General features: G+C 43.3%; 1 protein-coding gene across 6 annotated transcripts; it reads right to left on the minus strand.

Moving 5' to 3' along the window:
• Positions 1 to 8998: 8998 nt before the first annotated feature.
• LOC8039680 lies at positions 8999 to 51894 on the minus strand. Of its 6 annotated transcripts, none has more exons than XM_042293762.1 (13): positions 47295 to 51893; positions 41486 to 43860; positions 41104 to 41226; positions 38878 to 39000; positions 37685 to 37810; positions 32113 to 32235; positions 29470 to 29531; positions 28641 to 28797; positions 22575 to 22719; positions 20518 to 20788; positions 16857 to 17085; positions 14630 to 14737; positions 8999 to 9359 (listed from the first exon to the last, which is right to left on the minus strand). In XM_042293762.1, the coding sequence occupies exons 3-13, from the start codon at positions 41135 to 41137 to the stop codon at positions 9346 to 9348; spliced, it is 1392 nt and encodes a 463-aa protein (XP_042149696.1). In that variant the 5' UTR covers positions 41138 to 41226; positions 41486 to 43860; positions 47295 to 51893; the 3' UTR covers positions 8999 to 9345. The 6 variants fall into 6 exon arrangements, with proteins under 6 accessions (XP_042149696.1, XP_042149697.1, XP_042149695.1 ...); XM_042293763.1 differs by lacking the exon at positions 8999 to 9359 and adding an exon at positions 9371 to 10089 and having other exon boundaries at positions 47295 to 51894; XM_042293761.1 differs by lacking the exon at positions 8999 to 9359 and adding an exon at positions 10547 to 12484 and having other exon boundaries at positions 20518 to 20785; positions 47295 to 51894.
• Between the last annotated feature and the right edge of the window lie 20195 nt (positions 51895 to 72089).

Genomic DNA, 72089 nt, shown 5'->3' on the forward strand with positions numbered 1-72089 from the left:
GGGCGGCGCGGAAAATATTTTGATAATAACTGCAGAAGACAGTGCAACAAAAGCAATAAATAGGAACAATCAAGATGCCTCAGCAGCGGCACTCTTGATTCCAAAGTTGAGCTTTCACCGGGAACTGACCCGTCAACAGATAAGCAGACGACAAATGAAGACACACGTTCGTCTGCTTTAGAACATATTTTTATTAAACGAGGGCGTCCGCCAGTTTCTAAATTTCAAGTAAAAGGGCATAATCGTTCACATATTTCGGTAAAATCACTTTTTATCGTGATTATCTCGCCCGACACCAGCCTTTCGTGCGGCGTTTCCCGCGTTTTTGCGTTCAGTACGCCATCTGGGAGCGGCGTCGCGAATTAGATAGCAGACGGCGAACGGGCGGGTATAGGCCATAGGAAATGCACGCCTGCCATTTTTGTTATCTTTCTAATAATTCGCTACTCCAGAGTTGACGCTTGAAAAAAATAGGCAAAAAACTTTGGAATAAACGACGTTCGTGTGCCCAATTTCAGGTATGTACGTTTGAAATTCGTTTTTTGCTAGGCGTGCCAAATGTGAAAGTTTTTACGGCCGCACCCTGTACATGATCATTTATTGTTTCTCCTCGTTTATCTTTACTTATTTATTTTCTGGCCCTCGAGAGAGCGACAGGTCCCCGATTCGACCGGGCGTCCGAGTTCCTGGCGATCCTGGTGATCCTGGCGGCTGAAGCAGCTGAAGTTTTCGTGAACTATCGAACTGCTGAGCGGCCCGCAGACCAGACGTCGGCTGGTTACACCGCCATGATCGCAGCGGGAAACAGCATGTCACTTTTAAGTCATCGGGCAGATATCCGAGGACCACACACGCGTGGACATATGGCAACCGTCCCAGGCACCATACCGGAGATTGATTTGCATGATCTGTCTAGACATGGCGACTGCAACTGAAAAACAATGAGCATGGAAAAAATATTTTCTAGGCTTCTTCTAGAAATTATACACAACTACTAAAAGGTACCTTTGTGTGTCCTGCAATCCTTTTTATTGCAACCATTTTTGTTTTCAGCTTAGTTTTAGACGTGCAGTGCATGCGTACCAGAAAATTAAACTGCGACAGACTAATAAATCATGTTCAAAGTATAAATTCTTGTACAAATGCGGAGCTCAAGTTCGTCTACTTCTTGCACAGGTGTTGTGATGATATCAGAACGCCGAACACTAACTGGCTGATTGAAAAAATAGTGGGTAGACCTCATGGCATCAAGCATTGAGGTCTGCCCAACGTTACTAAATTGGTATGTCCACTATCATTTCAATCAAAGCCAACCAGAAATCGGCATCATTCCGACGTCACTGCAACAAGCAGACGACTTGCTCCCCGCATAGGGATCAATACTGACCACTTTTTTGCCATTCAGATGCCTAATCTTCACAGCAGATACTTTACTAGCTTTACTAGAGTGCTAAACACCTGCAAAAGGCTGTAAAACGTGTACTAAAATTATGTATTCACTCCATCATGACACATATATACATTCTGTTATGACTTCGTCGCTGTCTGTCGCGCAGCCGAGTGCGCAGTATGCGATACGAGCAGGGAAAGGACCACGCTGGGTCGGTGGCAGGTGCATAACGTCTTTATTTATTACCCCTTAAAATATAGCCTGCACCTGGGGCATAACAGCAATCCAAGGGGTTATCTGCTTGATAAAAAAAGTAACATTTGGGTGAGAATCAGCAAGTAACATTGACGGTTTCTACCAAAATGATGACGCTGCAACATATTCTATACACAAAAGTAAAACTATTGGGATCCATAGCCTCTTTAGTACATCTTGGATTTGTCGAAATATTACAAAGGATACAAGGGCAAGCCTGACACACACGCAGGCACTACATAAATCATGACTACTGATGCACGTCTACAAGAAAGTTGTATAAAGTCATTCACAGCGTAATTTGTAATGTGGATACCTAAGGATCGAGTTCCAATTTTTAAAACCAGATTTATGGAAAACTTCTCAGCAAAATTGAACAACGACGTTATAAGTTTCTCCTCCCGGCGTTGGTGTTGTTGGCTCAACAGCGTCCATGTGATCATTGTAACATGGATGCACTAGCTTGCAATGCCCTGCGCACTTTTTGGAGCTGAGAGCTGGGAGCAGTCCGTTTCGTCTCGTTGCTGCTCTAGCTTGAGAACGACATTTTGTTTACGATATGAGCGCAGGCCGCATCTCCGATGCCTAGCTGCGATGAATGTCAAAAGATCCATAGGCTCACGATGTTGTGTTGCTGCCTGCTCGAACTTTAACAAGTTAACAAATCCCCCTTTTCACAGGGAACGGTCTGATTGGCATGTTTTATGAAACATCCTTTGGGGGCTTCGTTATGTCATTAAACATGCCAATCAGACCGTTCCCTGTGAACAGGGGGTGGTATACTCCATTTTTTTTTCATGTGGTGACCAATACATTGGTCAGACAGGGTGTTGCCTGAACACCCGCCTTTGAGAGCACGTCCTGGAGGTTTCCCATGCTTCAAGCGACTCCTTTCATCCAATAGTAGTGCATCAATGCCTCTGCAAGAACTGTGAAGACCGGTTCCAGGACACTAGCATAATTGGAAGACACAAGAACAAGCTCGGCCGAGAGATTATTGAAGTATACAGGATAGCCGGTGACAAACACAACATCGCTGCTCCTTCTCTTGGGCTGTCCACAGTTGAGATGAGCTACCTGAAGTCAGAGCTGATGGCTGAATTAGTCAAAGGGCCCTCTATCTGAATTTGTCAATGGTGTTTCTTTTTTCTTCATCTTTTAGTGTATTTGGGGATTTTGTCCTTTTTCCGGGCATATATAAATATATTAATTTTTTCCAAATTTTTTCTCTTTAGTTTCAAGAGTTAGGAGGGACATACTATGTATTGAAGGAGACATCAGTAAATGTGTGTTGCTAGTTGAAAGAACTGTGCTGTCTGTCCTTGTCCCCAAGTGTTTTTATTCTTTCTTTGACTCTTGTACTTTCACCAACCCACTCTTTGTTCTTTGTCATTCAAACCAGATACACTTTCATGAAAAGAGTTTGGTTCAAGTGGGACATTTACAGAGCTTTTCATTGCTGGGTCTTTACTTTTACTGAAAAAGTTAGGTTAAAGGGGGGCTTTTCGGAAACTGGGGGTAGAAAGGAGTAAAGACAGGTGATCGCTGGACTACGTTTAACCGTTGTAATTTTCGGAAACCTTTAATTCTTACTCTCCGCCTCCTTTCAAATGATCCAGACGAGGCAGGGAACTTAAAGTGTGTTTCACCTATGTGAGTCGCTTCATGAACAGACCTTTCATCTTTGTATTGAAACACCTTAGGGCAGTGGGAGCATGGAAAGATAGTCCCACCCTGGAGTGCAGGGGGGGGGGGCGGGGCCTGCACTCCAGATGGACTGGCCTTTTAGATGCACTGGCCACATCATCTCTTCAAGTCATTTCAAGTCATTAGGCAAGCGTTCCTCAGAAAAGAATGCGCGTTCCCGTAATGCTGTTAGCTCTTTTCACGATAGTACAATAACCAGACATCTTAAAATGTGAATGATAAAAAGACAAAAGATGGGCTCACATTACAGGAACTTGTTGGTGTTGTACGTAATAGATGACATGAGCATGTAGATGGCACTAGCACTATCTCATAATTCCATAGGTTCTTGGAGGGGGGCAGTATTCCAGTGGAAGCAATACTATTGCAGGCCCACCACAATCACACATTTCTTGCTTGATGGCTATTCCATTTGTGCAACTTCACCAACCGTCATCGTATCAATGACCGCAGTTGGCAAAAAATGAAGGCACACACATCACCGCATATCCTTCCACGGATTTTCGCAGTGATCACAGCACAGAACCTCTTGCTCGCCATCAATGGATGCTAATCACAGCACTGCACACAATCTTGCTTGCCTCACAAGGTTCAGCATTCTCGGTTCCCTGATCATGCCAGTCCACAAAGAAAGTCGCAACTATAGACACAAACTTACATTATGCATTCATAATATCTAACTGGTTTTCTTCCAGGCATGGGGGTGCAGGATTTTTTTGTCACAACCAAAGTTCATATTAAAATTCAACTATATGTAAGCAAGACATCAGCTTTGCAAATGCTAGTGAAACGAGACGGAATACTAACCAAACAGCCAGCAGCCCACTCAGCTTCCTCCCAAACACTAGTAAAGATTGTGACGATAGCCTTACCTTTAGAGAGTGCTTTAACATGGGCACTTGGTCAAGTGAGAGACATTGCAAGTCACTGTCCATATGAAACTGTGTCAAGAGACAACTGGCTAAGGCTATAAGCATAATAAACAATTACACTTAGTGAAACATAAAAAAAAATCAAGTGTAACGTGCTATACCTTTTGTTATTTGCTACATAGCAAATCGGTCCAGTTGGTATGAACTAGACACGAGGGGGAAAAACACCTTTAAGTATGACAATGAACACGAGAAACACACAAGAGGATGAAGTTGACTAAACTGTAGTTTTAATAGTACACAAAACGGATAAAGGAAATATGTCTTATTAAGCAGATTAAACACACACGAAAGTGCTTGCCAACGGTGCGGTGCGAACTGTGCAACAATCTGGTGCCACTCATGGCTGATCGTCGGTCTGTCAACAGTACACCACAGTTGTAAGTCAGCTTTTGTCCCGTAGTCTGTGTTTCTCTTCGTCATTGTCATACTAGAAGCTCTTTTTCCCATCATGTTTAACAAAGGATATCTAATCAGCAGATTATTTCCCATTTTGGGAAGAATGCATGTTCAAGTAAAATCTGCTCGACAATGATAGGAGCTGTATCTGTAATGCTTTATTTGGGAAGTTGACGTACAGATTAGCACATTGGGCAAAAGACTACAAAATGGCTAGTATGTTAAAATACCTAACTGAATATTAAAAAACAAAGGTACATGACATAGTGTATCATAGGGAATATGAAGTCCACTATGATAGACTAAGAGACGGTAAAAACAAAAAATGTTTAGTTAAGTGCATAAAAAGAAAAGTGTCTCACTGTAATATTAAAAAGATAATATCACAACAAATGTTCCCAAAGGAAACAGCGTGATGTACAATGGGGAATGTGCCAAAAACAAAATAATGCAACTGTGCATACGATGGGGAAAGTGATTCACTAAAAAGTGGATAGAACATCAAAATACATAATAAAATAAAACAAGAAAAAATGTTTCCAGAGAGACAGCACATAAGCATGATGCTGGCTCCATTTTTGTTGCCTCTGCACAAACTTTTAAAAAATTTCCAAGTCCGAACAGGAAATTAATGGCAGGGTACTTGGTTGGCTGACCTTTAGCACAAATGAGCCTGCTCCACGAGTTTTATCAGATACAAAAGAAATGTGAAAGATTTTGCAACAGTTGTCCACGCCGTGACACTTGATGGCTGAAAATCAAAGCTAACCCACAGGGAGGCCCCGATGCCATGTTGACCTTTTTAAGGCACAGGTTTCCTAACATATCATGCTACGATTCACTATAGGGGTGCACAAACTTGGTCCATTTTCTGTATCAATATCTCAAGAAACAATCTTACCCGAGTTAAAGGTAGAAATTAAAAACATGCTTGCATTTACTTCGTTTCACTACAACATGGCAAAAGGTGAAAGCCAAGGTCACTGAGACCAGTCAGAGCGACAAAGCAAAGTATGTGACAGGGCCCCGCACGAGCAGAGCACCCCGACGGTACATTGTCATGTGCCCGCTTTGATATTCTAATTGCCTGTCACAGCTTTGTTGGTTTGCCACATTACGCTCAAATGGAGTAGCTACGGTGTCCATCTGCAGACGTATATGCAACTGGCATAACAGCCCAGAGATGGCAACAGCAGTGGCAAAGAAAAGGCAAAAAAAAAACTAACTCCTTTCGGCCTCTGCAAAAACAGAGAGTATTTTCCGGTCGAAAACGTTCAGTCAAACCCGTTTATATCGAACTCGCAAAAAAACGTCTACCAGTTCGATATAGCGGGCAATTCAATATAAAAGTTTTAATGAATTTGACTCTCAAAAATCCACTTTCTGCTGACATATTACACAATGAAACAGTCTTGCATTTTCTGCTGCCTTTTCTTCATTGCATCCGTGATAACGATATCTTTCTATGCTATCGAGGGACTCAAAATGCTGAGGCCGCTGCCCTCTATATTTGCGCATTAGCGCCGAACTACGCCGAGAGCACGGAGCACGTCCGAGCAGGAGCACCTTCTCCTGCAGAGCGCTGTTTTGCTCTGAAAGTTGGCTTTCCCCTAAGGCAGGTGGTTGCATCAGGGGTAAGCCAGCTAGCAGAGCAAGCTGGCTTTTTTTCCTTCCGGGCGGCCGCATGAACCACCCGGAAGAAAAAATAATAGGTATTCTCTTTTGCGGACGGAGCGGGGAGAGGAAGCATGCAGCACCCTCTCCCCACTCCCCCGCAAAAGAGATTTTTTTTTTCTTCCGGGCGGTCAACCAACATCTTTTAGAAATAAGGCTGTAGTGCTCCGACTGGTTACGTGACAATGTCGGAGAAGGAAGGCCATGGCGCAACTACATAAAGATATATCTGGTATCGACGTGAAAAAAAATTTCTGGTCGAGCGGCATAGTGGTGTTCATGCACGTTTAGCGGACATTAATATACATTTTAAAATTGCAGTCTTGTACAATTTATTATATATATAATGTAAACGTAATATACAACACGTCACCAAGGTTGAAAGTTCCAAATTTATATTTATGACTATTCCCGTAACCGCGGGACTATGTGCAGTCCCGTAGCTCCCCACACTTTTCGAATGAACTGGTTCCAACACATCTTTTCTCATGCGGGCTACGATTCTGGTAAACTTATGTTGTGTGTGAGCTGCTGACTGTCTGAAAAGGAACGCTGAGACATTTCAGAAGGGAAGGTAACTGAAGAAAAACCCAGCCATCGCCGCAGGGAGTGCACACAAGCAAGCGATGGGTCGACAATGTTAAGCCTTTGGTCCCACACTGCTGAGTGTGCTCACGTGTGTGGTTCTTTTAAGACTCGTTTCCCACTTCGCGTCCTTTTTCTGTCGTCACCGCTGTCTTGGGAAGTTTTAATGCAAAAGCATTAACTGTCTCTTGGAGCGAGCTGACGTCAACAGTTTGAAGCGCGAAAATGGCTCCTAGTTTCCGCGATAGCCTTCGGTTCCATTGGCTGGCGCGCGTCGACGGGGCTCCCATTGGCCGCTGCGCCATGGCCTCCAAGATCCCGAAGTGTGTGCGTGCTAGTACGCAGCAGACGATAAAGGGAGCGGACGGGCAGACGACAAAGGGAAGCGGACGAGCGGCTTGCATTCTTTTGCATTCACAACTCATAAGAAATGCTTAGGTGTACCTAGAGCTTTTTCTGTGTTCGCTTGATACTACGGCATTTACATGGATTCGCGAAACAAGTCCTGTTACGGTCTGAGTCACTTGTGTGGCAACTAGTCAACGATGACAGTGGTCGATTATCGATAGACCCCGCTCTCGACAAAGAGACTTCTTAGAGTTTGGGTTCAAATGTTCTCGTGCCGGATATTGTGGAACGTATGGATACAATCAACAGGTGAGAAACAACTTACCATATTTATGGGCTTTCTTGGTCATGTAGGACGCAAAAAAAAGTTTAGTACCTTTGCCACACAGAAAAGTTAATATATTTTCATTAAATTACGCGGGATTTAATCAGCTCGCAGTCTTGAGTGATTATACGAGCATTGCAAGCTGGTTTGTCGACCCCATATATTCATTGGATTGAGATTACATTAATTTTGCCATGTGGCCGGGGTATAATGCAAGGATTCAGTGGCTGCATCATAAGCGACATTTGTCTAGCGTGTCCACGTTGACTATGTCTATTTCATTTTTAACTTTGATCTGTATTGCTGTGTCTAATCACTGCATGTCTCGCCATTTTATCGAAGTATTTCTGTATAAAATATGCATTCCTGCAGCAATAATTGCGTGAGTCATTGTTTTCGACTTAAAACAATCACATTTTTCTATAGACGTCTGGTATGTATACCTCGTACCATTTTGTACTGATCATTTGTTGATGTAATGTCTTGCCTGTATAATGAAGTGATTTATAGACCCGTTGCTATGTGCAGCTTTCCTTTTAGCTAATAAGGCACGCATATGTGACTAAAAGTGCATTGCGACAGTCGATCCACGCGCGTTGCATTCGCTTCGAAGCGCGCCCCCGATGGCCTTCCTTTGCGACGTCACAAGAAGAGCGCTATGGCCTTATTTCTAGGAGGTATTGGGTCGATGCCATCAACGCGGCCGCCTGGAAAGAAAAAAAAAAAAGCCAGCAGACGCTCTGAAAGTGTGCTTTCCCCTAATGCGGCCGCTCGCATTGGGGTAAAGCCAGCTTGCAGAGCAAAACGGCGCTCTTGGCAGTTCGATATATCGGTAGCGGCTACTATTTTTGTTCGATGTAACCATAGATTTTGCTATATATTATCACTGTAACATTACTGTGCACAAAAATTGTTTGATATAAGAGATAATTTGATGTAAACGGGTTCGGTATAGTCGGGTTTGACTGTATTACCGACTTCTTAAAACTACCTGCTCTGGTACAGACAGAGAAGAGCTGCTTTATGACAAAAATAATCCCTGGAGAAGGGGAACAAGAGGAACAAAGGACAAACACAAATCTCCAAACACAGCTAGGTGACTGGTGCGCGACCAGAAAAATCGGCCTGGTCCAGAAATCGAACCCGCTACCTCTCCATTACAGGTGGAAAGGTCCTGGTCCTTTGTCCCTCTTGTTCCCCTTCTCAAGGGATTATTTTCGTCCTTCTTGTCCAGCTCGCTTGCACCTTTGCATTTAATTGCATTATAATCAGCTGCTTTATATTTGCTTTATTTGGCTTTGTGGACCACTGCCACCATCTGTAGGCTATTCAGCTTGTCAGACTGTTCATGGGTAACATGCACCATATTTGGCACCATATCTGCCCATACCACACTAAGCGCCCATTCTCAAATTTGTAAGATCTGAGAAAATATGCACAGTACATTGATATGTAAAATTGATGACCGGACAAGCGCTCATCCTCCATTTTTTCGCGATTATCTCTTAATCTAGAGTGGGCGCTTGCCCGGTATTTGACGGCAAGTTTATTTCTGGAAACATCGATCAATAGACAGAATGCATCACAATCGTGCACCTCTGCAGTACATTGTCGCCGATATGTCAAATAGCCACTTTCACGGTATACCTTCAAGCTCCCATGTGGCATCTGGACCTCCATGTGTATTTGCAGCCTGTGCACTGGACATGCGCAACAGCTTCCTTTCCTGCCTATCGCATGGCACCTGATGAAAAGAATGAGTAAATTATGAGTGACAAACACTATCTCAATATGGTGGGCAAGTTTGTCTGCCAAACCTTGCGTTTACTAAAAAATGACGTGCCCCTCGTCTCATTTATAATTTTCCGAGAGCTCGTGGTGACACCTGAAAGCACGGAGCACACTTTCGGTACACTTGCAAGACATATAACCACTGTGACGTGTGAAACAAAAACTATGAACAAATATAATCAAACACTTTTCGGTAAGTGTATACAACACATACAAAATGTTAAATGACAATGGTAAACACGAAGCACCTGAAGTAGTACTGAGAGGATGCGAGGAAAGTAACTTATGTTTTCTGACGACAGGCGAGCTCAAACTCCAACGAAAGGTGACGCCAGTAGTCGGAACAACATGCTGTAAGAGTCACAAGTACATGGAGACAAATATAGTCCAATGCCAGAAACTGGCTTATTTTCTCACTGACAATTCCTTAAAGTAGCTTTGAACTTATGAAGAGGATAATACTAAGCTCTAAAACACTCACATTTAGGCACAACCACTAGCGTTACCTTCTGACAAAGTATGAGCTCACTCTAATGTGTAGTAGTTTATTTTTGGAGTAAGAAAACATGTCCTCTTTTTCTCTCAAACACCTTACACATTTTCAGTGTATAAGCATAAAAAAGGCTCCACTTTTCTTGTCTTCATGACATCCTTGTGACATTTCTGATGGTGTTAAGCATGGCCTGCATGGAGCAAATAATCTTTTTTGTAAAGCCACCAAATGTTGATAGGATGGAAGCTTAGGCGAGTTGGTGACGCATTATACAAACTTAGAGCACAAAAAGAAGGAAACACATATTGAGACACAAGCAAGCAAGGACAGTGCTGTCCTTGTTTATTTGCGTCTTACTCGGTGTGTTTGTGTTTCTTTGCACTGTAAGTTTTTATAAAGCCACCAAACTTTGTATAATGAAGGAGATCTCAGGGATCCAAATAATCAGATGGATTATCAGTTCCTTGTCTCTGGCATCTATCATGAACATATACCAGTTCATCTGACTTATGACTTTTGGCTAAATTTCATTAGGAGATATATGAGGCAAACATTTTTATAAAAGTATTTCAGATAACGCTGCAGACAGCATGAACAGCTCAAGACAAAATGAGCCATACCGACTACTACTACCTAAAAAATGTTGGATATGAGAGGTCACATGCAAAATTTGCTTAGAATTTTGTTGAGCACAGGCATCGAATTCACATGCCATGTGTGCTGGTTTCATTTGCAGTAAATTTTCAGAACGCTGCTTCTACACCAAGGAATCATTTTCTCTGGTAAACCAGAGAAAGGAAACAATACGTGCTGACATAGCTTTTACTTGATTGGCTGAGAAAGTGGTCATACTGGCTTGCACTACTTTAAGAAAATGCTGAACCAAAATTTGAATTTCAGAAAATAAGGCAGCGGAAGCGCTCAACGAGATGCTACGAACCGCAAAACGCCACTTGTATTGCGACATTCCCCAACATTGTTAGAAAAGAAATGCGTGACTGAGCAAAGAATGTCACGTAGCCTTCTCTCAGAGCAGTTGAGAGTGAGAGAAAACGGCCTGGCTTTTCTCCTCCTTGAGGGGACGAAGCGAAGAGAGCGAACGAGAATCGCGACGTGGCACGTCTTGTCGGCCTCGTCGGCTTCGTTCAGTCGCGTCCTCCTTTTCCAAAAATATGGCCATCTGTTCGAAATATCGCTGCATGAGTGACGTTATGGGGTCTGTAGCGTCTTGCCTTTCGCTCCGGCCTTCTTTTGTAAAATCAAAATTTTTGTTCCACATCCCTTTAAAGATAAACCACCACTGCCCAACATTTGCTTTCCGATTGTGAATAATTTAGCATGCTGTTTTGATTGTTAGTTTTAATAATGTATTACAAAACATTGTTCTTTAAGCTAGATTTTAACCCACACCTTGTTGGTGCTGAACAATTTACACATTGTTCATTTGAATCAGCGACGTAGAAGGAGTCAACAAACAACTGAAATTCTGTTCCTTAGCCGGAAATGACACTCTTTCCCCCAACGCACACACACACTACAAACCGCCACCATGTAGTACACTCTGTTGTCTACTCATAATGTGACTTTACTACCTATGTGATGACAACAACAAAAAGATGGCAACACTCTGTGCTTCCGCATTTGGTAGAGGTGGCTAGACTCATATTGCCGAGGAGTTGCAAGCAAAATTATCAGAGAGCCGTTCAATTGGAATGATTACAACACTGACACATATGGCAGGACTATTGTCGCTCTCCACATGTATCTGAATTATATTGTAGATACACGCTGCACCATAGCTTCATAAAAGCTATGACACAGCTTACCTTAATAAAAGCAGCATGGTTTTACAGTGCTCTAGTTTCACTAAACTAATTGGTGCCTGCGAACTGCTTTCATCAGAAAAGAAAAATAGACGAGACCAAGGTAAGCCACTATATATAATTCACAGGTCTTTCAACTGCATGTGTAGCTCAGCATTTCCTTTAGTACCTCGATCTTTGACAGAATATTTCGGGCTAAATTGAGCATAAATACCACGCTGTCTCCACTTGCCATATGGAAAGGCAGCAAATAAGCTATCGAAATTTAAGATCCAGGTCACGTATCTCTGATTTGCGAACCTTTCTGATCGTGGATTTTATTTTTTTTTTTCACAATGAAGACCCAAACCACGGCTTTAATTACAATAACTTTACGTCCTTTTGCTTGTTGCTCAAGGGCATTCTTGCATAAACAAGCTCAGTTTTTGGTCATAATGATATTGTTATCATAAGGGCCGCACTTTAGCACAAGAAAGAGCCACATGTGGCTCACGAGCCACAGCTTGGCCGTCGCTGAGCTAGAGCCACGGAATGTTCTCAATGGCGCCCACTTACTGCAAGTATTGAGCATAGCTTGAACTATGCTGAGGCGTTCTGACTGACGGGTATCGGTGGCGACATAACGGAAGTCGTCAGTATTGACGTAAAACAAATAGACCAGAAAAACAAAAATGTATGTAAAACTTATCGCTTGACCTAGAGGGGCCTACTTCTGGATTTGGGTGATTCCCAAGGCGAGAGAGACTAAAGGCGTGCAATGACCTAGAACAAAGAAAAATAACTTTAATGAGGACTTAGAGGTGAAGTTGCAGGTGAGCAGTGCAATCTTTTTTAATTGATGAAGAGAAAAAAAAAAGCTTGATGAAAAGAATGTGCCCAAACACCGTCGTGGCATAGCCAGTCATGGCAAAGGGCCGTCATGCTCACGATTATGGTTGAGGCCTGACTGGAGTGCCACGACGTCATTTTGAAACAAATTTTGGTAGTTTTGCTGCTCTGGAAACATTCAGTGGCTCTACCCTGGACCACTCCGACACACTATGGGTGCTGCCATCGCTTGGCCAGTTTCATGCATTTGGTGAATCGATGTACGAGGAGTTAAGAAAAAAATATGCATGGCTGTTGGCAGGGGGGGGGGGGGGGGGGGGGATCACCTTCAGCTGCTGGTTTATTGCTCTAAGCCCCTTTACATTGTTGGTTTGAACGCATACCGCACTTAAACTAACAAGTCTTCCAGTAGCGCAACAAGAACTAGCCCAGTGCCCATTCTCACGGCAGCTGCCTTCCTTTTGGGGAGGGGGTATTTTGTAATACACTATATAGCACAGCACATATTGGTGCTGCTAGGAACACATAGGCAGAGAAGCATTCTAATTCTTTTACTAATAGTGGTTATAAAATTAAAGGTAATCCAGTGATGTGTTTGGCTTAAGCCATTCTGGCACACGTTCTGGAGCAACCAAAACAGTGTTTCGGAGCAGCAAAAGTGGATTTTGGAGCAGATATTTTTAGGAAAATAAAAATATTTGTTTTAAGTGCTGTACAAACGAAGGGCACTTTGTGCTGTATTGTGTTCTGATGTGACGTGTTGTGATGGAACTCGCTGCTTCTGTTTTTACCGCTCAAACATCCCACAAGTGTACAGTGCTGTAGGCATTGCCAAGCAATTTCGAAAAACCGCTTGCCACCGTTTTACTGGTTCCCGACGTGCCAGCTTTTCGTCAAAAGTAAGCAAACGTAAAACAATGAATTGCAAGCGTCCCAGCTGGTGCCTCAGTCACGCAGTCATGTTCGCATGCTTGTGAGGCAAACTTCGGCAGGCTTGCTCTTGGGCATGCTTCGTCGCGCGAGCGCAGACAACGGCTGTCCGATCGGAACCGAAACCATGCCCCTCAATTCCGTCACTAACTTATCCCCAAAATTGTACAACTTTCGAGCATGCGACAAAAACAGTCTAGTGGCGCGTGCTTGCCAGGCCGGCAAACAAGGTACAAGCTAAACACAAAAAATAAAGAACCTGAGTGCATCGATGCAAGACATTGCGAACCAGCCTCAAAATGTTCTTGGAGCGCTCTGCTCCAAGAACACAAGCGCGCTATGCGGGTTCAGCGTGCAGACATTGCCTTCTTTGCTTTAGCTCACTACCCTTCACCAACTTTCTTTCACGGCAGATTTTTCACGTACCGAGGTCTCTCTCGAAAGAAGGCCCACCGAGAGGAATCTAGATAATCATTACTTTGACAGAGCAGTCTTTGAATTAAAGATGGATTTTTGTAGTAACGTATATTTTAAACAAGAACAGGAATGTTGATGAACATGTGGCGGTCCTTATGTAACAGTTTAGAAAGTACCATATTTGCGATGATGTGGGGACGGCAACATTTGACGTCGCGCAACTACGGTGACTGAAAGGCAGTGACCAAATATAGTTTTCCCACCGGCCGTTGCTTCAGCTAACAAAATAACTCTTGCCCTGCAAAAACATGGTTTCGTTTCACAGCACGACGGCATGGCTGGTACCCGGCACGCTATCGTCAAAGTGTCTGCACACATCCGCGTCTATGGCTGAAAATATAAAAAAAAAGACTAGAGACGAGACCCACAAGACGAGAGCGCGAAACGCGATACGCCGGAGAAACCATGGAAGACCGATGGACAATTGATGCATGGTACTTTGTGTCAGGCGGCCGCTTGTACATCATAACACACGCCTGCTCAGTTACAGTACTCAGTTTAGTTTCGGTTTTGAAAGGCGACCTAAACTGGTCCTTTGGTGCAGGCTTGGTGCAGACTACCCATATTTTGGCGAAATGTAGCAAGATGTAGCAGGGTTAGCCCCTTGGCGCAGTTTGGCGCAATTGGCGCAGCAATCACATCACTGGTAATCTATATAGCCAAACAATGTACCTTGCTTCTGCGCTTGCGCCCTGAGCTCGCTCAAGCGAGTGCCAAGGCTCTTAATCAGCTTCACTGGGTCTGCACCCATGCTTGGTGAGCTGTTCTTCATTGTGAACTCTGAAACAACCAGGATTATATATTATGTCCACCTCTGTTCACATTTTCTTATGCATGGCAAGAACATTCTATGCAGTGGTATACATTTGCACAGAAGCCTTTATGGAAGAAGAAACAAAAGAAAATGTAACTTTAATTCCAAGAGCACCTCCTGGTAAGGACCAGTGAAAGCATGCGAGCACTTGACCTGTTGGCACCACCTAGGCAGCATTCCTAGGAAATTTTACTAGTTTTATAATTAAGCAGAACCTCGTAGAATTTCATTAGTAAAATTAAAAGGCTCACCTATCTGAAATTCAGCAAAGCAAATGCCTGCAAGGCAGTAAGTAGGGCGAGTTGGTTGAACATCTTCAAAAGTGAAAACAGCGCAAACATTTGACAAAGAACGAGTAAAAGAAGCGCACAGACAAAGCCCTGTTTAATCAAGACACAAAAATACAACCCAATAGACAAGACTTCTACTACGACATCTCTTTCAAACATGCCTGCGATTACCCTTAATAAAAAAGGACTTCGTCATCCCCCAAGTGCACCAACGGTGCGCTTACACATAATAATAATAATAATAATAATAATAATAATAATAATAATAATAATAATAATAAATCTTTATTTTGTTTCATCACTGAAAACGGGGGAACTAGACAAAAAGCTGCAGCAGCAGCTTGACGGAGGTGCTGGCCCCCTTTACAGCAGGCGATTCCTAAGCAATTTCAGAAACAAACAAAATAGCTGCATTGAGAGAAAGGACACTATTTTAAATGTACAGACCACAGATCAAACAAAAACAAGAGAAAAAATGAAATTAATACATTCATTGTGGTATACAATGGTACGGTGACCCGTATGCCTTAGCCGTACCTAAGAAAACAACCCTAAAATAATGCTCGTACCTCTGCAAGCGTCATTGCATGAATATCAACACTTTTCAAAAATAATTCATTTAATAAAGTAGTTAATTGGTAATTTAGCGTGTGGTTACAATATAATGTATGTGATGGTGAAACAAACCATTTTTCTTTAGGGCTGAGTTGATATGAGGAAGTGAAAAGGACTAGGTTACATAATTCCTCAAAACTTTATTTTTAAACTGCATAGACTTCTTGTAGACCACAAGTGGTCGGAACCTGTAAATATTTAAAATTGGTTTTTATTTTAAACAATGAGAACAAGTGTTCAGTATGATCATAGTACGAAACATTGGCAATAGCACGCACAGCTTTCTTTTGTAAAATATGTAGTTTATTTATATTTGTTTTTGTTGTATTTTCCCAAACTAGATGACAATTAAGTTGGCAATATACCAAAGCATTGTTAAGTTGGAGCTTAGCACAACGAGGTAACAATGATTTAAACTTGGTTAGCAACCCCACTGTTTTTGACAGTTTAGACGAAAGATAATCAACATGCTTATTTTAAGACATACTATTTGTAAACCAAACGCCCAAAGTCTTAATAGTGTCGCCAAATTCAATTTCTTCATTGATCAAAATCAGTGGGTTTAGGATCATAACTGTAGCATTTCCCTTCCCCTTTTGATAAAATGAAAAAGGCCTCTTCAATCACTATGGTGCTTTTAGTTTTATTACGCGCCAGAATCGTCAAGTCATTGAGTAAAGGCACGCAGCCGCACCTACTGCAATGTACCGCCAAGTGGCCAGTCGGGGAGGAACAAAGAGAAAGGGAATGCTCCCTTGCCCTCATGTTCACGCACCTCCCTGTTTGTCCACTGTACACCCTACCACATGTGAAGGGGATCTGATACACACCCCGTAGTTCGCATGGGACAAAAAGAGTGCGGTGATTAACTTCACGATGGAAATCGCTGACACTCCCTCGGTTAACAACGGAGCACAGTCATGACAACTTCTAGGGTGCTGAAAACACCACTGGCACGTTATACTTGTGAGCCACTCGCTTTGGTGCACTTCTTTTCCTCGTCCTTCGTCAAATTTTTGCGCTGTTTTCACTTTCAAATGTCAACATAATTACACAATTTAATAAATAAAAAGTTATAATCTGGCTACTCCCAATGGCCTACATGCCAAAGTGTGCCAGTTCAATTACTCTAAAATGGCACCAGCTATGAATAGTATTAAAACCACTTAAGAATATCAACCTATAATGGCGTCGACTCCTCTCTGGTCGAGAGCCGGACGGGTGAAATCTTGATTTCTGAAGAGCCCATGTGTACCGTGTCCCCTCATGGAGCAGGTAAGGAGCGCCTCTTTCGTAAAAATGGTGGTCAACAGCGCCCGTGCCATACTGGTGGCAGTCTTGGATCGTTTCACTGCTGCGAGACTCAATTTGGGGAGAAAAATTTCAGATCCCGCCGCAAGTTCCACAACCTGTAATAATACGAAGTAGTGTCAAACCCTTCATTTTTACGGCCCCAATTTTTTCGCGAATCAGGCACAAGAGACATATTCACGGCCACTAAATTTTATGAATCTTAGAGGACGGAATGCGAGCCTTTACAGACCGGAATTTTTGTGTGCTCTTAAAGGGCAGCTCCGCCAAAGTTTCTGAAATTGCCGATTTCTATTAAGTTGCACCATCTATTATCCAATGAGCATGTGTATAAAATAACTCACCAAAAGATGCACTTTTTAGAGAGAAAATTATTTTTGAAACTGATACACTCATGTCCCCACCACTGCTCTACAGGCAACACTGAACTCAAGGTGGCCGCTATCTTGTATGGCTGGGGTTGCGACGTCGCGTACTGTACGCCAGGAGCTCCCAGCATAGCATTCTGCCAGTCTTTTTTGCGGTGGCGACACTGGACGTCATAAGCGAGCAGCAAGACTTCTAAAGTTTCATCCTCGAGACCGCGAACAAATCTAAATCGCCTCTATACTCTCCTAAACCAGTGTAATCTCACTCAATGCGATAGCACCTGGAGCACCACTTCTGCCTGCATTCTAGCTACCCTGAACACAATATGAGACGTCATGGCCCCAGCTATTTAAAACGGTGGCCGCCTCGAGTTGCAGAATGGTTTCAATTTTGATGTAAACTTCAATTTTAATTAAAAACTCAACAAATACTTTTTAGTGAAATTAACGTGTGTTTTGGCAGAGTTCATTCCTGCCGTTCAAACACATGTACTGTTGGAAATAACCAAACTAGGAGCTGCCCTTTAAAGAGAAGCTAAAGAGGTTTTAGAAAATAATGATTTAGAGGTAAACTCTAGCACATTTGTATCCTGTGAATTCAAATATGAACACCTTTTCCTCCGAAAACATCAATGAATGCGAAGAACTATGATAAACATTTGCTGGGTGCGGGACGTCACGTCAAGAGCTTTCAGCTGGAAAGCGAAGCTCGAGCGCCATCTCTCGATTGCTAGTAGCAAGTAGTGGCAAGCGCTTGCGAACGCAACGAATATAAAAAACATCACATTTTGTTTACTTACTGGATGCTTGCTTACATGGAAACTGTGAACATTATATACATGTGTTATTAAAACATTTCCATTAGTTTCTAAACCTTATGCAAGTTCAGAAATCTTGTTTGGAAGTAAAAGCGACTTCAGCGGCACCGACCGAGCAGACGACAAGGCAAGCCGCGAACAGTGCGGCGATCCGGCGCTCCACACATGCACAGCGTCATCCAGTGTAGCCCATTCTTTTCTCGCCAAACAGCACATCGTTTGTTAGAGATGCCTAGTTCCTGCCGCAACCTTTCATGAATGTCCAAACTTCGCTAAAACTTTTACGAGCAGTGGTAGCTGTACTAACCTTGCATCCATCACACCCAGCAGGGGAGCTAACATTCGCAGCAAATGGCGAACAACAAATACTTTGTTGACCAATCAGGTAAGCTTGCGGAGATTCCAAGGATCCCTTGTCGTGACGCTGCTCCCCCACAAAAATTTCACCCTCATGCTGTTATGCCGCGTGAGGGCAGGGCTTCAGCACTACTTTCAAAATGGTTTTAAACTACTCCGGGCATCCGATCTAAAAACAAATTTAGTATTCGTGATCCTTCAAACTACATAAGGACGACTCAAATGTTTTTTTGAAGATACAGAACCGTTTTAGGTTGGCCTTTAAACTTAGTGAATTTTCTCATTCGTAAGGGTCGCAAAAATGAGTGGCTTGCAAACATTAGAAGCTCTACAGTATCACTCATGTCTGCGACATTATGACATAGTACCTCCCTTTTGTTAGGCGCTTTACGTTAAGGCTCTCGAGTGCACTCCATCACTCAAAGTTCACGCTCCATCTAAATGAAATGACCACATCTCACTTCCAGCGCACACTGACAGAGCGCACTCCGCTCACTTTATTGTCGTAAATGGAGCTGAAGCCGCCCAGCTTCCGGTAAGACGACATGTTTCAGCTTTTACGCTGCTGCGTCAGGCATCCCACAGTCTTCTGACCACAACTAGCAGCAAATATTTTATTTAAGTTTTGATTAAATTTTTCAATTGCTGCACCAACAGCGTGCAGCACGAAAGTAAACTACAAATTTATTTAACTGATATAGCTATCATCAATCAGAACAACCTTTAGGTGGTGCTTCTGTGCAACCAAGGTTTCTGAGAAAAGAGGTTGATAAGTTATGTTCCAAAGCTGCATGCCCAGGCACAGGGGGTGGCCTGCAGTAGTAAAGTTCGCTAACTGCAACCATTGCTGTCGCAGAGTTCTTCATGGTGACAGCTATGTCGCCATGCCCTCAAGTTGGCCCACTCATACACAAACAATTCCTCTGGTGCGGACAAGGCAATAAAGACAAAATGTTTATAATTTGGCTAGTTGGTTTGTGACTGGAAATGAGCACCAAAGGGACGGGGACAATTGAAAAAGATGACGACTCTAATGAACTGAAAGTTTATTAGAAAACACAGAGACTTAAATACCTAAATGAAACCATGTCACTTCCAGCGTCCACTTTCTTTTTCTAAATATAAAAGTTCATTATCTAACAAAGCCACAGAAGGCTCGCTGATGCACTTATCAGCCTCTCTTGTCTTGATGATGAACGCTTCGTGAATTTCTCTGCTTGTTTTTTTCACAGTGTCATCCCAAAATGGTTGTGTTTGACAACAACGGGCTGCACGGGCATCGATCACAATGCACAGCCAAATGCCCTGACGCCGTCTGTTTGATAATTGCCGCGTGCTCTCTCGCACAATCATTTATGCAGCGGAGCTCTTACGTAGGGCAAACAGGCCGCTGCATAAAGGATCATGCAAGAGAGCACGCGAAAACTATCAAACAGATGCCGTCAGGGCATTTGGCTGTGCATTGTGATTGACGCCCGTGCACCCCATTGTTGTCAAACACAACCATCTTGGGACGATACAGCGAAAAAACAAGCAGAGAAATCCACAAAGCGTTCATCATCAAAACGAGAGGGACTGATAAGTGCATCAGCGAGCCTTCTGTGGCTTTGTTAGATAAAGAAATTCTATAATTAGAAGAGTGAGGACGCTGGAAGTGACATGGTTTTATTTAGGAATTCAGTATGTGTGTTTTCTAATAAACTTTCAGTTGTGAGTGCGCCCCGTGTTGTAGTCTTCAACCGTCCCCGTCCCTTTGGCGCTCATTTTAAGCAATAGAGAAGTCTCTGCACATGCAATGAGCAAGGGGCACACAATAACAGATGTCCTGGACCCTATACAGGTTCCCAAGTAGGGCCTCTGGGAGCCACAATCTTGCTGCTGGTGTGTGTAGGCCGTTGAAGCCTTGCTAACGCGTGCCCCTGGTGTAGATTAGGGACTAGTTTGTGAAACGTGAGCGCTAATATCTTGAAGGTTCCTATATACATACCATTTTGTCACGTTTCTTGTGTCGAAACTGGCACTTTGGAGGCTGCTTTTTTGGGGGGTAATGCTGTGGGGAGTGTTCTCCTCGGAGATGTTCTAGTGGGGAGGGTTCTCGTGAGCTACAGTCTTGTGGAGGCTCTTGTTTCACGTCTTCTAGCTCCTCTGGCTCCCGTGGCATGCCTTGTGGCTCCTGTTCCAGTGGCTCGTCATGTGGTCCGTCTGGTTGTGGCTCGTCTAGCAGGTCCAGACCCTCGTTGATGCTGACCGCTTGGCTGCTAAAGATGTTGGGCAAGACCAAGAAACTTACTTGCACGCAGTCTTGGGCAGAAACTATTTACTAGTAATGCGTTACTGGTAACTAGTTACTTTTTCCGGTAACTTTTGCCTGTAACACGTTACTCTTTAATACTGGTAACTTTTAACTGTAGCACTGTTACTTTTTATTGGGTAACTGTAACTGTTTAGGCCGTTACAGTTACTTTTTTTACCATATAAATTAGAACCCACTGCCGCGGACATGAAAAAATTTCCATCTTGAAGTATTTTTCTTCAAGCTCCTCGATGACAAAAAAAAATAATAAAGAGAAGCGTGGTCACACATTAAACAAACAAAACATTGCCTGGTTTAGCCCACGACCGAGAATGGACGAAGGACGAGTCAGCACGAAACTGAGAGATAAAGGAAGCGGCACCTGCGGTGGTAGGGGCGGCAAACAATGTCTGTTTCACCGACTTTGGCTCACTCTTCTTTCGTGGGGACCATCTGCGGGTGTCGGTGGTCGTGTGATATGTCTCCGAGTATTCCGTCTGGGCTGTGTCCGTGCTGTCGTTTTTACACCCAGCCGTACGCCGTTTCCTCCTCCCTATTAGTTTCCAAGGAAGCCGTCCCCATATTGTGCAGAAAGCCGGCGCTTGTTTAACTTATTTGCTCTCTTCAATGCTGCTTGATTGAACACGACTTCTACAGTTGGCGTTTCGGACATAGACGCCGGGGTGGTCACTGTACACTCGTAAAGCACCAGAAGTTAATTGTCTCCTTTCCCCCTTTATTCTTTCGAAGCTGTATTACCTGCTATGTTTAGGCCTGCTTCCACGTATATTCCATAAGGTAATTATGTGACTATCTCTGTCCTCATTCGTTCGGAGTGAAATATAAACCAAAACGTTCACTGATGCGTGCCGATGACAATTTTGAAAAAACGGTTGATTCTAGGTTATAACAATTATTGCAAATAAATTATGCACATCTAAATGCTGAAATGGCAAATGATGCAAAAAAAAAAAAAAAGAAACACCCTTTGGGTTTAAATTTTTCTAATATTTCAGTTTACCTTTCTTTCACTATAGTGTAACAACTAAAATATTATTGTTTTGGCTTGGGATTTCTTGTGTCCAATTTTCGTTGTGTAACGAGAAAGTAACGACGTTACTGTTTTTGCAGTAACTGTAACTGTAACACGTTACTTCTTGAAACCAGTAACTGTAACTGTAACAGTTACTTTTTACCCATAGGTAACTGTAACTGTAACACTTACTTTTTACTGGTAACGTGCCCATGACTGCTTGCACGTGAGCGGTTTTCACACAAAAGCGTACTGTGAAAGCTCCGACAGGTTACATTAGGGTGCAAGGAACACAGATAATAAGCGATTCTACTCCATCCCACAGAGTGCCGAGACAATATTTGGTGCAGACCAGGCACATAAGCCTCTTCATGGTCCACATGTGTGACTGCGTGTGCAAGAGGAATGCCAGGTGGGCGAAATGGAGCCGGGCCTCGCACTGGCACTCCTGGTACTTTTGCGTGTAAATAAATAATGTTCAAGCACATACCAAACACTACCTGGAAGTGCTTTCCTGCGCAACGGGGCATAGCCCAAAAGTATTCCTTATGCTGTGGGCCTCCAGAATGAGACGTCACAGACTGATGAACAAGCAGAAAAAAAGGAACTGCTTGTCGATTTCGCCTTTCCATCCCAGAAAGGAGAAAAGTCGTTCTCCTCTCCGAGTGCATGAGCTCTCACATCTGCTTCCAAGGCAGGGACCACACCAAGAAATTACCTTTCTGTACCAGTGCCTGGCTCATCCAGCATCACGGCGTCATTTCCATCAAAACTGATGTCCTCTGCCTGGGCAATGCAGAGGGTCTGGAAAGGTGTGGCTGCCTTCAGTATCCTTTCAGCACGCTCCAGGTAATCGTCTGCATCTGTCACAAAAGAAAAACAAGTGTTTTGAACAAGCATAGTGAAAGTCAATACACATCATGTTTACTTAAAGCGCGGAGCACCTTCTGCCGGGGAGAAGACTTTTTCCGAATGTCCTTCGCTCCATTCCTCCTCACGCTCTTCCCCCTCTCTCGAGGGGCAGGTCTGGAAGGTAACCTCCGCCGAGAGAAGGGCTCTCCTTCTCTTTTGGGTGGAAAGAAGAAATCAAAACAAACCCTCCTCCCTGCTTGTTGGTTGGCTTTTAAAACTGCTTTTCATTGAAAAGTACCTTTCGCTATGAGAAGTACCCGTCATACTTGGGTAAATTACTTCGTAAAAGTATTTAAAATACAATTACTTCGCCCCAAAAGTAAATAATTACTATTAAAATTGCTACTGTGCAAAAAGTAATTCTTTACATTTGCAGATAACTTTTAGAAAGTAATGCAATTACTTCACAACTAGTTTTCTTTGAGCTACAGGACTTCAATTGATAGCATTTTTTGCACTAAAATTCTCCACCCTTCCCAATCTATGACCTTTGTCATGGGCAAGGCCCCACCTCCCCCGACACAAAATCCTGGCTATGTGCCTTGTCCGGTATAAAACGTTTTACATGCGTTCTGGGCCTATGTTTAATCGGATTTAGTCGTGTTATACTCAATGTGTTCAGTTCAAGAAAGTGACTCGGTAAAAATGAAACCAAGAACTTTCACGGATTTAGCTGCCTCTAAATGGGATCAGTTCACAATAATATTCAAAGGCAATGAAATTCTACAATTCTATGGCCTAAGAGCATACATTTAGTTTTGTCTGTATTTATTTTTGGGCCACTAACTTGTGTCCACGAATGCAGGTTTGCGAGAACAAATTTCGCCTCGCTTTAAATCTCAGAATTTTGGCCTTTAATAAATAAAACACCATTGTCTGCATAAAGGCTACACTTAAAGGTGCACTGAAGAAGTTTCTGAGATTGTTTTTTCTTGGTGATAACTCATTCTACGGGCTCTAATACCCGTGCCACACAGGCAACTCGAATGCCATTTACAGCAAATGACATTCGTGTGATCGACGAATCGGCTCGCGATCTGTCGCGCATGGAACGCCCCACGCTCAAAGTGTCGCGCGCTGAATGGCCGATCGTTCAAATGTCATTCAATGTAAATGGCATTCAAGTTGCCCGTGTGGCACGGGTATTAGCGTCCTAAAAATTAAAAAATTATGGTCACAAGACGCTTCTTTCTAGTGATGGGCCAAAATTTTGCTGAATCGAAAGTTCGGTGCCGAATCTTGGGATTCGGCAAAGCCAAACTTTTGCCGAACTTTTTTAAAGATTCGGCAAAGATTCGGCAAAAATACATTGTTACCAGACTTGTTGATATTTCGTTTTTTCTGGCGAAAAAAAGGTTTTATGTGCAACATGTTTACTAAATAAGGTGATATTCTGCAAGATAATTGTATCGGTGTCGTTTTCGTGTGTTTACTGGGAATTTTAGTGACTCCTTGCAGGGGCGGCGTGACAACGAGGTTGGGTAGAAGCGAGCGTGGCGCAGTCATGAATCACGCTACAAGAGTTTCGGTTTTGAGGCATCATCAGCGCAAGCCTCCATGTGTGTGTACACTGCTAAAATGAAGGCAATAACGCTGCGTTCTTGCTTTCTCTGGGAGTCACCGTTTTGTGCGCGAAAACGAATGCAACGGCTGATGAGCCTTCACTAGAAGAGAGATAAATAATATTGTAAATATGCATGGTCCCCGATTTGAGTCACTTGACGTCAGCTTTGCATGAAAGTGTGCGTCCCATATTCGCAATGTCTCGTTTTTAACCTTTAATATGCCTGTTTCTGGTGTTAGGACACACAAATGTTTCGGAAGATAGGGAGAGTGAATGTCGGATGTGCAACGTCGAGCATTATAGTTCTGTGTTTAGTTTTACGCAGATATATGAAAATCGCGAAATAACACAAATTGAAAAAGCAATATTATTCTGTTTTCGCATAAACAATACTTGTGAACCAAAAACAGAATCGTTATAATTGCGAGGAGTGCTTTAAAGTAATTGTCGGCCAATGTCTCAATGTTTCAGGATGCACCGTATCATTTGCCACTTGCGCAGTGGACTGCGTAAATTACTGCTCGATCTTCTATTCTTGAGGCAGAAAATATTAAAGAGAACCACACTCGCTCACAAACGCACAGTTACCGTGTTCCCTACCCCACACCGCGCCGTAACCGCTGGTTGTACTACACTGCACGCTGGTAACCGCACGACTGCACGGCGTCCATTTGCAATCCAAGGCTCCCACTGATCAGTGAAGGCTCCGTTGGCTCCGTCACGTTAGGGTTGCCTAGAGAGAGTGTAGTCGCGTTCTCGCGCGTGCGCAGACATTTGCCGAAATTTTGCCGAATCTTTGCCGAACTTTCCTGCAAAACTTCGGCCTTTGCCGAACTTTGCCGAATCTGAAGTTCGCCAGATTCGGTCCATCACTACTTTTTTCCCTGCCAAAAAATGTGATCTATGATAGGGACACGCCCCTTCCCGAGCGGAACTTCCTGCTCAGGAAAGGCGGGGCATAATTCGGCCGATTTGGCGGCGGCGTGATGACACTGCTCGTCAGCCAACTGTGAGCCACCGTTCCAATAGCGAATAACTGCGGCATCATCTGCCGTGGGAGCGGCAGCTTACGGTTGGCTGAAGAGCAGTGTCGTGATGCCGCTGCCGCCTCGGCCGGATTATGCCCCGCCTTTCCTGAGCGAGAAGCTCTGCTAGAGAAGGGACATGTCCCAATCGTAGAACACATTTTTTAGCAGAGAAAGAAGCGTCGCATGAGCGTAATTTTTTATTTTTAGGATGCTTAGAGCTTGAAAAATGAGTTATCACCAATGACAGACAATCTCAGAAACACCTTTAAGCATCCTATATCATTTATGAATATTACAAACAACATGGCCCAAACAGGCTCCCTTGGGGGATTCCTGTCACAATTCTGTTGATAATTCTATTATAAATATGATTCATAGTTTTAGTGCAGATCCAGATATACCCTAGTGTTTAAACTTTTCAATACAGTATTACTATTATACTTAGATAAATGAACATACAGACCTAGAGAAACCTCTTTCTTTTTCTTCCTATGACTAGAAGAATCAAACTCACCATTTCAATATTATATTATCCGGAGCATATTTTGATTTTCCCTTTGCCCTCCATTCTGATAATATGGTGTATCCGTATAACGTCAGATCCTGCCTAAAATTGAGCGATTAACTAATTGGCAAGTTTGCTTTCCCTTCCCTTAATTTCACAAAGATCAGGAGTGTGTGTGTGAAAACGTTGGTTTACTGGCCTAATTAAAATAGAAACATGAAGCAGCTGCACTGCTGGGGACCCCTTTCTGAGATCTTTTGCAGCAGGTTGCTCGACACCGTATGGTCGATTAGCTTGTCAGTCGATCCTAAAGAGGACGTCTTGCTTCCGTTCTTTATGTGGGCATGTTCTGAGTGCCCCTTATGTGCTTCGACAGTTGAGCTGCGCTTACATAATCAATGCCCAGGCAGTCTTTGCGCTTTTTATGCCCCGCAAGCTGATAGAAGAGAGAAAGAAAGGGTCGGAAAAGGAAATACACTGAGGTTATCCTAGGTTAATTGTCCTGGTTGGCTACTGTTTGCGGGGAGGGAATTGGACAAACAGGCAGATACCCAGTGCTGTTTGTCCTGTCGGCGACTCCATAGAGCCGAGTTAAAGTGGGACAAAATCATGAAAACAGTAGTTGTAATATTCATTCCAAATTTTGCGATTACTGATGCTGAAAGTAATTAGACTTCAATTACAATTACTTTTGTCACTGTAGTGAATTCAGTTACAAATTTTAAATGAAGTAATTAGATTACAGTAATTTCATGACTGTAATAAATTACTACCCAAGTATGGTACCCATGTTTCTATGCCTACCTTTATTGCCAGCAGAGGCCAATCACTCGAAGCAAAAGGAGCCCAGTGGATGAGTAGACAGATATACAGGGTGCGCCAAATAACTTGCACCAAACTTAAAAAAAAAAAAAAAAAAATGGAGTGCTCTGCGGAAGTGAAACCAACTATGTTGTCAGCAAGTGTCTTGCGAAAGTGCCTGGATTTTTTTAGTGCACCTAGTTATTTAATTAATTAAGACTAATTAGCTAACTTTTTAAATATTTGTTCAAGGGCTGAAGTGTGAATTGGAAAGTTGTAGAGCAACATTGAGAAACACCCATTTAAGGTGTTTACAGCTTGATATGCTTGGCATGCTTATTTTGTTCTGGCCTTCAAAGAATGTGACAGAGGGAGCGCATTGTCATGTAGTATTTTGTGGGCCTTTTTTGAAGGCTGAAATAAAGAAGCATATCATGTAGAAAGTACATTAAGTGTTTCTCAATGCACTCTACAAGTTTCCAGTTCACACCTCGATCCTTAAACAAATATTTCAAAAGTTAGCTAATTAGCCTTACTTAAATAATTCGGTGCAATAAAAAAAGCTTGTGCACTTTCGCAAGACCCTTGCGAACATCATACAGTTGGCATCGCTCCCGCAAAGCGCCCTTTTTTTCTTTTCTTTTTTTTTAAGTTTACACAATTTGCATTGAAAGGTGAGCATGATGTTCACAGGCTCAGATTCTCAGTGCAGATCCCATTTTGGGCTCTAACATTATAAGTACATTGTCACTCCCTGGGCTTCCTCATAAATTGCAATAATTGGTGTTCTGTGGAAGCTGCAGAAAAGGACACGTGGCAAACACTGTCAGTGCGAACAAGAAATCACTGGTTTTTGCTCTTTTTCTCTTAGATTTTAGAAGTTGTCATGGAAATTACTTCTATTGTGGCAAGTGCCCATTTAGGTCATCGGCCTAAGCAGTTGAATGTTACACTCGTCAACACCACATTTGAGCAAAATGCGAAAAAGCGCCGATGTCATGTTCACGCTAACTGTGTCCTGCTGTGTACAAACACATCCTTTAATTATGGCAGTGCTTTCCACTTACTTAATGCACAGCTGCATTAAATGATGACACTGTCACATTAGAATAATGTCAGAAAGATGAATACATTACACTGAATTTTAACTATCGTTCTCATTTAAGAAATTTCAGTGCACAACAAAGAAGGTTCTAAAGGGGCACTAAAGAGGTTTTTGAACGCGCTTCTTTTTGCTGTTACATAATATGGCAGGTGCCAGTCAGTATGTATTCAAAGTTTCAGACGACGAAACCGCTTATTGAGCCCGTGACGATAGAAATAGACGTGGACTATGCTTTCTCCTCGCGTTCCCTTCCGCGAGAGTAATGTGCCCGCTCGTCTGCTCCTTGGAGCGATCGCGTCGACACTTGTGGAGGATGTTTTCTTTCTCAATGCCGTGGGTCCTGTGTCCGAATTCTTATCGCACGTGGAATGCGATTACGTTTTGTAGTATTTCTATCTCTTAGGATGAGAGATTACGCAGCGTAAAAGAGAAAATTGGAGAAGCAGCGTGCACGCAATTCAATCCGCATGCGCGTTGACTTCAGTTCCCACTCGGATCAATCTGTCCTTCGTCGCTCGGTTTTGTTCAGATGCTTTCACTGCACCCTCCCGTGTTCTGCGATATATCGTAGAAAAGGGGAGTGTTGCACACTTTTGGACACATTTTTAATACAAATATACGCTGTGCGTGGCTGTGATTTCTGAATTTTTAGTATGCTTAGATCACATAGAATGATTTATGACCATGAATAGACAATCTCAGAAACCTCTTTAGTGCAACATGGAAAAAATGAGTATTATCACTATTAGTATATTATTATAAGGAAACAGCTGGCACTATGGAGCAGGCTCCTCAGAAATACTATGGCAGTCTTGCAAGCATCAAGGTCTACCAAAAGTTGAATAAAAATTCATGAACAATTCACATACTTCTCCGTTTCCTCAACTCCTTCCTCAGTCGTTTGTTTTCTTTCCTTAAAAGCAGAATTTCCGACTTAAGGGAATCAGTACTGCCTTCGTCCATTATCTCTTTCAAGAGACCTTGGGCCTGCATTACGTCGGGAGAGGGAGTCCTCTTTCGATTCGCCTGAAATGTAATAGAACACAGTTCAAGGCAGGGGTTGTGGACGGTGAAATATGCTCAGAAGCGATAAAATGAAATCAATCATTTTGCGTTCAAATATTGAAGTAACAACTGTGTTGTGCAAGTGGCAGATAGAGCAAAGATGACTTTAATTTCCTGGTATATAGAAATGACATGGCCTAGATTGACGACCTGCTATAAATCTCACGTTTGCAATTGTTAATGTGCCAGCTAAGATGAATATTTAAAAAGATAACTAAGAAATGTCAGGTCAGGGTCTGCCGTGGTCAAACAAAAAAATAAATTTGGAAGTTTACCTGCCCAACCAACAAAGTGCATCTGGCACCCCAAGTGGACAGCTAGGGATTAAATGAGACCACCTGGAAATTTTTTGCGTGCAACCCAAATCCGAGTTTCACGGTGCCTTTAAGCAATGGGCCTTCGTCATAGTGCGGGCACCTCGGCCATAATTCGAACCCGTCAACTAGAGACCCAACTGGAGGAGCCGTGGTCAGTAACGTAATGCCAAATGAATAATTCATTTACTTAAGCTGTCGTTTTTATATTCATAAATCAACCAATATATTCGGCAGCACAGCATTACACAACACTATCAGACGCTGTTGATTGCGTTTTTTTTCTTTTAAGAAACCAGCGGCCGCAACTTTGTCTTACCGTGGCCTTGTTTTTAGTTGCCATCAGGTTGTTCGCTTTTTGGGATACGTCATGTTCATTATCTGAAATTAAACAAAAATATAGTATTTGCAAAAGATCGTGCAAACTTAGCCACCAGAACAACTTACATGAAATGTTTACTACCACTGCTCGGTAAATCCCCATGCCGCGCCAATCTACATTTACTTTGTCTCCTGCTGTCACCAACGATCGCTTTCCGTGAATGTCTACTTTTTTACTACGTCTTATATGTGTTGTCATCGCTAAAAGGGGCTACAACACACAACATCGTGCAAGAAGTTCAGGAGCGAGCGCGTCAAACATTGAACATGGAAGTCAAAACTCAGGCAATTTTGTGCACATTTACAACTAAAGTTACCTCTTCCCCCTAAATGCTCAATGTGCCAAACTTCGCAAAACATGTTTCTGTGCAAGCTATGAGAAGAACGACAAGACAATGTTTAAGCAAATTAATTTATATATTTGTGGTCGAACTTAAAAGTAGTTAACCATGTTGAATAAACCTGAGACTGGGGCAGAAATGAACATGCAAGTCGAATAAACACAAAAGGACGACGTCTCAAACTCGGCTACCAGGTTTATTTAGTTCACCTCCCTATATAGCCCACAATCAGCCACCACCAACACAAAGGGGCAACCTCTAACCAGTCCAAACGCCAAACCCTCCAATACACAAACTAGCACTATGGCAGATGTATACAGGACATTTCTCAGAACCGATGTTTTTTGCAGAAACATTTTTTTTTAGGTAATGTAATGTCCCCCAAGCTGGTAATAAATCATTATAAGGCAACACTTGAGAGAACATAAGAAATCTTGAAGAGATAAATGGTACATGCCCTTTTGTCAATAGTCCTAGACTTGTAAGGAAACTGGAGTGGCTTCTTCTCAGGACCATTGAGCTTGTGCTCGGACCAAACTAATTAAATACTACTGCCTTTTTTTTTTTTTTTTTTACCGTTGCGATTGTAAAGTTTTCCGGATAAATCCAAATTGATGAAAATTTTACTGCAGAATGGGTTTTCGATTACTTAGGATTTATGTGAAAACACGGAACCCCACTTATAACTTTTTTTACGAATACCGTAATATCCTGAGGCCTCGGCCACCCCACTCCCACCTGAAATTCGTAAAAAAAAGTGGCGTGGGCCACGTCTTGGTGGATGAGCACAGAAAGTTTAAAAAATCAAAACAAAACACCCATTTTTTTTGGCATACCTAGCACGGCTGCAGAAGAGATACATTAAACTCAAAATTCAAATTAGTCTTGTTTTATACAAAAAATACTCATGAAAGGACGTTTTACTATCGCGAAATCCGTTGCTTGCATACGCGCCACGAACACCACCGATCGGCATACAGCACAAACGTTTGTTCTGTGAAAACACGTTACACCGCTATAATTTCCTTGTTAATTAAAAATAAAGTTTGCAAGAAAATATAAAACCAACCAGGTGCATTGAGCGAGCGAGCGAGCGCACCAAAGAAGCGACGAAGAGTGATGCTGGGAAAGCGGGCAATTGCGTTGGCAAATACTTTGGCATTGGGCCAAGTCGGGCAGCTTCTCACTCACAAGCTCTTGCGCAACTTTCTTGTTTGGTGCTTACATGCGTGCGTTTGTGCACGGCGTGCTATCAAGGCGGGTTAAGGCGGCGTTGCTGCATGGCGTGGACGGCACCATGAACACCGAGCTCGAAATGGGACACTCTACAAACGTTTGTGTGCGTCCTTCCAGCAAAGCTTTATTTACCCGTTGGCTTTGTCTTAAACATTGCAAAACCGCCGTCACCGTCACGTCGTGCCGGGAGAAGAAGCGGGTTCGCGGCGACCTTACTTCGGCGAAGACAGACTTTGATCTTACACTCTGCAGTTACATTCCAGGATATGGGGCGTTCGCTTAACTTGCGATTCCTGAATGGGTTACTGCTTGTGTTATCTTTCTGACTTTTTTTTTTTTTCTCGGGACAATCTTTTTGTAAGCAATACAAACTTTTATTCTGCTATCTCCTTCGTTTTCTTTTCGCACGGATACACTACGATTTCGAGGTCGCTTGCAGTGGAAATGCGTAAACAAAGTGAAGTGTTTTTCTCTCCTTCCTTTTGCTTTGTCACGGACGCCCTCCAACTGTAAGGTCTGCGGCCGCGTCATTCGAGTAAGATGAATGTTCGCGGATCGCGGAGTCAGCGTTGGGGTATTTGAAGGGGTGGGCGATGACTCGGTGTTTTTTTGGAAATCGATATTGGCCCAAAAAGTAGAGTGGGCGATGACTCGAGATATTACGGTAGGTTAAAATCCTGAGAATGTTGTTTTGCACTCTATTCTTTGTAAAACATGTAGGCATACTTTTCTTTACTATGGCATAGGATAGAGTATTGTCAAACAGTAGGGCAAACACGATTTCTAAGTTCCAATTTTTTCTAAAGCAGGACAGATTAAAAAAAAAAGGCTCTTAGCACATAAAAATTGCAGATGTCAGGATCTAAACATCATTATTATTATTATTGCCATTATTCAACTAAAGACCCGAGCTTAATGCAGGAGCAACATGAAACTTCTGCTTTTTTGTAGCAATAGATCAATGCCAGCTTCATAACTTGCAGAGCATGTCTGCAAGAACTTGCCTTGCTCCACAACAGTGGTGACCCCCTGGGCTTTTTTCACAGGCTCATGCGAAGTAGACGGGCCGTCAGAATCTCCATGATCGGAGCCGTCACAGGACAAAGGGGAGTGCGCTTCGTCTTCTTCTGTATAAGAAAATGTGCACAAGACATGCTTAACGCATGGAAGGTATGAATTACGAAAGCCTAACCAACACAACCCCAAATATCTTCGCTTCCAAGTTCTTGCTTTAAATTCTGTTGTGTCTCAAAGCGAGGACATACACCCTCTGTTCCTCCGCTTGGTTGATTTTAATCAAATTTGCAGTGGAAGTTTATATGAGTGGCAAGATCATCCCTGCCAAATTTCATTGTCCCATGTTGATTCTGAAACTTGTTACAAATGTTACAATATGGAAATCAGTGTGTGTTCGCTTAGGAAAACTATTGTTTAAAAATAACAATTTGTGATTTTTATGCGTAATATAGATGCTTTACACATGCGCCAAATTACATCCGCCAGATGTGACCTTCTCTTGTTTTACCGAGATACCGAGCCATCAAAGACGGGCGTTGACGAGTCTGCAGAAAGACCAGTGATGGGGGGAAGGACACGGTAGAATCTAAAAGGGCAATGACCTGGCCTGCTTTGTTAATGACGAAGTGAAGCGAATGGAATAAGAGAAAACAAAAACTGAAGGTCGGTTATGGCGACGCCCATGCACAGCTGCTGCAAAGCGTCTATAGTCATAGGAATACCCATAGTACATACCCAGCTAGTTATTTTGTTTTTTGCATTGTTTTTCGTAAGTATAACTCTGCAAGAAGATTAACATTTTTTTTTTCATGTCTGCACTTTTTTTACAAATGTAGTTTTTTTAGCATAAAAGAATGTTAAAGTAGAGAAACTAACTGTCCAGGCATGTTCTTCACAAAATTCTATCCCAGAAAACCACCTAAGAATAATTCTCTCTTGTGTAATCGGAAAACGATAGTTTTCCTAACACGAAGGTCTGATGGAAAAACAAAAACTGAAAAAAATGAGCTTGAAATGTAAAGAGTGCTGGTTTTTTTATTTTCAGAGGCACAGCTACTCAAGAAAAGCCCCCAGGGGCATACATGGGCCCATCATCTTCAATTTTCTTTTGCTCAGCAGCAACAGCTTGCAGTTGTCTTGCTTTCTTGACCGCTTTTGCACTCTCAAGTGACCCTGCACATACCCGTTTCGTGGCCTCCTCAACGTGCTTGATATGGTGTGTGTGCCACAGGCTACACCGAGCTTTTCGAGCACACTCTCACTACCCTGAAGGCTAGCATTAAATTCGAGAACAGCCAGGGCAGCTGCAGTTTTCATTGTCTTCAAAGAGGCAAACTCCGTCTTCGGGAACCTTTTCCACACCAACGCATTGAAGGATTCGTTGTCATTTTGCGTAAGCATCCTTGAACAGTGGGTAAGGAGGTCTGCGTCGGCCAGTCTGTTGTAGAGAGCTACTAGCTCCTCAGCAATCTCCCTGCTAAATGCTGGGCAGTGGGCTCGAGCTACTGATGGCTTGCCAGCATCGAGCAAGGCCAGGTGCCTGTTGTAATGACACCAGGAGTCTTCACCACGTGGGCAGCCGAAGTGTCAAGGTTCAGCGTCTGTGGAGTATGAATGGAGCAGACTTACAAACACTGCCGTCTGCATCTTCTTCACATTAGGAGCATTGTCTTTCAAAGCAGTACCGTAGTATGCAGTCAACTTTTTGGTAACCACCTTTGTGATCTTGCCCTTGCCTCCAGGCCCCTCTTCGCCTTCTTGACTTATTTAATGCCAGCAACAAAACATTTGGCAACGTGGTTCACGCAATCTTCCTTGACAATCTCCTTGTTGTACAGGTTCAGCTTCGGGACGTGCAGGAACGACTTGCTGTCTCCATCGCTGAGCACAATTGTATACTACATCCTGTGCAGCTCTTCTGACCGGCTGAACAAGAATCCGGCTGCCTCCACTTCCATGACACTTGCAGAGCCATTAAAATTCTTTTGGCATACCTCCTCGTGGCACTCCATCCACTTTCGATAGGTATCCTCCCCTTCTTTCGGTCCCAAGCTACACGTGTGGCAGTAATTGCTCTGGACCGAAACATCAAGCACGATACCTGAGTCTAGTTCAAACACCGCTCCGAGTCCAAAGTGGGAAAAGTGACCTCACTTGTGCCAGGTGCCGTCGTAACTCACACTGACATCCTGAAGCTCGCTGCTGTCACGTAGAGCATTCTTCGTGCGTCTTTACTTGAAACTTCCGGCGTACTCTCTTTGTCGTCGTCCAACTCATCTTCGAGTGGACTCGCCCCAGAACCTCGCACCGCTGCAATACTAATAGCTTCATCGGTGGTTGCTCCCTCACAAATAACGAAGTCATCGTCATCCTCATCTACATACCGTAATATCCCGAGTCATCGCCCATCCCCGAGCCATCGCCCACCCCATTTTTTGGGCCAATATCGATTTCCGAAAAAACACCGAGTCATCGCCCACCCCTTCAAATACCCCAGCGCGGACTCAGCAATCCGTGAACACTCATGCCACCCGAATGACGCGGCCGCGGACCTTACAGTTGGAGGACGTCCGTGACAAAGTAAAACGAAGGAGGGAAAGACACTTCTTTTTGTTTACGCATTTCCTCCGTGAGCGACCCCGAAGTGGTTGTGTATCCGTGCGAAAAGAAAACGATGGAGATAACAAAATAAGAGTTTGTTAATGTAACCGCGGACTGTTAGGTCAGTCTGTCTCCGCCGAAGTAAGGTCACCGCGAACCCGCTCCTTCTTCCCGCCCGTCGCGACCGCGGTTGTGCAATATTTTAGGCAAAGCCAACGCGTAAATAAAGCTTTGCTGGAACGTAGACGTTTGCAGAGCGTCCCAACCGTGCATTGATAGCCCGCCGTGCACCGACGCACGTATGTACGCACCAAACAAGAAAGTTGCGCAAGAGCTTGTAATTGACAAGGCGCCCGACTTGGCCCGACGCCAAAGTATTTGCCAACACGACCGCCGGCTTTCCCGCTTTCCCAGCATTGCTCTTGGTCGCTTCTTTGGTCTGCTCGCTCGCTCGCTCGCTCGCTCGTTGAGCCTGGTTGGTTTTTCCATTTTCTTGTAGACTTTTCTTTCTTTTTTTTTTTTTACTAACTAGGGGAACATAGTGGTGACATTCTTTCGCGGAACAAACGTTCGCGCTATATGCAGATCGGCGGTGTTTCTAGCGCGTATGCAAGCAACGGACTTCGCTATAGTAAAATATTCTTTATTGAGCATTTTTTTCTATAAAACAATGAAACTAAATCGAGTTTTGAGTTTGATGTATCTCTTGTGCATCAGCGCTAGATACGCAGAGAAAAATAGGCGTTTTTTTCCGCTTTTTTTCAATTGTTTGTGCTCACCCACCGAGACATGGCCCACCCCACTTTTTTATGAATTTCAGGCGGTAGGGGGGTGGGCGATGACTCGGGATATTACGGTAGTTTTGAAATGTGTCGTTTGCAGGAACAAAGTGTTTTTTCCACAAGGTCCGACCACACGTCGTCCGCGACGATCGCCTCGTCAATCGCATCATTGCGCCGCTCGGCGTCCTCTGAATTCCCGGCATCACGCACAAATCCTGTGTTGCGAAAACACTTCTGGATGGTTGTGGCTTTTATTTGCCACCACGACACGGTGATCATGTCGATGGTGCCCCTCAAGTTCACCTTGATGGGTTCCTCTCGTTGCAATTTTAAGACAACTTTTTCGCACATGCGCTTCTTGTAGAGTGCCTTGACTGTAGCAATGACGCCCAGATCAAGAGACAGGCTTTTAGCCGTGGTGTTTGCCGGCAGGAACTTCAAACTGACTGCTCTTAATTGCAGCTGCACATTGTGAGCGCTGCAGTTGTCTAGGGTAAGAACGACGCGCCGTTTTTCTGCGACCATCGCCTCATCGAAACTTTTCAGCCAACTACCAAAGAACTCCGGGGTCATCCAGGCCTTTCCATTTGCTATGTACACCACAGGCAGACATTCTTGCTTCTTGAAGCAATGGGGTCGTTTTGATTTCCCGATGCTGCTTGTCGGAGCCGTCTTATGTTTGCACAAAAGAAAACCGTGACATGTTCCTTTGAGACTTTGAGGCCAGAACAGGGTTCACCCCTCATCGCGAGAGTGCGATCGGGAAGCATGTAGCACAGACCAGCTTCATCGGCATTATAGATGTCCTTGACCGTGTACGCGGAAAGTATCGTCTCGAGGTGAATGCGAAACCACACCTGAATGCTGACGTCGGTGACATCCCCACTTTTGCCCGAGACAAGTTTGCAGCTAAACCCGTGGTGGTTTTCAAACCGCTGGATCCACTCGTTGAGGGGGTTGAAGCCTTCGTGTTCAAACAAATGTCCAAAGGATCTAGCCTTCGCTTGTAGCATTGGGCCACTCACTGGGACGTTCTTAGCTCGCACTTCACGAAACCACCTAAACAAGGCTTTGTCGACGTCCTCATACTTCGACGTACGAATCCCCTTTCTTGAAAGCGACACAGAATCTTGCTGTTGCTGCTTCCGTACCTGCTCCCGGTTCTTCCAGACAGTAGAAACCGTTATGTCAGCGACGTTGTACTTGACCGCGACGGAGGCTTTTTTCATGCCGCTTTCGACATCTTTGACAATGCTCTGTTTAGTTTCGAGACTGTCGTTTCTTGGAAATCTTGAGCTTAGGAGACAAGGACAGATTGGCGATGGGCAGTAGATTTCTGTACAATATGCTTGATGCGGTCCGAAGAGATGTGGAGCAAGCCAGCAACCTGCAAGAAGCGAAACTAGAAACTATGCAGCTACCTTACCCAGCCTTCGTTTTGCCCGTGGTGTAAGAAAGGAGGTTGGTTTTGTGTCCCTCGGGCGAGGGAATGAAATCGAAAGGGCGAAAGGCTTGGGTGGCTCGTTGGGGCTATCAGAGTTGAGCACGTGCGTGCGTGTGTCGCACCTCGCTGCGTTGTAACTCGCTGCGCCGTCATTCGTTTCTCCCCTATCTCTTTCCTTCTCCTCGCTTCTTCCACTCAACGTTTTTGTCATCCTTGCCCCTGCGAGTGCCGCTTGCGCCGTTATCTGGTGTCGCACAGGGAAGCGTGCTTGCTGTGCCAGTCGGTTGGCGGGCTGTTCCAGAAACCGCACTATAACCGGTATTTCCCTTCGCGCGTCTGCATTTTAAGCGTTATGTAATTGCATGGAGTTGTATGAGAGGCGGACCGGTAGTTGAAAATAGCCGCGTTTATATCCGGTCCTGCACTGTGAGTGGTTACATTATAAGTGAGCTATACTGTACACAGTGTGATGTCTGTCTGCCTTTGAGTTATGGCGACAATGGTTTAGACTGTAGATGAGAAATTTCGCTAGTGCAGTACCACTGCTAGCCTTGGGGTCTTCAACGCGCGCCACACAGTAGTGATGCACGACTGCATGCCGGTACGATATTCATCCAGATCGAAACGGCCACGGGTGGAGATTGAACGCAGGATCCCCAGGTTCAATCCCCAATCCCATATCCCCAAACCCCTAACTGCCAAAAAAGCAACTGAAATGCCAGCAGAGCTTGCCTTGGCTGATACGCATGGAGATGTGCTCCCCATGCTCGCCCACGTGTGCTTGCAGTGGGGACTTGCAACCAGGTTCTCCAGAGCATGAGCCTTCAGCGAGTTGAGGAGCAGTCAACTCAACTTGCCCTGTTGAACAAGCAGCACAACACATCCACTGTCCGTGTCATCAAAAATAGGTGGAATATACAGATTTATTCCTGATCAATGTTTTATAATTTATGTTTATCTAAGCTAAAGTTTGTCCCCTGCCATTGCTGCACTCTCTCAAGCTGGCGACTCTATCAGCACAAAGAAGGCAAAAGTATCATAATACCCTGAGACAACCCTGCTATAATTGAGTGCTTTTTGAGTGATATTAACGGCCAATCAATCTTTTTGTGTGCAATAAAAAAATAATTGTTGTAGCAAGACTAAGAACATGAAGACTTCTAAAGAAACAGAAAAATTAGTTTACTCACTGTTTATAAATTCATTGACAAAACTATAGAATAAAAAGTGGGTGTCAAACAAAATATTGATCACACACAGTCACGAAATCTAGCGCACAAGTAGGGACCACCAATGCAAGCCACTTGTGGAGCTTGCCATAGCTGAGTCAGTCAAAGGCAAGAGAAATTCCAAAGTGTTTGAATGACTCGGACATGACTCCGTCAGAGACGGAGGAACAGGCTTTTGAAATTAAGTTTCTATTATTTAACCACTCAAGTAGGTAGAAATAAGACAAAAAACACAGTCAAGCTGATAAGCTTTCACGGAGCTCCACTACTTCACTTGTTTTTGGTCGAGATAAAATTTTAAAGTCCAGTCTTACACACATTAGGGCTGTTCAACGATATCCTGTTTCCTCTCGATTGCGATTAAATAATATATTTTTTTAGATCTTACGGGTTTTTAGAGCTCTTGCAGCTAAGGACAACCGAACCAAGGGTGACCGCGACCTACATCGGCGTTGTGGCTGAAACTTAAATTGACGGAAGACTAGAGTAACCTATTTTTTTTTTTTTTAAATGATGCGTCCACAACCCTGAAATTTTGCTACCCTTGCACTTTCCCCCAAGTACAGTACAAGGTAACAATTGCACGCGATCGCGCGAGGTGACGTGAGCCTTGCAGCTGGTATAAGTAGAACTTCTGCGTAAGTCAGAGAGGATCAAAGGGAGTCAGAGGGGTGCACCGGTCGCGTTTGAGCTTGCCTTCCGTCATGGTACCAATGGTGTTCCAGTGTCCCTCCTGATTCAGCAGATGTAGACATGCGCTGCTGCGGTCCTTGGAGCAGAGACTTCCACCCACTGGAGTGAGCGTTACGTCGCTCGGCTCTGTTGGAGAGAACGCCACATGAACCTCAAAATCCAGGGACAAAGAGTGATACGTGTGTGCACAGTGCACGATTAGACAGTGAGAGAGAACAAAATATAAAGTCAAACCCTAGCTATGATGAAATTGAGGGGTACCAGAAATATGTGTGCTCTATTCATACCTGGTTGTACTATCTGGACTTCGCAAAGCACCGATTTTTACGCATACGGCATGTCAGTCGTGCAGCACGCAGAAAAAGATTGTGCACGCTGTCCCATCCTTCGTTTGCTCAGTGTGGAGTGGCAACAATAAAGCCAGATTAGTGCTTACTGCACTACCCCATACGCATGTGTATGCATTAAAGTGGTAAAGAAACAAAACTTTAGCACCTATCTTTATGTTTAAATGTTAACCATATTCAATGCCGTGACAACACCAACTTTGTTTTCAAAAAGACATGAAACAATTATTTAGAATGAATCAAACGATTACCAGATTGCACCGGGTAGACGTTCCCAAAACTTCTGAGGATGCCATTACATGAACTGTCCGATTAAATGGCACCCAGCTAAACGCGCGCGCTCTGCCTGTCGAACTTGGTTGAACCCGATTTATTTTCTCTCCTGCATCTGAGAATTAAAGTCATATGGCTGGGGAATAGAAAGGAAGACAGAGAGAGGGGGTGAGAGTGAGAGGAGGTCAGTGTAGTTTTGAGACGCACGTGAGTCACTTCTTCACCTCACGTCGCCCAAAAAAATCTCGGGCAAGGTAGAAAAAGAGGCGTCGGAACAAGGCCGGAAAGGAGGATGAAATATCCCTCAGACTTTGCATCATCCCCCAGCTGGGCACTGCCGGGTCAGAGCTTGGCGCGCAGGTGCGAGCATGTGCCTCGTGGCCTAGAAAATGTGTGCACGAATAAGGACGGTTTCTCGAGCTCCTGTCATGCTGTGCCGTATCTCATGATGTTCGTCAGAAATGTTGCAAATCTTCGACGCACTTGCTTCGTGACGAGGCAACGCCATTCAGACACCCTTTTTTTCTCCCACTGTGGTCTCAGTTATCTCAAACGGCGAAGTTTAAAGATCCCAAATTTAAGACAGGGATCAACATAAATCAAGGAGAGCATTTGGGATTTAATGGCAGTTGCCTCCTGTGCAGATTGGTCACAAGTGAGCATGTGTCGCGTAGCAAGGAGAAAAGCGGTTAGAAAGGGGGGGGGGGGGGGGGGGGGGGGGACGGAGACCCTTACTTACGATCAACACTTTCATCAGCTTCTCGCAGCCCCCAAGGGAGTATTCACTCGAGGCCATAGCTGCGTATGTGGCTGCTAAGCGTAAGCAGACGGTGAGCTTACACATTTCTTTTGCGATGTGGTTCACATCATCAAGATTTCAGAAGTTAGCAGCCCATAAATGTGAGCTCATTCTGAGCATGCGCAGTAAACAGTGCACACAAATATGGCGTTCATTGTAAATGTGGCCCATGCACCATGTGACTTTGATTGAGCAGTTGAAAACACTGAACTCTAGGCACTCCAGCAAGGCCGTAATGCGTTGACGGCATCAAGTGGAGAAATCACAGCCATGCCAGCCTCACCGTAGCCTTGCCAGTGTTGCGACAGTCGAAGTCACAAATGCACTGCATCTCCTGAGATGCATTGTAGCAATTCAGTCAAAACACAAATATGTGACGGTCACTTACTAAATCGTGATTGGATAAATACTGCAGTATACTCTCTGGCAGCAATGAGCCACACAGAGGAGCTCTTTACCTCTTGTTTGAAAATGTGCATCACGTCAGAGTTTAGCCGCATGCATCTTTATGCACATGAACAAGACACTGTTTGGGCACTGCCCCTTTCCTTTATGTGCAAAAAGTGATACTATACATAAAGTATGTGCAGACTGAAGCTTGAAGAAATAGCAGCTGTTAGAAACTATTACAATTTCTGCATTTATATTCTTCCATTTATAAAAAGTCTGTTTTACCTCGAAAAATGTCAGTATTTATTCCCACTAACAGTCATACTCAAGCGCACCACACTCCGCTTGGATGTCTAGCCATCCACAAGCGGTCATGCAGCCTGCAGAGCAGCTGGGGACTCCATTTGAAGGTGAGCTTGCCTGTTTCCATCCCAATGGTGGTTGCTTGGCCCATATTCTGGTGCCCATGGGTAGAGGGCAGGTCCCCCGTGTCTCCACAGCTCAAGGCCTCGGAGGTTGAAACGGCAGACTCTTCATCTTGCTCTGTCGGAGGGAACACAAAAGAGATTTGCACTTCGGCTCAACACATGTTTGAAACAAGCAGGAAGTAATTCACTCATTCAATGTTGGCACAAACATATATTTTCTTTTTTGGTTCATTGACCACTAGTTGCACTTTCCCAAGGAAGAGCAACATCACATACTACTGACACTAACAAATGCCCCTTGAGCAGTGCTGCTGCAATCATAAGGTCTTCTCATTAACTCAAAATGGTAGTAAAAAAAAAACATAGGAGCTTACCTTTTTTGATTGCGACGGTGGAGGTCGACTGTCTTTCTGGATGACGATGGGAAGGTGGCAAACCTCCACGGTCCTCGGAGTGTTCACTTCTGTCTATTGGAGCAGGCGGAATCCTCTCTGGCACTGTTTAGGAAAACAGCACAATAACGTTGTTCAACAGTTTGGTGAGAAACATGTGCCATTCTGTCAGTCAGTTCAAAATCACATACAGAGGTCAGAACCATAGAGGCACAAGAAAGCAGAAAGCCAGGTTGTAGAATAAGACATGGAGGAACTCAGGGCTGTTGAGAGATTGTGAACCAGACATCTAACGCGAGATTGTGCTCTCTCATATACTAAAAGGGGGAATTGCCTAGTGTGCTTCACAGGACGTTTGCAGAGTTCTCCGATTGCCGCTGCAGAGCCTGTATCCATCTCGGAAGGGAGCTGGGTAGTCAACAGAAGGAGACATCTGCAAACACTGGTGGAATTTTGCTGTTTGTTTGTCTCACAAACAATAGGCAGATTAACCACACTTGTAGAACAGGTAATATAAAAATCCATCAAAATTAAACATCTGTGCAGAAAACTTCACTCAGGAGTGCAAATAGGTTCCACCGACGCCGTGGAATGGTGTCATACAACTGTGACCACTGTGCTGGCGGTTTAGACAACCCGCATTTCCAGCGTATGCCTACAAGTGCTTTAGTAATACAGCTTGCACTTGGCTGGAGTTATCGCCTGCAAAGCAAAAACGAGTTCAGTGCCAGCTACACTAACAACTTCTACCGCATCCTGTCGGTAGCTATGTCAGCACGACCATAGCAGAGCAGCTGTCAATGAAGAAAAGGCACAGTGGCAGAGAAAGCTTAACAGAGTCGACATCGATGGTGCGGCCACACATTATTGAATGGGTGGGATGCATTTCATTAGCAGTGAGTGATGGCACTTCTCTCATGTGTTCATGTTCGTCCAAGCCTTGCATCGGTTTTTCCGGTGAGTGACGTGGATGCACTTTGCTTGTTTCAAGATTTAAGCAGATGGTCAATGTTGTCTGACAAGGACAATCTATAGCGGGTTCCCAGTCCAATTTACAGGTACAAGACGCCAACCCTAACGTTGCCCGACAGCACCTCAGTAACCAGCAATTAGGTTATGAAACTGCAACTCCTGTACCCAATTGCTTCTCAAAAATATTGCGGGATTTTGATGATCATTTTGTTAGTGTCTTTAAATGCACCCATATAGTTAAGTTTGTTCTTGCCAACAATGTAATTTGCACATTAGAATCTTTCACCTTAGGATAAGAGCTTGCATCGCAAAGTGACAGCAAGAGCAGATCTTTGCTCTCGTGATAGCATTGATGCTGGCACCTGCGCATACTGGCTCAATTCAACACCACCTACGCTGTATCCCACTAGATGCGGCGCGCAGCTGTGCCAAAAGTAGACGGGCGAGAGCAGAACTCGAGAAGTTAGAGAGGAAAGGAAGGAGGAACTCTTACCCGAACCCTATTTTGCAAACCCCGTCGTTTTTCTCTCCCTCGGAGGTTAGTCCGTCGCTCAAAACTCGCACAGAGGCAGCTTTCCTCTTTCTTTCTCCCATGGTTTCCACAGCGCCATGCCCAACTAGTTAGATAGGAGAGATAACCAAGCCCTAGCGCTGACCTGACGGCATCATCTAAAGAAGGCCAACAATGGGGCACGGCCCTTGCGTCAGCAACTGGACAAGACTTGGGTTTGCACCGATTCAACACGGGCTTCTGTGCGATGCGTCGTTTTCACACTAGCGATTTGGCGCGCGTCTCCTAAAACACCCTCTAGCTTAAAATGTCATGCACAGATGTCAAAACAAAGTAAAACTTGATTGAACTAGATCAATCAGTTAAAAATGCCTTAAGCAAGACAAAGTACACCAACTGCACTTGGCAGTTTCTGAATGCTTTATAAAAGATTCCATAGAGATGACGAGTAAACAATGTTTTCAAGTAGCTGCTTCATTCGGATAATGAAAACAAAAAAAAAAGATTATGGCAACTTTTTCAGTACACTAATAAAAAATGCAGACCTGCTGCACTCTACAGCTCACTGAAGAAAATAAAGCAGCAACAGTTGCCACTGCTATATACCTGAATGGGGCCAACATGCAGCTTTGTGTACCTTTAAACTCATTCCCAAGGGATTTCACACTTCAAATCAAAGGGGTGTGGAATGTAAAAACAAATATGCCAGCTAGCAATCTGAAAATGACAAGTTCACGCTAAGTACAACTTAAGATTTTGTAATTCATAAAGTTTCTTATCAGTGGTGACGGTGGGTCAATATGACAAACTGTTTGTCACAGCAGTTCCACAAGGACTTGTTTGATCCAAAACAAGGCCAATCCTTTCTCAGGACCTGAAAGCAAATGAAGAATATAATAACTGGTCAACTATGTAGTAACAGCTGTGAGTGAACCATTTAACAAACTACATTTTCTCATTCTTTCAGCGTAAAGTATACCATAATTATGACATGGCCCTACAAGAATTAGGATGTCTTACACAGAATGATTATAAGCTTCAATGTCATATTTATAATATACGGCACTAAGAATAAACAAACAAGCAAAGATATCTGAATTGCACAAAATGGTTGAATCTTTAGTTGCCACAATGCTAAACTGACAGATTGACTAAACCTTGCATAACCTACTTACCTGCAATGACAAATCACATTCACACAGCTTTGGTTAGAATGAACACTCACAAATAAAAAAAACTTCCACAACAACAAAGTATAAGACCTGCCGAATGGAGGGGATACACAATTTCTGGATGTGCAAGCCAAGATTACACATTTTACTCTTGGGAAACCTCAGTAGAAAAAAAAAACATGAAATGAAACTCCATGTACCCCATCGAGACACTTCAAAAAGAATAAAATCAGTTTAAGGGCAGTTTGCATGCATTTATAAATTGGTTTGATATTTATATATTATACACTGTAAAGAAGCGTTGCCCTTTATGGTAGTGTATTATGATCACCACCACCGTGACATTATACAGAGTACTTTGTAAAGGTGAGGACACTACTTCATGGTCCTTTTGAATTTTATATATCATTTAGATTCCCCTAGGTACCATGAAAACATTGTTCAAGCCCTGGGTGTAAGAATGAAAGGGATTGCAGATTGTAGGCTGTGTTCAGCTTGCAGACAATGTACACTTGAGGGTTGAAAGCACGGGGCAAATGGGAACAGTGCAACCACTATCTATGCAGGATTCTGTGCATAACCACCTTTCATCAACACGAATGCAGAATTCAACTAGTTTTGTGCAGAGTACAACTTCTGGAGCTTTGAAGAAGAGGTTGATGCATCAAATAGTCACGAAGTTCGTTAGTTTGTGTTAAATTAGGATGGTAAAGCAGCACCACGCCCAACTAGTTAGATAAAAGAGAAATAACAGGGTCCTAGTGCTGAACTGACGGCATCATCTAAAAAAAGGCGAATGAGGGGCACAGCCCTCACGTCAGCGACCGGACGGGACTTGGGTTCACACTGATTCAACACGGGCTTCTGTGCTATGCGTCGTTTTCACACTAGTAATTTGGCCCCCGTTTCTTAAAACACCTTGTACCGTAAAATGTAATGCACTACAGCCTATTGGCCTCGAGATTGACCTAGAGGTGGCGCTACGGTCGCGCTATCATCATCATCAAAGCGGGGATAGGAGAACGGCCGCCCCATAGGCTCTCCACGGTCGCGCGCGAGACGGCGTTTATTCTTGCGTTTATTTTATCGCATACTATCGGTAGAAAAACGATTCTAGCGGAAAAGGATGCAGTACTGTTCGGTGCTTCAGTGAAGATTGAATCGTGGTGCCAGCGTGCGGCCCAAATGTATATAATCGCTTCTGTGGGTGCGTCGTCTGCTCTAGGCAGACGTTGGAAAGCATGAATCACCACGACTGATGCCTGTTGAACTGGAATATTTATGTTAAATATTTGTTTCTTTTAAAATGAATGTATCGGTTCATCAACGAAGGAATTAAAATAAATCCAACCCAGATAACATAATACTGGTACTGTGGGCTGTGAAATCGCAGTTTCTATGCTTTTTTTAACGTCTAGCTTTTGCAGCAATATAAATATTTAGAATGAAGATAAGTTAGCGCTGTATAGGAAATTAACATGCTATTGAGTTCCTCTGCCCTTTTACTGTGCCATAGTGTAAGTAACATTCTTGGAGTCTGAACAAATCTACTGCGTTGCGATGAGGAGAGAGTGTCTCTTCTTGTTAAAATCTGCAAACTTCACGGTCGGCAGGACAACTGAAACAAGTGAAACAAACTGTTCTAATATATCTTCCGTGACTGTAATAAACGAGTGTAACCGAGCAACGCAGCAATGTTCCTGTTATTAAATGCTTTTCTCGGTAGTGTGGGTTCACCCGCTTCAATTGTCTTAGTGAGGGCCGCGGATGTCAAGAGGCTAATGCTATAAATTTCTGGCCAAATAATCTAGTATATTCAAACATGGTAGACCTTGCAACCCAAACAAACGACGCGCACTACGACACAGGCAGCATCGGCCGCAGTGATACTCTTTTACCGATGAGGGCTAGCCACCTTCACGAGACTTTCCGATTACCCTCCGCCCTCACCTAACGTATATCGGGACTGGGCATTCATCGATTAACTTTCAGATTATTCAAGTAATGCTTTAATTGAAATTTTTTTGCCGGTTAATTGGAGTCTTGTGCTGGAGAAAGTCAACAAGGAGTAACAGATGCCTGCTTTAATATTTTTGACGTCTTTACTTCTTTTGTGGCACCGGCTTGCACGGTAAACCACTTCAGCGTGGTTTACCATTTATCATTTCTCCGAGGGTGATTATACTGTTTAAATAATAACTTAAAAATACTTCATTTTAAAAGGCTTCCCGTGTTCATATTTATGTAGGACTCACAACGTGAAGTTTATAATGGGAATGCAATATGCCATTTATGACATAGTAAAACCAGTAAAAAATGTGTAGTTTTAACGTCTTTCATGCAATATGACCGGGGAAAAATCAACATACGGATTTATTGATTGATTAGTCTATTGAAGGATAGCCATCAGTCGGGTTAATTTTCTAATAAAACCACAGACCCACTAAACATTCAATGCTTTATGAAAGCCGCGGTTTGTGCGAGATAACAAAAATACGTGGGACCAGCGATTGTATAAAAAACAACACACTAAGATTATGGAAGCCTCCGACTTAATAATAATCGCTTTGCTGAATTTCTACGCATGGCGAACGATACAACACAACCTTTAGTAAGAAGAAACGGCAACAAAAACATAAAACATTCAATAAGGAATGTCAAGCTCAGCCTGAAACGGGCTTGCGTCGTCGAGATCCATGCTTCTGAGCGTGCGTCCGTAGCAGACGACGCACGGCGGTATCCCCGCTTTCGCGCGTTTCCAATTTTGGCCGCATGGTGGCGGCACGGTTCGATCTCGAGGCGAATATGCAAACACAAAGTAAAACTTGATTGAAATAGATAAATCAATTAAAAGAATGCGCAAAGTAGATTATAAACCTTGAGCAAGACAAAGTGTACCAGCCGTGCTTGGTGGTTTCTGAATGCTTTATAGAATCTTCCATAGAGATGATGAGTAAACAGTGTTTTCAAGTGGGCTGTTTCATTCAGAGATTGCAAACAAAAAGATTCTGGCAACTTTTGCAGTACACTGATAAAAATGCAGACCGGCTGCACTCTACAGCTTACTGAAATGAACAAGTCAATGACAGTTTCTACTGCTATATACCCAAATGGTCCAAAATGCTGCTTTGCGTACCTTCAAACTCATTCCAAGAGAGTTCACACTTCAAATCAAAGGGGTGCAAAACGTAAAAACAAACATGCCAGACAGCAATCTGAAAATGATAAGGTCACACTAAGTACAGCTTCAGGTTTTGCAGCTTATTATGTTTCTTATCAGTGGTGACAGTGGGTCAATAGGACAAACTGTTTGTCCCAGCATTTCCACAAGAACTTGTTTGATCAAAAGCAGGGTCAATCCTTTCTCAGGACCTGAAAGCAAATGAAAAACAGAAGAACTGGTGAACTACGTAATGACAGCAGTGAGTGAACCATTTAACAAACTAATTTTTTCAGCATAAAGTATAACACAAATTGGTTTCACATTTATATATTATGCACATCAAAGAAGCATTGCCTTTTATGCTACTATAATATGATCGCCACCCTTTGTCGACCCGCTCACTCGGAAGGAAATTTTTTCCAAAAAGGGCGTGTCACGATCCTTGAATACGGTTTTACTGAGGAAATTAGCTATGCACGATTGTGATTTCGGGTTTGTTGGGATGCTTAGAGCGTCTAGATTAGGTTGCCACCACAAAAGGATGATCTCAGAATCGACTTTAGTGCCCCTTTAAGTCGTCTTCATTTTCCCTCCCGGATCACGAATATTGAAATTATTTTGCAATTTGGTACACGGAGGCTGCTGAAAATCATTTTCGAAGTACCACTGAAGCCCCTCCTTCCCGGAGCGCTACATCATATTAGGAGTTTTTCAGAATCTCCACTGTCGCACATCTTCAGCGCCTATCAAAGCCATGCAAGCGCACTCTTGACATTTTCATACACGTTAGAAAAAGACGTCAAGACTGGTGTCAGCACAAGGGAGTATGCCTGGCAAGATTGAAATTGGACGCGCTGCCCACACGAGTAACACGAGCTTGACGGCCGAAAGAACCTAGCACGACATAATGACAGGTCGGATGTTTTTCGTGCTTTCACGCGTTTAGTTACATTTCCGAGGAAAATGAATGTGATATTCAGGTCCATGGGATAAGAATTCTTTAGATTTCACCTCTAGCTCCTTTTTTTCAAGAACCTCTTCAGCTTCCCTTTAATTGTGCTTCGCAACACACTTCTGTAACTTTAGCCACTTGGAAAGTCGACAAATTTCGAGTCAACGGAGCAAGTTCAGTTTAGGCATGGCAGGCTTTGCATCCTTCTTAAATGTGCGAATGGAGCATTGTTAAGCAACGCTGTTAGACTTGGCAGAAGAACCACCAGTATGGCGCTCTAAACACAGCGTTACAGAAATACCTTTGTTGGACTACCACAAGAAAAAGGGAGTGGATATATTGCCGGCAACCGGCATAGGAGCTTGGGAAAGAAATTGCCGCCAGCGTCCTCTCATTGGTACCTCCAACCGCCGTACACTGGCATTTCTGAGGAGAGGAGTCTGTGAGCACATCTGTAATCAATTTCAAGTGCATATGCTCCTGTACCTTTGATTGCATTGCCATAAAAAAAGTTGTCAATGCAATCGCACGCCCTGCCACTCCTTTGAGATTGCTGCCACCTCGCCTGGATAACAGGGCGAAATGGAGAAGGGCGCGCCGGAGAAAAGAAAATATGCACAGTACATTTATATGTAAAACTGATGATTGGACAAGCGCCCATCCCTCATTTTTTTTGTGATTATCTCTATATTTTGAGTGAGCACTTGCCCGGTATTTTACGTTAGTTGCATTCGATACGGTATCATTCTCATTGCAGGGTGTTCTTTATTTTGGCGAGATAGAGCTAATTCTTTATCGAAGGGTATCCTGAAGAGTATTGCGTTTGACTGGGCCGAGGTCTCTAGCCCCTGTTGTGCCGAGCCAGGTACACAAGCCCTTGAGGCTTACACCGGCTCATCATTGTACTTATTGAAAATGTATGTATTAGAAATAAAACTATTCTATTGTATTGTATTCTATTCTATATAAAGAAAAAGCTTACCAGGCTATAACCAAGAATTTTGCTCCAGTCGACAATCACCGTACCAAGGCAGCAAAACAAGCCATCGTCAGATTGCTCGGTGAAACTCAACAGGCCGGTCTCATGACCAAGATCAAAGCGGCAAAAAACGACTTACTATCAGTGATTTTTCAGCCAAGACTCATAAAGAAAGAGTTCCTTTTCGGGCCATTGTCTCGGAACGAACCACTTGGCAGGCCTGCGTGTCAAAGTTTTTGATCCAACAACTTTTCAATGTACAAATTGATGAACCTTTCCGTATACAAAACTCGGAACATGTGATATCCTTTGTTCAAGAACAGGGGCCCCTCATAGCCTCCGGGTTCTCTATAGATGTACAAGACATGTACTATTCTATTCCACACACAAGCCTCCTACAAGTCACAATTCATAAGCACCAACGGACGTGAGTCGCAAAAGAAACGCGTTGTTTCCGGCGTTCTGCAGGGGTCAGTGATTGGGCCTCTTGTGTTCTTGATTTTTATAAACAATCTTGAAATAAATCATCCATCTGTAGTGTTGATTTTTCGCGGATGATTGCGTTTTGTTTACAGACATTGTGTGTCGTGCTGACCAAGTTAACCTTAACAGTTGCCTATCACAAATATCATCATGGTGTGAGCATTGGCAAATGGTGCTGAATGCTTCCAAGAGCGCCCACATGACAGTCACTAACAAGAAACAGCTACTTTCCTTTATTTACACAATTGACGATCTACCCTTCCAAAAAGTCACAGAATACAAATACCTCGGGGTAACAGTTACCTCAAACCTCAGCTGGAATGCACATATTAGCAATTTAGTCACGAGGGATTCAAGGAAGTTATGGTCTCTTCGTAGACTTACGCCACTGCACCTCTACAACTAAACTGGCGGCTTACAAATGTTTAATCCGTCCCATTTTGAAGTATGCAGACGCAGTGTGGGATCCAAGGTCGCAAGTCTGTATCAATGCACTAGAAAACATACAAAAGAAAGCACTGCGATTTATCTACAAAGGGAACGGTTGCCGATCATCCATTACTGAACTCTATCGGCTATCCGGCTTGCCATGGCTAGCTGCTCGAAGGAAAATTAACAGACTAAAGTTTTTTCACAACCTTATCAACAGCCCAAACGGTGTGTCGTCAAGCGAGTATGTTATAGTCAACACTAACTGACTAACTAGAAATAAGCACGACAAAACGATGGACGAGTTTTAGGGGCAAAGCTCCTTAGGGTCTAGCTTTGTCCGTCCGGCGTCCGTGCTCACATCGATCTTGCTGGTGCTTGTGCTCGTGAGCTCACATGCTCGTGTAGGGAAAAAAAAAAATGATGAAAAAAAAAAAATGTTTGCACAGTCGACAGGATTCGAACCTGTGTGGGGAGACCCCAATGGATTTCTGGTCCATCGCCTTAACCACTCGGCCACGACTGCGGGACGAGTAGGGGGCTCTGAGATGTGGTAGTAACTCAAGAGCTGGGGATGTCATGGATGAAACGTTGCATGTAGCCGTTCAACGTCTATACAGGAGAGGGTGCTGCAGTCAAATGAGTATATAATCGTGTTAAACTTTGCATGCATTGGCTCAACGTTTATAGACGAGCACTGCGGTCAAATGCGTATATAACCACGTTCCATACCGCACATTCTCTTCTTGACATGGATGAAAACGAACGAAAGGCTCGGCATGCTGCGGCTCACCGTCTAAGCAGACAAGCATCTCCAGAGCTTCGCCCCAATCAACATCATTCACCATGTGGAATGTTTAATTTATTTTTCTGTCACAGTGATGTTTATATGTATAGCTGTTTTCCACGCACTGTTACTGAATGGAACAAGCTTCCGTCACAGCTGGTAAACGAAGACTGCCCTGTTGCATTCTCAGACGGCCTCCAGTCACTCGTCACTGATGACGCAAGTTCTTAGATTGGCTGGGATAAATTGTGTACCCCTGTATTTTACAACTAATGTTTCTTGGTCAATTTTTTTTTTTTTTTTTGTGCATATGCGGGGTAGCTCTGCCTTTGTATGTGTACAGATCTACCCATGTTTACTTAGGGTCTGCTTTGTTGTACATAATTCTGCTCTTATGCGATGTTTTGTTGTTTGTTTTTCTTGCTTCCAGTTATCTTTTCATTGCTTTTGCCATGGCCCCTTCACAGGCGGCCGGCCATTTCCACCAATAAATAAATAAACAATTTTAAAAAGTCATTCAAACCACCAACGAAGAGGCCTTTTCACTTTCCAAAATAATGCAGGGATGAGCTTAGGCAATTTCTTGGAAATCCTACAATTCTACCTGTCAGTGACTGTAGTAGCTCATCAAGAACACCAGTACGTGCAAAAGAATGGAGTGTGTACTGGCTCACAAGTGGCTCCACTTTTATGTGATATTCTTCTGGCCATGTGTGGACGAGCCATCCAGGAGTTCCTATGAGATACACGCATAGCGGGTAAATAATAAGATATGTGGACGATTTTCTTATGTTGTACACCACAGAAATTAACGAAAAAGAAGACAAATGCCTCAACACCGCCATGACACAGTTCCAACAAAGCTGCATGGATCTAACCTTCACCTATGAGACTGCTGTGGGTAATTCCATTCCGTTTCTGGATTTAGCTTTGGCATTCCAAACAGGACATGTATATTGTAGTGTAGTGATTGCGCAGGCGAGCTGGTGGATGTTAACCATTTTGTTCTTAGCCCGAGACTGAGGCAGGAAAAGAGGAAAGTTTCGAAGTAGAAGAAAAATGAACAGTCGAGGACACGTCTCTATAAACCGTGACTCTCTAGCCCTTCCCTCCTGAGATCTCATCTTAATACTATCCAGGACATGTATGTTGGAAATATCAAGCACGATGGGTGAAGGCATTTTTTCCTTATGAATCAAAACATTCAAAGAATGTAAAGGAAGCTGTGGCCATCCAAGCTCTCACAGCAAGCCTAAAGAAATCATGCTCAACTCAAGTCCAACAAAGTTTAGCTACCCAAATTTCTTGACTTCACAACGCGGGATATCCAAAACCCACGATGGCCTCCATTTGGGAAAAAATATGTCACACCACCAAGAGGAATAATGTTAAGAGTCGATGAACAAAGAAACCCGGACCACCCTTTGTAGTGATCTCATATATTCACGGGGTTACCCAAAAGTAAAAAAATATAGCGAACCGGCAAAACGTGCAGGTCCTCTGATCGGCGCCTAATAAGGCTTATTAAATGTGCCGCAAAATAAATTAAGCAGCAATCAACATTAAAGAAAAGTGTAACACCAGGCACCAAACACAATACGCTCCATGTGAAAAGGAAGTTATCTAAAACATACCGCTAACATGTGGGCGCTGCTACATCGGACAGACCGGTCGGTGTATTATTGACTGAGCATGTGAACATGCAGCAAACCTTAGGAACCTCGCAGGACCAGGACATTTAGCTGCCCATTGTCGGGCATGCCTGTGTAAAGTAGAGTTCAACCATTTTCCCATAATAGGACACCATAAAAACCAGGTTGCAAGGGAGGTGTTAGAGGCCCTTGCTATAGACAAACTATATGAAAATAACAAATGTGTGAGCAACCCTTCAATCACCATTGCAAGTCAAAGAAAAAAATTTTCTACATGGCACCCTTCGCGAGTAGTTGACTAAAACCAGAAGCAAAAAATAAAAGCAATAGAAAAAATAGGGGGATGGATATAAATTAGGGTTTCCTATAAGGAAGTGGATATTCTGCCGGCAGCTGGCACGATAACCCGGGAAAAAAAAAGTTTCGGCAGTTGTGCCCCATTGAGTCTCAAATAAAACGAATTGTGAACACGGTTATTTCAAGGTGTAGAGTAGCTCAGTCGTAAGGTGCTTGCCCGATACGCAGCAGGACCCTGGTCAAACCACCGTGTCCTCTTTTTTTTTTTTTGAAAGTTTGTTTTGTTTTGTAGAGGCATTTGGCGGTATTTACGTCATATCTTTTTTCTTTTTAAGGATTAACACTAAAAGAAATAGTAAATAAATAAAACGAATGTTGTCGACGAAACTTCGCTATGGACTCCCTTTCCAGGGTGAATGGAGGACAGCGGGGCTTAAGCCGCCGGCCGGCCGCTGCGAAGCGGCGTGTACTGGTAGGCCAATTGGGTCAATATTTTTCTAATGAGCAGACGCAGACTGTCGCCGCGAAGCGGCGTGAACGCAGGCGGGGAATGTGTTAACCATAGAGTTATTTTAATAAACGCTAGAGGCTCAGCTGGCGCTGGTGTCTACGGGACTTCCGGTTTCAAATTGAAGCAGACAGCATGCAGTCTACTTTTCCAGTCTTCCTGTGTATTCCTATGGGAAAACACGCATGAATTTTGTCTCGTCGCCGGAAAATAACATTAATAACTTTTGTTATTTCGGCTGCACCGGATAGCATGTATGTTTATTAATATTGTGAAAGTGTAATTGCTTTAGTTACAGCATTTTTTCTTTACCACTGAACGATGCTAAACTTCGCTATATTTCAGGCACAAACCTCTATTCCATGGCAGGTATGTAGAAATGAGCGACGATTCTAAGCAAAATATCAATCGAAAGGAATGTAGAGTGCGTTCAAAGTTCGCCAGCATTCCGTTGGTGCTTATATATTGATAATATGCCCGACAATGGGCAGCTAACTAGTTTCCAATGGTATTGCAGTAGTATGGTCAGCCGACACCACCGATTCGTAAGTACAGAAGGGCTTTACAGATCGGAATACAGTAGCAATGCATCAACGTCAACCGTACCCCCGTCCCGTCACCCCCCAAACCCCCCTCAAAAAAAAAAAGGGGAAACGAATTTGAAGAGCGACGAGTGACAAACTAGCCCTGCTATACATGCAGTCATCCGAATTTCGGAAGGCCCCGGTCAAAACCAGATCGACAGTAATGATCGCAATAGTCCGGCGTCCTCGATAGCTCATGCATGTTTATCTACGGTATGATTGCTATAGCGTTTCAAGCTCTTTTTAGTGCGGAGGCAGCAGCAATCGCAATTCGCGCTTGTAGTCGTTAAGCTCGTGGAAGACTGCAGGATCTAGAAATTCTCGGGATTAAGTGGGGCCGAATATCATGAAGGCTTTTTTATGTATTTAATCACTGATAATGACGGTGCTTACCACACTCGTGAGAACCATATCGTTGCATTTTTACTCGTGGAAATAAAGCTGCGTTCTATTTTCTATGTACTCAGTTCTGTGAGCTTTATCCGAAGGTTGAAAACGCTGCCGTCACGTTGAACTCATTCTTTCTTGGTGTTTTACACTTGCTTGGCACTATGCAATGTGAGAATGTAACAGAAACCTGCACTTTCAAATACGCAATGCGAAAGATTGTGCTCTCTGAATGCGCGGAGAGGGCACGGCCGTCGTCTGCTAGTTCTCCTTCTTGCTACCTCCTAGGCGGCGCGCGCGGCGCCAAAAGGAGAAAGAGAGAAACGTAAAGGGTGAGGAGGAGAGCCTTATTTGCAACAGCACACTAGCGCCAGTTGAACCTCTCGCGTACATTATAACTCTATGGTGTTAACGAGCTCCCCAGTGATACATGCGCCGTCCGAAACTGCCGGCATTTTTTTCCCCGGGCTATTTTGCCGGCTGCCGGCCAAAATAGTCTCACCCTTCCTATAAATTGATGGAAGAGGAAGATGTAATAAAACAGTTGGTAGTCAGAGGTCGCTTCGCCATTCTTCTCTCCTGTCATCCGCCTTCCTTTGTACAGCTGGCTCCACCCAAGATGTAGTATAACCAACTATAATAGGTCAGCTCACTCCCTTAGTAAGGTCGGCGACTCTGCAGGCAAGGTTAGCGCCACGCATGCAAAGTCGTGGTGTCTTTGTTCCGGTTACGGTTGGGTGGGATGTTCACTTAGCTGACGGTGCGGGTGTTCCTAGTTGGCGGTATCAATTCCGGCGAATGTCCCGCAGTTAGAAATGTGCCAGGATTACAGAAGGAAACTATAAAACAATCGCGTCGACTGCACGGCACATAGCAAGGTTACAATCACCGCCACAACATTGCAACCAACGGTCACGCTCATAACATTGTCCATTTCTTCTTCACGCAGTAGATTGGATTGGATTGGATTGCATTAAATTTCTTTCTGACTTCCATCAAAATCCAAACTATTTGAAACCGAAACTTAATAACATTTCTTAAAATTACTAAAAGCAATTTATATTGTTGCTTTATATAAAAACAAATACATTTTTAAATAAATTATGGTACCATAGGGTTCATAGCTTCAACAAATTTGTATGTTTAGATAGCGAGTCCGGAGTTTACGGGTCATACTTGGTTGATTTGGTCATACACGATTCAAATCCAACGCTAGCAGCCTGTGTGGCTTTGAGACGCGTCGCTGCTTTCGGTGTCCCCGATGTTTCTGCTTGTTTATTAACTCTTTTCTCGCCGTTGGAAATTGTGAGTTATCAAGGCGCAAACTTTCCAAAGACGCTGCAGGAAAAATCAACGGAGTTCAACTCGCACCACCGTTAAACATCAGCTAAGTGAAAACATGCCGTCCTTGTTTGACAGGACCGGTGCGCTAGCTCAAACCATAACAAAACGGACTCGTAATTTTCGTTGCGTTTAGCTGTTCATTTTAAGCTCTCCTACCTCCCCGCGATTCACATATTTGCATGCTTGTGATGGAGCGCTTTTCCCGATACTGACTGTTGAGGCTGCTTGCAGGATTGGTACAAAAATGTCCCGATGGTCTGTCAGTTAACTTTGCTTGTAGTATGACTCAAATCTACACCGTAATGAGCGTGCAAGTTTGGCCGATCGTAGCGTTCAAGTCACTGCGGCGACCGTGTTTGCAAGCGACCTGCGTGCTCTTGTGCTTAGCCCACTTTTTGTTTTGCTCAATTGCCACTTGTTTGGCCGTGTTTATTTGATCGTAGGTTCCCTTTCTCTCCTGACGCCTCATTCACCCGATGCCGCTAGCGAGTGATCGGATCGCTCCTATTAAAAGACACGTTCTGCCATGAGGTGATAACTGCAAGCTCCACAAGTTATTTTGCACTCTTATCATTTTAATTGTTGCAATGCCACAAGTATTTTTCTATTTTTTTATGGGAATGAAGTTTTCGTTTTTCAAATGTCACTACTGCTTGCTATTCACTTTTTTTTATTATTATTTTTTATTTCCATGGTAAATGTTCGTAAGTATTTTTAGTTTTCCGCAGTAGCGAAACTGCTGTGGTACTTAAAACACTTGTAAAAAGCGACCAGCTCTAGACGAGTTATACATAGGGAACCTGCTAGAAAAGGATAAAAAAGAGAGAAAACATAGCTAGTAATTTTTATCATAGGTGTAACATAGTGTTGGGTGTTACCGCGTGAACCTTCGGGAGGTTGCATCGTGTGCGAGAAATGGCAGAGCATGCAGTTGTGTTTGCCTCCATTTCTTTAAGCTCCGGCTGTATGTACCAGAATTCTTTAGGTTCCAGCGTCATGTTTGATTTTAGGTGGGAGCTAAATTACATTTGACTATTCCGGCCACTTTTATTTCTCAGCTGTAACATTTTGTACCAACTGTCAAAAGGAGTACCAAACCCGACTGGCACACAGTCGGGTTTGTATCTGCGTCAGTGTCCGTCGTCAAAAGTTACCACAATGGGGCTCTCATTTTTCGCAAGAATGAAGCCATGCATCAAAGTTTCAATAAGTAAGACTGCCTCTAAAGTTTAAATTTTAGAGGGGCAATGCAACAATCTTTTTACTTTCAGTATGTACCATTTATAATCCTTCCTTGACATTCATAACCTATAAAATTTGCGTTAGTTTTTTTTTTTCTCTTTCAGTGGCTGTAGCTGAAAAAATTTGAGAAAAGAAAAATGAGCAGCGCAGCCAGCACAAGTGGCCACGTGATCTGGAGCGGATTGCGAGCTGCCAATGTTTATCTTAGCCACGCGCTGGGGTTGGCAAGGCACAGGACACACGCAGTGATACAATTGCTGCGCCATTTGCGCCAAAGTGCTTACCCTGCTATATCCTACCTCGTTTAACTGAAATGTGATGAATTTGTGCCAACATTGCGCCAAAACATAATTTTACTTGATTAATATTGAACATATGAAAGCTGACACCCCGCTACACGGCCGGATCATTATGTTAGGCTTGTCCGAGTTTTCGGAACTTCCGGCTGTCGCCTTAAGTAGCGTTCTACTCAATTTGGTATCTGTGTCAAACTTTGGTAGTACCTGGAAGTTGTGCAATACTTCTCTAATTGTAGTTTTTTTTGGTGGGTTAAGTTGGGTAGCTTTGTTCAGTGTGCTTCTCACCATGCACCGGTGCGCTGCAGTGAATTTAGAACAGCAAAGTAGCCCAGGCAAAAATCAGCCCACTGGCAGCTGGATTATGGAACTGGTCCCAGCTGGAAATTAGACAGTCCAGCTAGATTCCAGCTGGACTGTCTCATTTCCAGCTGGGACCAGTTCCACAATCCAGCTGCCAGTGGGCTGATTTTCGCTTGGGAGGCATCGCAATGTGGTGTTTCTTGCTTTGCCGCAGCCACATACTACCAAAAAACATTCCTTTAAAACTAAAAAGAAAAAAAAATTATAGGGCTGATGTAACAAGTCTACCGTGCAGTAAAAAGTTCTGAATAAGACTGCCGCTAATGTTTGACAGACTTGAATACTCTGACAATATATTTTTTTTTTTTTTAATTTAAAATTTAGCAAGATAGTTCTGCGTTTGCGGGAAGATTTATGTGAGAGGCTTTATAGACTTACATTTTTATGTCAGCTTTCTGGTTTAGTCACCATCCTTGCTTAGCTTTTATCTATGCGATGGCACAGCGAATGGAGTAAATTAAAACTAAATTGGCTGGAGCAGAGGATGGAAACTTGGGATTAAAATTAATGAGTTCCACTGAATTGTTACTAAGGGTTAATTTATGATTGACATGCCCAACTTTGTCATCATGAAGTTCTACGTATAAAAAATAATTGTTGTGAATAATCAAATGAAAAAAGCTTTTCTTATGAATTAATAATTGAAGTTTTATTTCAACCTGTAGGGCTTCAATTCAACACCCGTTTGGATGCTCAATATTACTCTGTTCTAACATTATTTCCATGAAGCATAATTTGGTTTACCTTGGGCTCCTCCATACCTAAAATAGCCATTCCCAGCAGTTAATACTGTTCTTCATCACTTAGCATATTGTTGTCATGTCTGGTGCTTCTACACCTAACGAAACAGCTGGCTAGTTCTGTGTTTGAGGCATTTGAGGGAATCAAACCTGCCATGCATTGATATGCTAACATTGGGTTGCACAGAAGTGAGAAAGGAAAGTAGACAGTGTTTTTTGATGGATGTGAATCTTAACATATAATATTCACGGTGATAGGAATGAAAAGGAAGTGCATACTTGTGCTCCAAAAGTTACTTTTGCTACTCCAAAATGGTCTTTTAGCTGCTCCAAGAGGCGCTCCAAATCGACTCGGACCAATCGCATCACTGCACACACTGAACTCCACAGATTGCTACAGTTCGACCATTTCCATGATTACAGCGATTGGGCACGAGTTGCCACCACGAATGCTTGCCGAGGCATCGATTGTCACGAACCCAAAATCGAATGCTCATGCAGTGCTTGTGTGCACCGCATGAGCCGCATTTAAATATCGTCACCACGGGGATCTCAAATCTCTATGAGATCCTAGAGATTGCGTTGCTGACAATGTCAACAGTGCGATCCCCACAACATCGTCATCAAGTTTTGCGAAGGAGAGAATGAAAGAGAACGTCCGCTTTTATCCTTGTAATTTATGCGGCGACAGAAGTTTCTAGGTCAGCGGCGTTGCGTGTGGGTATACCTGGGCCCCACTACTTCCCCTAAGGTTGTGTAAAGCTGAAAACATTCCTACACAATATTGTTGCACGGCCCCTTTAAGCTTACTATGTGCGTGTGCCGTTTTGGTCAGTTTATTTTACCGTATTTTCCAAACCGCAGTCCACATACTATTACATGTTTAAGTAAGAATTTTATGCGATGCGGACTATACAAAAAAATTTTTTCTAGATCGTTCCTTATTGTGAAACGCGATAAATCTTGTGACTGACGGTGCACGTTAATGATAGAGCTAATAAAGCAGGCTGTTTTCAACATGTGCAGTGTATGCTCATTTTTACGCACAAACTATGAACCAGGTGCAAACTACCTGAGAGAAGTCTTGTATTGTTAACTGAGATTTGCCCCTGTGGACTATCCACTGAGTGTGGACAATGGCCCAAAAAATGTGGTACATGGTATCCGGGCTTTTATACCCTTCCCTAGTTTGGAACGCATGGCCACTGACTCTTTCTCCTCTTCCAGCCTCATGAACCGGAGCCACCATGCCGGTTGCTTGCTCCTGCAACGCCCGCCTTCGGTGCTCATGTTGTGGAGCACCTCTAAAAGAAGCATTGATGTCTGTGGCTCAGTTGCGATTTGGGTGTTCCTAATTTTCTGCATTTATTTGAACGCGACTGAGCATAACAAATCGGTGTTTATGTCTGTGAGACAAAATCGTCATGGATTGGTATTTGTTCTGTATGGTCCCGACTCAAGCAGATAAAAGCGTCGTGCGAAGAAGCAGGCGGGAATGTGTAAAGGAAGGCGTAAAATGCAGCTGCATAGAACATGGGAAACATGTTACCCTTTATGCCTTGCTGACAGCACATCTTCAAAAAAGGCTGCATTATTGTGACAGGCATCTATGCTCTTGTGTTTGTGTACAGTTCATGAAGAACGAAATTATGAAATGCCGATCTGTCGGCCTGATTTCAAATGCCTGTTTTTGGTTTTTATTTTGTTTCTGGTTTGACAAAATGTCATTTCTACATAGGTTTATCACATTTTTTAGCAAATATTGGAAACCGGAACACTCATTTACATCAGTGGTGGCAATCAAGTAGTAGCCTAAAAGCAAACTTATAGTTATACTTGCACTTCAATGGTTACGGACTTTTGTGTAGATAATGCTTCATTCATACAGTCCTTGAACTTACTGAAGCCTCATGAAGGCTTATGGTCTTATCAGTCTTGGTTCTTGTGAGTGCCACAGTAATAATCAACATGTGAGGTGTGTCTGGACATCCAGCCTGTAGTACTGCTCCATTCTTACTATTTTCTCCTGCTTATATATTTTTTTAAATATTTCTTGAAAGTTTTGTAATGTACTATAGCATATAATTTTCTAAATTATGCTCATCTAATGCTATGCACCCTGTTAACATTGTTAAATTATATTTTCCTTTGAACGCTCTTTATTTGGCTCAATCGGAGGCAGTTAACTGGGAGGTGGGATGTCTGAAGGCTCCTTCCTCATATATTGTGTATGTGATTGTAGCATGAACATACAAATTCCTCTTCTAGCCTCAGAACTTGAAACCTCATCTGACATGACTCCTATTGATCGATATTACCGTTGGAGATGTGTTGCGAGTTTTAGAGCGCAGCTCTTAGGCGCCCGTTCCCGGCTTGAGCGGCGTCGGCGTAACCGCGAGTAACCCTCGTAACCCTCGTGAGGGTTACGAGGGTTAATCTCACGAGGGCTACGAGGGTTACGAACCCTCGTAACCCTCACGAGGGTTATGAGTTACCCTCATGAGGGTTATGAGCGTTATCCTCACGAGGGTCACAAGGGTTACCCTCACGAGGGTTATGAGAGTTACCCTTACGAGGGTCACGAGAGTTACCCTCACGAGGGTCACGAGAGTTGCCCTAACAAGGGTTACTAGGGTTACCCAGGTCACGTGACCCCTCCCCCGGAGTCAAGTGACCTGGGGATACCCCCCCGAGGTCACGTGACTCCCGTTGACGTCATCGCCACTGAGGACGTCATCAGTGGCGATGATGACGTCACCGGCATCCGGATCGTCATCGGCATCATCACTGATGACGTCATCAGTGACGTCAATGATGACGTCACCGGAATCCGCATCGTCATCGGCATCATCACTGATGACGTCATCAGTGACGTCACCGGCATCCGCATTGCCATCATCATCACTGATGACGTCATCAGTGACGTCACTGATGATGTCATCGGTATCTGCATCGTGATCGACACTGATGACGTCATCAGTGGCGCCACTGATGACGTCATTAACATCGTCACGTGACCCCCAGGTCACACGACCCCCAGGTCACATGACTCCCCCCCCAGTACCCTTGCCTCCTCCTCCTCGAGAGCTGCGCTCTAATTCGGCGTTACAAGGAGTTGTAAACGGCTTTCATTTTTTTTTTGGTGTCCCCTGCTAACTCTTTCCTGTCCTGGGTATGGTGTGCTTGGTGTGCACTGTGCAACTTTGGTAAATGCTTGTTTGAGTGTAGAATGTATAGATGCCATGTGTGGAACTACATTGTTAATGTCTTCTTGTGTTGAAATGTGATTTGTGGCCAATTGTTTTTTTCATTATCTTAAAGTTTCACTTTCAGACAACGTTGAAGAGCCTCTTAGGCTTATTACATTGTATGACATGCACCTTTTTCTGTTCAGAACTGAAGCCATCAATTGAACAGTAATGCAGTGCTACACTTGTGTTTTTTTACTTAATAATCAGTTATTTTGAAATATAGAAACAAGTTTATAAGGCTCTTCAGCTTTCAAAGTGGGAGGTTAGGGCAATCTTTTCCTGAGGAATGTTTGGTTCGTCACTCATGACCGCAGTTGTTTTACAACGTGAAGTCTTAACATTTCATTTGCACGTTTAGCTTTCCTTTAGTGACCTGAATTATTACCAGTCCTTCTATGCCATCTTCCTCTGTGGTATATTTAATGTGCGAGTGCAAAAGGTGCAAAAGCATATGGACTACCAGAAACCAAAATATTCTGTCATTCGAGCAATTATCTGGGAACGTCAACTTTGAACCGCTCACTCAATCGGCGTGATATTTGCATGTGGTGTATGTAGCCATATAGAAGGAGGCATGCAAAGTTTTAGCCCTGTCAAGCAATTATAAGAGGTACTATACCCTCAGAATGAAGTCAAGCATAGCTTTGCATGGAATCTGCTCAATGAATCTATTGTAAATGGTGCTGATAACCGCATATCTTTCTGGTGGAATGCATACTGGAATACCTGTTGCCAATTACCATGAAAAGTAATTTCAGGAAATATGCATTTTCCAAGTATTTTTTTTTACATTTATTAAATTTTGCAAATTACAATTTTTCATAATAAAGGAACACGAAAATGAAAAATCTAAGTTCATAGTAACCGGCTTCATAAAATTTCGGCATATAAGCCACAAACATTAAGTCTCTATAGTTTCATACTGAAACGATAGTTTTTTTAAAGCGAAATTTATGCCAAAAAGTAAAGCAGAAAAAAATGTGTTCAAAGTACTCGAACCTCTACCTTTTCTCCAGCATCGCTGGACTGAAAATTATTTATAAAACATAATCATGCAGTGTAAACAAATGAAGCTTTCTGGGAATACTTTTTAGATGTTGGTGGATGTTTATGGCATTTTTCAAAATAAATTATTTTTGCAGAAATTTTTTTTTTTCTGAGTAGTGTCTCCCTTTAAGCAGTGGGCCATTCTATAGCAACCCTTTAATATCAGCTAGGTGCCTTCATCTTGTTGTTTGTTTCCCTTTAAGCTTGCAAGGGTGGTACACTCTGTTTCTTTTTTTTTTCTAATGATGGGAAATTACTGTTTTCCTCGACAGAGGTGTACGAGACGGCCTTCATTCGGACGAGTAGGCGCCTTCTTTCCAAGAGCCGTCACGGTTCCCTCGTCTCGCAGCAGCACCTGCATCGAAACCTCGACAACAGTCGCCCGATGAATGAAGGCGAGCTCATCAGAGGCTTCCATTCTGCACCCATACTTTTCGTATAAAACGATTAGTGCCCTGCATTTTTTACTTTTGGTGCGTGCCGCTGCAGCATGCTCAGCTTTAAAAAGCTGCTTCAATAACCGATTGTACGACAAGAAGCAAGCGGAAGTTAATGTAAACAACAATGTTGGTCGCACCGAAAGACTATCAAAATACACAGACTTTGTCTACGGTGTTTTCACGCACAGTTGCAGAGCATACAAAGGCTTGTTCATACGTTAGCGTTTGAATTTGTGCAAAACAAAAATAGGAAGCATGCTGAGCAAGTGTCTTCTCTAGTCAAATTTTTAAGAGGTTTTAAGGCACACGGTCAGAAGTCTGTTGCCTTTTTTGGGACCCTCTGTTAAATTATTGTTGGTGTTATACCATATGCTGTGTACTTGGTGCTTCATTTGTTTGTATACAATGTATGTTTTTTCTTTCCACTCCTCCAATGACCCTATGTAAGGTCGCAGTATTTTCAAATAAATAAATAAACAGGCGGTCGCAAGTGCATGAACCAGGCTGGACACTGACAGGGTATTTATGCTCGCCAGGGTTTTTATTTGAATGCGACATACAAGAGCCCAGCTACCCAAAAAGCAATTTTGTGGCTCGAAATTCAGAATCTTTTCTCCCGAAAACCGTTGATTGATAACTGGCCGGTTTGAGTTGACTCACTCTCTTCTCCGTGGCCAGGTATCCTGTTCTGACACACATACAAAATATATTCAGTTGTGGGTCATCAAAGGCATGCACTCAATATTAAAAATTAAAAAAATAGGAAACTCATAATTTGTGGCTTCTAAAAAACTGCAAATGTGTTGATTAAAAAAAAAAAAAAGAAAGCTTGCCCAGAGTATTGGAAGTACATGCACAGCGTAATTCTCAAAATGGCGTTGTATCGCTAGAGTTGTGGGGACGGCTGGACTAAGCAGACGTTGCTGCAAACGACAAGCATAGGACCCCTGCTTCAGATCTGTTGTTCGGCATACCGGCGAATTTGTCTAGCTTTGAAAGAGGAATCGTTTACCGATGAAGACAATTAGGATTTATTCCGTACGACACGCCCGGCCACCAAGCTGATTCGCAGGAAGACGTCGCCGAATCGTCACCCCTTCGCCTGACTGAAGACATTGCTGATCACATGAACATGAATTGATAGGAGCTTGAATAATACGCAAGAATCAAGCACAAAGTGCTTGACATTTGCTTTTTTCGTCTGCTTCGCACAACCAAAAAAAACATTAAAAAAATATCAGGTGTAGCTACTTGACTTCCGGGAACTCTCTCCTCCACATTTGTCCATCCTCCCTGGTCCACATGTCGCAGCCATTAAGTTCATGCTCGTGTTCCGGTTTCGAGCGGTTGCATCTTTTGACTTTGTTAATCATGTATGTGACGTTGCAGCAAAATATTGATGGGTGGTCTTCTGACACCATAATCGTCTGTCAAAAAGCAAAAAAAAGTTTCTTGCGGGGTGTCACTGCCCTTTTAAGTTTTCAACGGTTTTTGTGTGGATCTTCTTGCTGGCTGAGTCAGGTTTTTGCTGTTTTGTGTTGGGCCTGCTTTACATCTCCACGACGTAAAATCTTTTTGTCCGGACATTAGAGAACAACATTTGTACGCCCACCCTTTCAGGACTGGGTGGGTCCGCCCCGGATTCTCGGGCCGAGAGTTTCTACAGCGAGGACGGCGAGTCCTTGCACGGCCTGCTGCGAGAAGACTTGCACCACGGACAGACGGAGAGACACCGGTGCCGCTTGTGCTCATACTCCAGTCGCTACCGACATCACGTGACGCTGCACGAAAGGACGCACTCGGGCGAGAAGCCCTTCCAGTGCCGCGTCTGCGGAAAGGTGTTTGCGCAGAGCTCTCACCTGGAGGTTCACGAGAGAATTCACACGAGGGAAAGGCGATACCGGTGCAACATGTGCACCAAGTCTTTCAGGCACAGCTGTTCTCTAATAGCCCATCAGAGAGTTCACACCGGCGAGAGGCCCTACGAGTGCGACATTTGTGGGCTGAGGTTCAGGGTCAAGTTCTGTTTGACGAGGCACCGGAAAAAACACATGGAAGGTGCACATTAGGCTAGAATACCTGTGAGGGTTGTTGTTTTGACGGTGGCATGCCCTTGGACGACCGGTACGAAACTATTGCGAAACAGTAAAGTAGCCAACACGCTGATTGTGTGGACCCGAAACCAATCACGGGGGGTGTTGGCAAGAAGAGTACGCCGGGATGTTTGCGCCACCAGAACAGAACCCCAAATCGGTGCAGCTAAGGTATGGACGGTTTCTACCCTCAGCAGTTGAATTGAGGTGGAAAAGTTTCATAACTCAACATTGTCCGATTCAAGAATTAGAAACAATTTTGTTCCTGGAAGGGAAATTCGCATTCATTGTTGGCAGGAGACACCATTCCTATTTGTGTGCATACTAGCCAGTGTTGCCAATTTAGGAAAAATTTTTAACGGTTTTCGAGTCGCGTTAGCAGTTTTTCTGGCTGCCCTGAATGTTCTTGAATTTAAATTCATGAATTCTAGACACCTTAATTTCTTTAAGTTAAAGTCATGGGGTCATCATTTTTGCTTACTGGCAGCAAAATTGTTGTGAGAGTGACGCTTGCGACGCCATTGACAAGCCTCGAAACATACCTTCAGCTGATTGATGTGTAAATGTATGCATTTGTTTTCTAAGTCTGCCAGATGAAATGGACGCAGTGAACTATGCACAGAATTTCAGAAAACATGGGGGCAATCAAACTCTAAGCTTCGAGACCACCTACTGGGAGCTTTAACGAAGTTAGACGAGTCAGATACACTGGAAATGAAGCTTTTTCCAAAGCATGTGAATTCGGTCACTGAAGTTTTGAACTGCCACAAAATATCGCACTAAAGATTGGAATGATGAAGGTGTTTGTCGGCAGGTATTTTTCTGCACAAGGAAGCTATCTATGTTGAATAATGTAGCTCCCTTCTAGGGGTACTTTTATTTGTACTGTTTTAGACTAATTATGTCAATAAATTGTGTGCGCTTAAAATTTTGCGGTTTTTGATTTTTGAGCTGGCAACACTGATGGCTATGTAATATGTTACTGTAAACTACTTATTTTTCGCAGGCTCAATATTTTGCGATTTAGGTAAAAGCTGAAGTCTCGGAATAATTCGCGGGCTCTAATTTTCGCGGCACGGTGGTATCTCAATATAGATTCCAATGTGTTTAGATTTTACAGGAATTTTTCCGGGGACCTATTTTTCGCGAATTGTAGGCGATTCGCGAAACTCGCAAAAATTGGATCCTCACGAAAATTAAGTTGTTTACAGTATTTTCTAACTTTAAAGGGCAACACCGGTCGAAAACGAAACCAAAATAAATGACTGGTATCGCTTTTGTGGCACAACATATGATCACAGCCGAAATATTGTGTCAAAAGTGAAGCAGCATACTCCACTAAAACAGATTTTAAAGATGCGACCAGCTGCTCAATAATATCAAATGTGGAATGTGACATAACGACATTGGGTTTATTCATTTTAAATATACCTAATGGTTCGGTGTCTTTTCAAGCAAAAAATTGGTGTCTCCGTAATGTGGCCAGAATGTGGTTGACATTTAGACAATAAAAAAGGCGCTAGACTTCTTTTGCAGTGCCCCTTTAAAGCCGAGTTGTGAAACTAGCATATTGTTCCAGCTCGTATTGATACTGGCAGACAATGTTTGCATTTCCTATGGTGCAGTTTATTTTCGTGATGTAAAAAATATAGTTTGCTTTTTGCCACAAACACTGCATTTGCAAGAAAAGATCTGTGACTTTGTTCATGGAGTACTAGTTACATTTTTTTTTTTCATGTGCTTGTGGACACTGCAGTCTCATTTAGTGTATGTCATTGCTTCATAATTTCAGGTCTTTCAACTAGAGGAAATAGTACAGGGGGTTTGGCTGTAAAGAGTGCAGAGTGTTTCTCGCCCAGAAATAAACTACACATGATGCCAATGTTGATGCCAAAGTTTCAGAACTTATTGTTATCCACTTCAAAAGTTAAAAAAAACATTTTCAGAAACTTTCAGTGACCAAATAGGAGCATCCGAATCTTGCACAAATACACGAAAACAAATTGCATTTGAGCTAAGGACGGTGTGAAAGGGATGGAGGGTGGGTAAGGGTAACAGCATCTTCTCATTAAAAATTTAGAAAAATTTCTTATAACTTCTAGATTAGGCAACACTAAATTCTGAGAGTCTTCCATCTGGTTCAGACAGCTAGCGTTAAATTTGGGCGGAGACGGAGCATTCTGTGATGTGTAGTTTATTTTTGTGGCGAGTAAAACAGTTTTTTCTTGTTTCCAAATACCCGGTCCTTTTGCGGAGTGTCTCTTTTTTTATTTTATTTGCCTAATGCTATACCTTTTCGGTGTTAAGGGCATTCTTTGTATCTCGGTTTGGGACCGTCTTCGCAGCACAAAAGCCATTCCTGAAAATATGTTTTAAAACATATCCAGTAGGTCTTGCATGTTGACACTAATTGTTTAATAAATGTTGTGACCCAATTTGCAAGATTTGTTTATTTGCTACATTATATGTGGTTGTTAATTCACTAATTTTATACAGTACCCTTAGGGCTTAGGGGCATTACAGTCAAGTGTAGAATGGACAAATACAACCAAAAGTAACTAACAAAAATTACGTCAATATTTTCACAGGACTTTCGTTGTTGAGGGTATGCTTTTACACCCATCTCTGAACATTATAGATACTAAATATGCAGACAGTATAGTACATTTTAGAAGGGAATTAAATTTGAGAGTGGCTTTATAATAAGCCAATTGTCAACAAGTAAATAATTTGATGGGTTGAAAAGCTTACCCTCAATAGCAACAAAATTTCTGGGAAAATTTCAAAGCGGTGAATGACGGATATTGAAAAATTTTATTGTACAATAGGACAAGCCTTGGTCTCCATTTGGCCCCGCGTATGCTGTACATTGTTGGTCGACTCGAGGGTCTGAATACCGTGCGCCATGGGTCGTGGTTGCAAGTCTGATCCTTGATACATAGCCATACTTATTTAGTGCCGGTATTAAAACTACAGGTGTTTTTTTGTTTTTTTTTAAGCTTAACAGGTTTGTTTAGAAAAGGCTGTGAAAGCTAAACTTCTTTAGTTTGTTCTTTAACTTTTTAATCTGTGAAAATAGGCATGGTGCCCATTAGAACTTGCTAAGCGTCATCAAAAATCAATACATAATTAAAAAAATACCTGTGTGGGAAGCGTAATTCATGCCACAGGTACAAAGCTGGGGCTGTGATAGACAACCAATCGCGTGGGCACATCATCACGCCGGTAGCCTTGCTCCTGGTGCACGAGTGGTAACTTGAGCGCATAACCGCGCCTACGTACTCGTTGAGCCAGTCATATTCGCGCCCATACCTTTGTGCAGTGAGCGGAGTCAGGTGATGAAAAGGAGGCAGTTGATTTGTCCGGCGAGCGCTTAGCCAGTTGCCGTTGTCCTCAGGTTGATCGCATCTTTCTGACTTTGTCATATTTGCACGTGATGTGATCGACGGCATCTGTCGCGATGGCTGAGTTGATGCGAAATCCCGTTGCGTAGTACTGGCGCGTGGCTTCGTCCATGGTTTCGTTTGCGCGAGAACGCGTGCAAATGATCTGCGAGATCAAACTCCATGCTCGCGCCAGCAGGCCCACTCCTTCCCCCTCATCTGCTTCTACAACGCTTACACACACACACACACTGACAGCGTTGTACACTAAGTATACATTAAGTATGAAATAGAGTATAGGCGACAAAAAGAAGGTTACAGCGTGCAAGCAAGGCGACGTCAAAGCAAGTGCTAATGGAAATGCAACAAAACGCATAAACAATTTTTTAAAAATTCTTTTGACTGTTAATATGCAGGGATGTATGCCGCTATTGCAAAGTTTAAGCGTGGTGGCAAATTTTCAGGATTGCAAGTCATCGAAATTGTCATTCTCATTTGGAGGGCGTTTTTCCGAGTTTATTTTTCGCTGAAAATTCAGTGTTTCCCAGAGTTTATTTATTACGGTGTTTGTGGAGAATAACATAGAGGACGAAAACCGGACGACACGTTTCGTATCATCCGGTTCTCGTCCTCTATGTTATTCTCCACAAACACCGTAACTTGACCAGCACGCTCCATTTCCACAAGTATTTATTTATTAGATGCCTGATTCTCTGACATTAAAGTTTAATTTACTGACATTTTTAATCCTTGAGAGTGGGGAAACAGAGGCACAGGACAACACAAATCTCCATGGTTAAAAATGTCAGTTCTTAACCAGATTGCCTGCACCCTTGCATTAACTTAATTTACCGTGTTCCTAAGTTTTCAAAATTAAAAATAAAAATAATATTCAGATATAAACATAGCCTTAAGAACTCTGCCTGTATCGAATGATATGTCCGCAGCTACATTTAGCATTGGTGCCCTGCGACGTGCGCGCTGTCCACACCTATATGTATATTTTACACTGTGATCGCGACCCAGAAGTATAATGATCCGTTGTTCTGAACAAACCGTTTCTCGTCAAGGTCTGATCAGAACAACGGACCAAGTGGCCTGTCCTCGGACCGTCAATCCTGTGCTCTCGTGAAATTTATTTGTAAAATACCGTCTTTCTTGCTTTTTGTTTTGCTATTGTGGACTCAAAATTTTGAGTTTTGAATTTACGAAAATTATACCTGCGAGAGCATTCTGGAGTTTTTAGGATTTATCCAAAAACACGGAGCCCCAACTACGACTGACTATTGTCGGTGACAAGATAAAGACATCAGGGGGAGACTCCTCCCACATCTTTCCACATTAGCAAAGACTGGAGAAGAGGTGACTTCCTCCCCAGCATTTGCTCTGCTAACGGGAGCTTTGGCATCCATTTGAACGTTTTCAGCTAAACATATTTTCTGAAAGAGCACAAGAAACTGAGCCTAGAGCAGCAAGAAAATTTCTAATGACGATGCAATTAAATGTCTTCTATTGGCCTGGCGACAGCAAAAAAATGTTTTTGCCCGTACTCGAAGTGACGAATTTCGAGGTCTATAAACTCAGTCACCGAAGAGCCACCCGGGGGTTGGCACATAAGAGACCTCAGTCACCGGGCAGCAGATGCAGGTGGTGTGAAACTACCCTATGCTAGAAAAGGTTTAAATGGAACAGTATTGCATCATTCAAGGTGAGGAATGGCAGAAATATATGTCTAGCTAGGTGGAACTTGTAGCATAAATCATGTGTCGAGCACCTACCTAGATGAGCACACTATATAGGTCAATGAAAAAAAAAAAAAAAACTGAAATCTTATGCAAAATGGTGCGAGTACAGCCGTCAAGTAATACAAAAGTTGGGCATGATTATAATGAAAGAAAAAGGTAAGGGCAACAGCTCAGCTATCTCCTTCTTTACCAACCCACAGTCCGTGATGTACTCAGCTTGCCTGGTAAAAAAAGTCCACTGAAAAGTACAGAAAATCAGCAGATGGCATGGCAGGGTAATAAAATTTGGGAGAGGTCAACTAGAAAGAATTAAAGAAAAAACCACAGAAGGGCAGCAGCAAGTATTCTTCTGAGAAAACTGACCTCAAACAGTACCGAAATAGCTATAGTCAATGACAGGTTAAGACTAAAGTAGAAGCACCTCCCACCTCTTTCCACTTTAGCAGAGCAAATATGTGGAAGTCACTTCCTCTCCTCAAGTGGAAAGAGGTGCTTCCCTTTCCTTTCTGACCTGTCTCCCCATACTCTTGCCCCGGACCGCCAAGTAGGCATATCCGGTATGGGCAACGGAAAAATGTTAAAACATTTCAATCTGCAGATAGTAAAAAAAATAGAAGGGAGACAAAACTAGAATGGGTGACGGTTACGCATATATGCTTAATGCATTCTATTGGCGTGGCGACGGCACTGCAATGTTTCCGCCCATACTGGAAGTGACGATATTTCAAGATGGCGGCACCCTTGTGAGAAAGGTCTTTAGCAAATTAAATCTTCCATGCAATAGACCATTTGCTGTATTACCCAAGCATCAAGGAGAATGCAGGGATTGGTGTTCTACGCGCCACACACGCACACATTCTCCGTATAAAAGATTCGAAGTAAATAACCAAAATAAAGCGTTGACGAACGCGCAAGCAAAATGCCATTTGTTCTAAGTATTTGCTTTAGAAAAGTTACTGCTGCTGAGGCCAGCACGTGCGGCGCGTGGAACACCAATCCCTGCATTCTCCTTGATGCTTGGGTAATATAGCAATAGGTCTATTCTGTTTCAAAGTGGGATCTGGCTCCACATGTCGGCGGATCGCGAATGCAGCCCCCACAAGAGGTCCCCCCGGATTCGACGCAGGCGGATCGAATGCGAATGGCAAATCGTCTGAAATCCTGGGCTGAAATTTTTAAAACATTTGTTGGCCACTGCTTGACTAAGACAAGCTTGACAAATCATAGTCCATTATTTTCCACTGACGATCACGATGGCCTTTCGACTGCTTATGACACTGGGCGAAACAGGCTCGAGCTGCCCACGGGCTTTTTCTTTTATACAACACCTGACATCACAAGTAAAGTTGCATGTTAGTTTCAGTGTCGGTTACATCATATTTCTACAATTAAAAATGTTTCACAAATATTTGGAGAGGTTTTTGGTTCGATACCAGGACCAGGTGGATTTTTTCAGTTGTGCACCAGTCACCTAGCTGCATTTGGACATTCATGTTAGTTCTTTGTCCCTCTTGTCCAGGGGTTATTGTTATTACTGTCCAGCTCGCTTGCACCTTTACATTAATTCCATTATTATTGTAACCTTAAAATGCAGGCCGTTCACCCTTGTTGGTGTTAGACTGGTGGCAGCTGTTAAAATCATGTTTGCTCTACTGACGTCTAACTCTTGGTTAGCTCAATTGGTAGAACACTCCACTGGAAGTGGAGAGGTCCCTGGTTTGATACCAAAACCAGGCGGATTTTTTCAGTCGCACACCAGTCGCCTA

Source organism: Ixodes scapularis, unplaced genomic scaffold (genome assembly GCF_016920785.2).
Source record: "Ixodes scapularis isolate PalLabHiFi unplaced genomic scaffold, ASM1692078v2 PGA_scaffold4__175_contigs__length_147842914, whole genome shotgun sequence".
Taxonomy (NCBI): Eukaryota; Metazoa; Arthropoda; class Arachnida; order Ixodida; family Ixodidae; genus Ixodes; species Ixodes scapularis.

Bases quoted from the DNA above. Each gene is read 5' to 3' on its own strand.
- LOC8039680 (XM_042293758.1), bottom strand. From the start codon at position 41,137: ATGGGCCAAGCAACCACCATTGGGATGGAAACAG. The intron at 22,720-28,640 runs GTATGTGAATTG...CTTTTGTGACAG, and splicing joins GGAGTTGAGGAAACGGAGAA to ATGCAGACGATTACCTGGAG. The intron at 12,485-14,629 runs GTACATTGTTTG...TCTTTGTTCTAG, and splicing joins GGCGCAAGCGCAGAAGCAAG to GTCATTGCACGCCTTTAGTC.